Genomic DNA, 72,089 nt, shown 5'->3' on the forward strand with positions numbered 1-72,089 from the left:
AAAGCAGAAGATACCGGCCTGCCTGAGGCAAAAGTGTGAAATGAGTAAAGTTCCTTGAGATATTCCCCCCAACAAACATCCTTTTCAGTTCACTAAATAGGAATATACAAGCTAGACAGCATATATTAGACAGATAAAAAGGTAGTCTACAAAAGTATGTTTCCAAATAATAATGTACATTCTACATGACACTGACAAACCCTTTCTCTTGGGGTAGAGTTTAAGGACGTGCATTTTTTTTTTTTTCTTTCTTAGCGGTACGCGGGCCTTTCACTGCTGTGGCCTCTCCCGTTGCGGAGCACAGGCTCCGGACGCGCACGCCCAGCGGCCATGGCCCACGGGCCCAGCCGCTCCGCGGCACATGGGATCCTCCCGGACCGGGGCACGAACCCGTGTCCCCTGCATCGGCAGGCGGACTCGCAACCACTGCGCCACCAGGGAAGCCCAAGGATGTGCATTTTTAACTAACTCCCCAAGTGACCTTTAAACACACTAAAATCTGAGAACCACTATGTAGGTGCTCAAGAAATGCTTGTTAGATTGAGCACGAAGTTTTAATAAAGCAAGCTGTATACTTGCGTTTACTTGCTGCCCCAGGTCTGTGAGTCAGCAAAATACATATATTTGAAGTTTACAAGGATTTTCAAGGAGGAATAAGAGATAATGGAGTGACCCAGGGAAAGGAGGGAGATATGACAATTTAGAAAAATCTTCATGTCTTAAATAAAATAGAAGACTAAAATACCTCTTTCTATTATCTTCTTCCTCAGAATATGGAATCTGAAAATATGGAATCCGAACATATGGAAATGGAAACCATTTCCTCAGCTTCAGCTCTTCAAGCTCTCTCTAAGCTGCTTTATCCGGAAGAGGATGACTTTGAGTCCGGACAGGTGGTTGTATACTTACAGATGAATTAGTTCTGATCACACTAAGTTGTGAAACTGTATTTGAACAACTTGTTCCAACCTTGCTGTGGGAGCAGGGCTCTGTCATCTAATACATTCACAGGAGGTTGCAGGACTGATTATGCATGAGAGTATAACCTCTAGTACATTTCTAGCAAACATAATTATATTTTTTCTAAACTACCTGAACACTGAATAGGAAAATAGTTCTGTAACTATGGTAGCAATAGCCACATTTCAAAATGTTTGTCATTTATATTTATGGCCAAAGAATGCTTGACAACCATTACAAAGAGTGATAGCTAGGATTTTTAAGCCTAGACAATATTTCTATAAAACAAATAATTTTAATTAGACAATATTAATTAGGCCCCCAAAACCCTTAATTTTTAAAAATTTGTCTATACATGAAAGCAGAACAGAAAATATTTTGAGCCAAATAAGGGGACAAACTAGCTTCAGCCTATTAAAATTGGCTTCCTGCTACATGCTCAGATAGAGCTGTGGAATCTAATTAGTTGAATAGCATTTGGGGTCAGGACAGGGAACCTCAGGGAGGCTTGCAGCAGCAAGATGGGCTTCATTTTGGGTAGGAGAGTTGCATGAATTGACCTTTGGCCATTCCACAGTCACTGCCAGTATGCTCAGAATACTCAAAATACTTCCATGTAACCCCCTGCTCTCCATTCTCCTCCTCCTTAGATATTAGCAAACCTTGGCTATCAGACTGCCTATGTGAAGGCAAACAAAATTTGCGGCAGAAGTTTCATACTATAGGTGCTTCCCTGGTGGCGCAGTGGTTAGGAATCCGCCTCTTAGTGCAGGGGACCGGGGTTTGAGCCCTGGTCCGGGACGATCCCATATGCCGCAGAGCAAATAAGCCCGCGTGCCACAACTACTGAGCCTGCGCTCTAGAGCCTGTGCTCTGCAACTAGAGAAGCCACTGCAGTGAGAAGCCCGCTCACCACAACGAAGAGTAGCCCCCACTCCCTGCAGCTAGAGAAAGCCCTCGCACAGCAATGAAAACCCAAGGCAGCCAAAAATAAATAAATTTATTTTAAAAAGTCTCGTACTATAGCAGAATATATCAATTTGCTTTAAACTATTTTAATGTTCTTTGTTATCATGACCAGTTTACCATGAATAAACCATCTCCCATGAACATACATATCAATTTTCTCCTCCCCAAATTCTTTTTTGCCATAGTGTGGGAAAACAAGTAGTATAATCTAAATAGGCAGCCAATCCAGTGTCAACCAGATTGACACTGGATTGAGCTTCCACCCCCCAGGAAGAAGTTATGTGGAACAGGGCAGAATCAAGTAAGACATGCAATGGAAATAAAATTTGTAGAGGAGGGGAACTGAGTCAGCTTGGAGCCAGGATTAGGAACCAAGAAGTTTTAGTCAGGGAAAATTCTTAGTAGAGGCCAAAGAAGGAAAGAAAAAGCAGGCCATTAGTAACAGCATTGAATATATACAACAAATAGGACACAGAAGAAAAAGTTAAGTGCAATATATCAATAAGTTTGGGAAGGCAAACTTGTTTTTGCTACCTTAGCTGAAATAGAATGATAAATCCTGGGAAAGGTAAAGTTATGTCATATAGAAAAAGTATAGAAAAGGTAAAGTTATGTCATATAGATAAAAGTATGTCATATAGAGAAACAGCGATGTGGAATAAAGGGAAGTGGAACTTGTAACTAGAACAGATTCAGAGATAAGAATTTCCCCTGGTTACAAAACCTGTTTCCTTTGGCATTTATGTATGGAGATGTTTATTTGCATCTAGAGGTGTTTCCAGGGGAAAGATGAGTGCTTATGAGAATAGAGAGACTAGAATCATTTTACCAAATTGTACAATATATAGAGGAAAATTACTATAATAATGTATGATTCTGTATATCTGGGTTATAAGCAATTTCGAGATAATTTGTCATTCAGCCACCACAGTACAGATATCATTAGAGGATATAGAATTGGGGTATCAGAACAGTGTGAGAAAAATTAATGTTTCTAATGAACTATTAAATTTTCCAGGAGAGAAACGGCTTTTCCTTTTTTAACATGTATTAATCTTGGGAACTGTAGAACGATTACAAGAGCGATGTGTTTTTGAAAATACACTCACTGAAAACAGCATTTAGAACTGTTGCATACACATTGGTTTATTTACACTATCCCCACCAAGAATTGTTAAGAATATAGGAGATTGGGAAGAGAGTATGTCTGTTGTTTCACGAGGGGATCTTAAGTCCTTGGGAAATAAGGTTTACCGCTCTGCACAGACAACGTAACAAGGATGTTCTAACTCTCTTACATATTGCAAAGTGGCATGAATTGCAATGATAAATTGCTCAGATAATTGGATGTAGATTCATGGTAGAGGCTGAAATGATATTCTTATAGAAACAATTGCCAGATGGTTTTTAATGTTTTTATTATCCTGATCCATCTTTTCACTTGAAAATTTTATTTTTAATCATTTATTTTCATTAAGTTAATAAACTGAAACACCTCCTCTGTTCTGATATACTGATCCAATCATCACTGTCCATGGAGAGCATACCAATTTTTGTCAGGAATGTTCAAGTTTTTATTTCTATGGATTTTAATTTGCTGAGGAAGGAAGCACTCAACAAAACAAGAGGCCCTCAGGTTCCAAAAAATGCTTTACCCTGGTTGGCTATGAGTAGTATTAATATTCTGGTGATTAATAACTTAAGAAAAGCACTGCAAGTTTACATGACTTTAGTGATTTAAAAGAAAAAATGTACAGAATATTGTCTTGGGATTTTCACATAAAAATGCCTGTAACACCTTAACAGCAGACATAGCACTTTTGAAGCACCTTTTGGAAAGCAATAGTTACTGTCTCAGAAACCTTTGAGATGTTACAGATTAATTTATAATTTATAGCTGTTGGAATAATTTAGCATAAAAAAGACACAGATGAGCTTTTCCACCAGCTTTCAAGGACAGACCCTATTCCTGTTGCCCAAACAGGACATCATAACTTGTGTACCTGTCTGAAGTCTTGGGAGATAAGGGCAGGGGCCTGGAAAAGGAGACTTGGAGGTGCTAGTTTGCCAGGACCATGCAATAAGAAGTTTTGACTGCCAGCAATGGAGTGAATTGGAGCTGCAGAGTCTGACATCAGCAAGAACAATTAGTAAAAAAAAAAAATTGGGATTTTCTTGAAGTAGCGAAGAACTCCTGACAGGGACCAATAAGGTGGTAGCCGCTATACTGATGGTGTAATGTGTGTTATGCTTAGCTGATAAAAGAAAACTGTTCTTCTACTGGTGAGACAGGGGCAGTATGTCTGCTGTTCCTGTCCCATACAGGGGGTATGTCTGCTCGTACAGAAGATGGCAAAATAAACCTGAACTTGCATGAAGACTGAAGTGGTTCAGCATGTATTTGACACTATTAATCTGGCGTTGCTGTTTAAATCCACTAGTTCAGTGTCATGAGGTGATGGGACGAAGAAGTATTTCATATCCACAGTGGAAAGAAGTAAAAGCTATTATCAAGACTTTTTGCGGTACGTGGGCCTCTCACTGTTGTGGCCTCTCCCATTGTGGAGTACAGGCTCTGGACGTGCAGGCTCAGTGGCCATGGCTCACGGGCCTAGCCGCTACGCGGCATGTGGGATCTTACCGGACCGGGACACGAACCCGTGTCCCCTGCATCGGCAGGCGGACTCTCAACCACTGGGCCACCAGGGAAGCCCTATTATCAAGACTTTTGAATGAGTTGTTTGATGTCTAAGTACTTAGACTCTATTTAGTGGTTTGTTTTTATTTCTATAAAACTTTCTCATACTTCTGTCCCCCATCTAACTATGACCAGACAACTGCCAAAACCCAAAGGGGTCGATGCTCTTATTCTAACACTTGGTTCTAACCTTCAAAGAGTTGAATGTGGCTCATTCCCCTAGCCCCAAGAATACATGATTCACTGGGCTGGAACTGGGGATTTAGTCTGATCAAAGATCAATTCTGCCTTGGGGTCTATTAAACCAAATACTTTTTGAAAGGACGAGGAAAACACATTCAAAATAATACTTGAGGGTGAGCTGTGACAGGGCGAGAGAGAGTCATGGGCATATACACACTAACAAACGTAGTAAGGTAGATAGCTAGTGGGAAGCAGCCGCATGGCACAGGGATATTGGCTCGGTGCTTTGTGACAGCCTGGAGGGGTGGGATAGGGAGGGTGGGAGGGAGGGAGACGCAACAGGGAAGACATATGGGAACATATGTTTATGTATGACTGATTCACTTTGTTATAAAGCAGAAACTAACAAAAAAAAATAATACTTGACATCTGTCTCTTGGTTATATAATAGCAATGGATAATGAAACGGGGAAGCTTAATGAAACTGTAGACGGAAAGCTTATCAAATTTAAAGTATCACTGGTCATGCAAGTTATACAAGTAGTAATTACAGAATGTTGGACTTTTTTTCCTCTCCTCCAGTCAAATAGTTCATCTGAAATGGGTCCTGGGGATATTGGACCACCAAAAACAGAAGCGCTTAAAGGTAAGTTATTTAATAAAGCATATAGATCAATATAATCAGTATAATCTTTTCTTTGGGAGCAAAATGATAGGGAGAGTAATACTAACACTAGCACTTATCAAAGCTGAACTCAAATAATTGTGGAAACGATGAACAACTATTTACATATAAAGATATTGTTTTTACTCTAGTGTTGCAGGTAAGTTGTTTTTCTAGTAATGGAAATTAATTTGCCTTGAGTTATTCACATTTTTTGGCATATTTCCTGAGATGGAAAACCAGGAAAGTCACATGTGGTTAGATAACTTTTTTAGTATTTAGGGTCTAGTTACCACGACATTTAACTTCCTCACGTTCTGTGCTGCTATATTCTGGCAATTTCACAGAATTCATTAATTCATTCAATAAATATTTGTTGAGAGCTAATTATGTACCAGGTAGTATGATCATCTCTGAGCCTACAATGGAGATCAAAATAGAAAGGTTCCCTGCCCCCATTGAGCTAATAGTCCTTTGGAGAACACAATGAAACAAATAACTACACAATTTTATCTTAAGTTGAAAAGCTTATAAATTAAAGCCCATGGGGTGACTTATAAAGTCACGGGTCCAGTAAACTAGAATAAATATTTTTTGGGTGTTTTCCCAGCATTTTGGCCTATACATTTTCACAGAGTTGAACATTTTGCACATCTTTAAAAATGTAGAAATCTGTAATTCTGTTGGTCGTGATCACAGTTACCAAAGGGTGGACAGGGAGAGGAAATGAAGTACTCTCATCAATTTAGGTAATTGTAAAAGATTTTGTCTGGAAAAATGTTTAATAATGACTAAAATGAGGTCTGAGTGGACAATTTTAAAATTTCAGTTATTCTACATACTCAAGAGTCTATTTGCCTTATTCAAGAGATATTCATTTCACAGAAGACTAGTTCAAATTTGGATGTATTTCTGTGCTGCCTGTATTTCTGATAATGTAGGTCTAATAATCTCTAAATTCTAAGAACAATGAGTCATATGTAAAACATTATATATAAATCTGTAATTATGCTTTACAAAGCCCATGCTAGATGGAAGCAGATCATTTCAAATGAACTGGCAGAATTGAAAACCTGACAATCAGGTGCATTTCTGGGAATGCTTAACAGTAATCAAAATAATGTTCTGCACCTAATGTGGGTCTCCATTTGCTGCCGCAACAGTTGGAACAAATGCAAGCTGGGATTTAGCATGCCTATTTACTTTCTCTCTTTTTTTTTTTAACATCTTTATTAGAGTATAATTGCTTTACAATGTTGTGTCAGTTTCTGCTGTATAACAAAGTGAATCAGCTATACCTATACATATATCCCCATATCTCCTCCCTCTTGCATCTCCCTCCCTCCCACCCTCCCTATCCCACCCCTCTAGGTGGTCACAAAGCACCGAGCTGATCTCCCTGTGCTATGCGGCTGCTTCCCACTAGCTATCTATTTTACATTTGGTAGTGTATATATGTCCATGCCACTCTCTCACTTCGTCCCAGCTTACCCTTCCCTCTCCCTGTGTCCTCAAGTCCATTCTCTATGTTTGCGTCTTTATTCCTGTTCTGCCCCTAGGTTCTTCAGACCCCCTTTTTTTTTTTAGATTCCATATATATGTGTGAGTATACAGTATTTGTTTTTCTCTTTCTGACTTACTTCACTCTTTAGGACAGACTCTAGGTCCATCCACCTCACTACAAATAACTCTAATTTCATTTCTTTTTATGGTTGAGTAATATTCCATTGTATATATGGGCCACATCTTCTTTATCCATTCAACTGTCAATGGACATTTAGGTTGCTTCCATCTCCTGGCTATTGTAAATAGAGCTGCAATGAACATTGTGGCACATGACTCTTTTTGAATTATGGTTTTCTCAGGGTATATGCCCAGTATTGGGATTGCTGGGTCATATGGCAGTTCTATTTTTAGTTTTTTAAGGAACCTCCGTACCCTTCTCCATAGTGGCTGTATCAATTTACATTCCCACAAAGAGTGCAAGAGGGTTCCCTTTTCTCCACACCCTCTCCAGCATTTATTGTTTCTAGATTTTTTGATGATGGCCATTCTGACTGGTGTGAGGTGATACCTCACTGTAGTTTAGATTTGCATTTCTCTAATGATTAGTGATGTTTAGCATCCTTTCATGTGTTCATTGGAAATCTGTATATCTTCTTTGGAGAAATGTCTATTTAGGTCTTCTGCCGATTTTTGGATTGGGCTGTTTGTTTTTTTTTTTTTTTTGATGTTGAGCTGCGTGAGCTGCTTGTAAATTTTGGAGATTAGTCCTTTGTCAGTTGCTTCATTTGCAAATATTTTCTCCCATTCTGAGGGTTTGTCTTTTCGTCTTGTTTATGGTTTCCTTTGCTGTGCTAAAGCTTTGAAGTTTCATTAGGTCCCATTTTTTTTGTTTGTTTTTATTTCCATTTCTCTAGGAGGTGGGTCAAAAAGGATCTTGCTGTGATTTATGTCATAGAGTGTTCTGCCTATGTTTTCCTCTAAGTTTTATAGTGTCTGGCCTTACATTTAGGTCTTTAATCCATTTTGAGTTTATTTTTGTGTATGGTGTTAGAGAGTGTTCTAGTTTCATTCTTTTACATGTGGCTGTCCAGTTTTCCCAGCACCACTTATTGAAAGGCTGTCTTTTCTTCATTGTATATTCTTGCCTCCTTTATCAAGATAAAGTGCCCATATGTGCATGGGTTTATCTCTGGGCTTTCTATGTTGTTCCATTGATCTATATTTCTTTGTGCCAGTACCATACTGGTTTTGTGCTTTGTTTTTTGTGCCAGTACCATACTGTCTTGATTACTGTAGCTTAGTAGTATAGTCTAAAGTCAGGGAGCCTGATTCCTCCAACTCCATTTTTCTTTTTCAAGATTGCTTTGGCTATTCGCGGTCTTTTGTGTTTCCATACAAATTGTGAAATTTTTTGTTCTAGTTCTGTGAAAAAGGCCTTTGGTAGTTTGACAGGGATTGCACTGAATCTGTAGATTGCTTTGGGTAGTATAGTCATTTTCACAATGTTGATTCTTCCAATCCAAGAACATGGTATATCTCTCCATCTGTTTCTATCATCTCTAATTTCTTTCATCAGTGTCTTATAGTTTTCTGCATACAGGAGTTTTGTGTCCTTAGGTAGGTTTATTCCTAGGTATTTTATTCTTCTTGTTACAGTGGTAAATGGGAGTGTTTCCTTAATTTCTCTTTCAGATTTTTCATCATTAGTGTATAGGAATGCAAGAGATTTCTGTGCATTAATTTTGTATCCTGCTACTCTACCAAATTCATTGATTAGCTCTACTAGTTCTCTGGTAGCAGCTTTAGGATTCTCTATGTGTAGTATCATGTCATCTGCAAGCAGTGACAGCTTTACTTGTTCTTTTCCGATTTGGATTCCTTTTATTTCTTTTTCTTCTCTGATTGCTGTGGCTAAAACTTCCAAAACTCTGTTGAAAAGGAGTGGTGAGAGTGGGCAATCTTGTCTTATTCCTGATCTTAGTGGAAATGGTTTCAGTTTTTCACCATTGAGAATGATGTTGGCTGTGGGTTTGTCATATATGGCCTTTATTATGTTGAGGTAAGTTCCTCCATGCCTACTTTCTGGAGAGGTTTTATCACGAATGAGTGTTGAATTTTGTCAAAAGCTTTTTCTGCATCTATTGAGATGATCATATGGTTTTTATCATTCAATTTGTTAATATGGTTTATCACATTGATTGATTTGCATATATTGAAGAATCCTTGCATTCTTGGAATAAACCCCACTTGATCATGGTTTATGATCCTTTTAATGTGCTGTTGGATTCTGTTTGCTAGTATTTTGTTGAGGATTTTGCATCTATGTTCATCAGTGATATTGGCCTGTAGTTTTCTTTCTTTGTGACATATTTGTCTGGTTTTGGTATCAGGGTGATGGTGACCTCATAGAATGAGTTTGGGACTGTTCCTCCCTCTGCTATATTTTTGGAAGAGTTTGAGAAGGATAGGTGTTAGCTCTCTCTAAATGTTTCATAGAATTCACCCATGAAGCAATCTGGTCCTGGGCTTTTGTTGGAAGATTTTTAATCACAGTTTCAATTACAGTGCTTGTGATTGGTCTGTTTATATTTTCTGTTTCTTCCTGGTTCAGTCTCGGAAGGTTGTGCATTTCTAAGAATTTGTCCATTTCTTCCAGGTTGTCCATTTTATTGGCATAGAGCTGCTTGTATTAATCACTCATGATCCTTTGAATTTCTGCCAGGTCAGTTGTTACTTCCCCTTTTTCATTTCTCATTCTGTTGATTTGAGTCTTCTCTCTTTTTTTCTTGATGAGTCTGGCTAATGGTTTATCAATTTTGTTTATCTTCTCAAAGAACCAGCTTCTAGTTTTATTGATCTTTGCTATTGTTTCCTTCATTTCTTTTTCATTTATTTCTGATCTGATCTTTATGATTTCTTTCCTTCTGCTATCTTTGGGGTTTTTTGTTCTTCTTTCTCTAATTGCTTTAGGTGTAAGGTTAGGTTGTTTATTTGAGATGTTTCTTATTTCTTAAGTTAGGATTGTATTGGTATAAACTTCCCTCTTAGAGCTGCTTTTGCTGTGTCCCATAGGTTTTGGGCCGTCGTGTTTTCATTGTTGTTTGCTTCTAGGTATTTTTTGATTTCCTTTTTGATTTCTTCAGTAATCTCTTAGTTATTTAGTAGTGTATTGTTTAGCCTTCATGTGTTTGTATTTTTTACAGATTTTTCCTGTAATGGATATCTAGTCTCATAGCGTTGTGGTCGGAAAAGATACTTGATACGATTTCAGTTTTCTTAAATATACCAAGGCTTGATTTGTGACCCAAGATATGGTCTATCCTGGAGAATGTTCTATGAGCACTTGAGAAGAAAGTGTATTCTGTTGTTTTTGGATGGAATGTCCTATAAATATCAATTGAGTCTATCTGGTCTAATGTGTCTTTTAATGTTTGTGTTTCCTTATTTATTTTCATTTTGGTTGATCTGTCCGTTGGTGACAGTGGGGTGTTAGAGTTCCCTACTATGAATGTGTTACTGTCGATTTCCCCTTTTATGGCTGTTAGTATTTGCCTTATGTATTGATGTGCTCCTATGTTGGGTGCATAAATATTCACAATTGTTATATCTTCTTCTTGGATTGATCCCTTGATCATTATGTAGTGTCCTTCTTTTTATTCTGCTCTGTGGTAGTTATTTCCACTATTTGATCTTCCAGGTCACTTATCCATTCTTCTGCCTCAGTTATTCTGCTATTGATTCCTTCTAGAGAATTTTTAATTTCATTTACTGTGTTGTTCATCATTGTTTGCTCTTTAGTTCTTCTAGGTCCTTGTTAAATGTTTCTTGTATTTTCTCCATTCTATTTCCAAGATTTTGGATCATGTTTACTGTCATTACTCTGAATTCTTTCTCAGGTAGACTGCCTATTTCCTCTTCATTTTTTGGTCTGGTGGGTTTTTATTTTGCTCTTTCCTCTGCTGCATATTTCTCGTCTTTTCATTTTGCTTAACTTACCGTGTTTGGGGTCTCCTTTTCACAGGCTGCAGGTTCGTAGTTCCCATTGTTTTCGGTGTCTGCCCCCAGTGTCTAAGGTTGATTCAATGGGTTGTTTAGGCTTCCTGGTGGAGGGGGCTGGGGCCTGTGTTCTGGTGGATGAGGGTGGATCTTGTCTTTCTGGTGGGCAGGACCACGTCTGGTGGTGTGTTTTGGGGTGTCTGTGAACTTATTATGATTTTAGGCAGCCTCTCTGCTACTGGGCAGGGTTGTGTTCCTGTCTTGCTAGTTGTTTGGCATGGGGTGTCCAGCACTGGAGCTTGCTGGTCGTTGAGTGGAGCTGTGTCTTAGCGTTGAGTTGGAGATCTCTGGGAGAGCTCTCGCCGTTTGATATTACGTGGAGCCAGGCGGTCTCTGGTGGTCCAGAACTCAGCTCTCCCACCTCAGAGGCTCAGGCCTGACACCCAGCTGGAGCATCAAGACCCTTTCAGCCACACAGCCAGGTACATGGGGATTTTTTTGCCTTTGGGAAGTCTGATGTCTTCTGCCAGCATTCAGTAGGTGTTCTGTAGGAGTTGTTCCACATGTAGATGTATTTCTGACGTATTTGTGGGGAGGAAGTTGATCTCCACATCTTACTCCTCTGCCATCTTGAAGGTCCTCTGAATGGTTAAACTTTACTCCTACTATTGTAGGGACTCCTGAGGAGGCAGGGGGTGGCTGTGGCTCACTGTGGGGACGAAGACACTGGCAGCAACTGCTCTGGCAAGTACTCATTGGTGTGAGCCCCCATTTACTTTCAAACATTTAAATATGACATGTAGAAACCCCAGGCATGTGCTCAGTTGACATAAAGGACAAATGAGAGAGATTTTCTTTAGAGCCCATGTCTATATGAGGAAAATAATGGATTAAAAATGATCATTGTCTCTACAGTTTTCAGTTTCTTTCACTAATATTTTTAAAGAACTATGTCAGGCTTGCACGGAAAAGGTATCAAGGGACTTTTAAATAGTAAAACACAAGGCAAGATAAAGTATTTCTATCCAAATCAGATTGATTGCATGTTTGATTTGTTCTTTTATGTAAAAATATTTTACGTATGATCCTATTTGTTTCTGAAAAAATGTGTAATATTTCTTTGCATATATGTTGTATATAATATATATTTTATACACAATATGTTATTTTATGTACTAAATATTTGTATATTATATGTTTTATATGTGTATATACACATATATGTATATATATTTCTGTAGATATAGATATAGATATACGCACATATACAGAGAGAGAGAAAGAGAGAGAGAGACTGGAAAGATGTACACCAGAATGCTATCATTGATCATCTCTGGGTGGTTAGAATGTAGATTATTTTATTTTCTTCTTTTTGCTTATATGTGTTTTCCAAATTTTCTACAATTATATTACAACTCTTCAATGTATTGGCTGTGTGTTGATTAAAAATTTATGTCAATTGTTACGAATTTAGCTTCTCTGACCAAAAACCAAGCTAGCGATTACAAATAGAAAATATTTCACTTCAGTGATCCCAAACTTAGTGTGAAGAAGAACAGGAGAAATTTCAAGGGGTAAAACAGGCAAAAGCTTCAACTTTATCTTCCCTTTCTTCACAGTCATCCCTCAAACAAGTGATGAAAATAGTGAGCACATCTGGAATCCGGAGGAGGTTCCAGAAGGGGCAGAGTACCATGATGTGTGGGATATTAGAGAAACACCAGAGTAAGTCAAATGAAGCCAGGAACATGTTTTTTGGGGTTTAAGTTAGATGTGTCATCTGATACCTGTCTGTTTTTGACAAGATTCATAGTGTAACTTCTACCACATAAAAGGTAAAACTATGGTGACACACAGAAGGCATGTGTAATTGATGAGTTTTTTCCTTCTAGAGCAGAAACAAATATTAAGACATAATACCTTTCTTTCAGTTATTATCTAACAAAAAGTGAAAAGTAGTCATTTCCATTATCAATTTATATTTAATATCATTTAGTTGTATAATGTGGAAGTAACAGTGGGTAAAACCAGCCCATTAAATTACAAGCATTCATACAAACTAAATTATTATGCCATGTTTTTGTGTCAAAGACTTGCTTTTAATTACTCAGTGTTCCACAATTTCAGTAAAAGGCTATGTTCTGCCACCAATTATCAGCTGTTACCTGGACTAATTTACTAGTTATTTTAGGATTATGTTTAGTATATTGTGCAAGCAGGATTAAAGGCTTGCTTTCTAGTCTTTTAGTAGAAATTATAAATATGAATTTTAGAATTATCATAAAAAGCCTTTCGTACTAATAAGTGAAATCACTCATACTGTTAAGGATTAAAGTGTGTTTACATACATAATTGAAATTAATGATTAAATACACTAAGCTTTAAATATGTATTTTAAAATAAAATCTTGTTTGAATATTTAGAATAGCTTGAAAAACAAAGGCAATATTTATTAAATTATAGTGTGCTTTATGATGTCTTGAAAACTTCTATGGCAAATGATCTGAGAACTTTTCTAATTCTGACTGTAAAACTGTCCAATGCTTAAAAAAAAAAAAAAACGATGCTTCTATCTTCTATGTCAGTTCTGAAAATAGAAGCAGTGGGAGACTGCAGATAATTAACTAGAGAAAAAGTATCCAGCTTTCAAATAAACAATGTAAAAAAAAGTAAACCTCATAAAAAAAGGGGATTTTAAAGCATTTCTGTCTGCATCTTAAGTATGAAGGGAGTGAATCCCAGGTTATGTTTATACAGTGCCCACACATCCCTGTGAAAGGTAAGATTTAAGTCATTCATTTGTCACATAGTTTAATGAATGTCAAACATCCATATGTGGCAAGCTCCAAATCTGAGAAAATTTTAATTTTTCATCCTGATGTTTGATGTTCTGTAGAAAAAATATCCCTCAAAGCTTTAAAGTAACAAGAACTCCAGTCAGGATATGAAGAAAATTGCTTTATAAGATTTTTTAATCTCTATTTTCTATGTTATGCAAATACATTTCGAACTGTCCCAATTGGTAAAGAAGAAAATGGGTAAAGAAGGTGAACAGGCAGATCACAAAAGAAGAATCACAAGTTACCAAATAAAAAAAAAAAGAAAAAGAAAAAAGAAAGAAAAAGAAAAAAGAAAGAAAAAAAAAAGAATCACAAGTTACCAAATAAAAAAAAAAGGCCTGAGCTAAGTCACTGGCCTTGGAGAGAAATATGAGGGTCTTTATTTGAGAGATATTTGAAGGAAGATTTGGTATTTGATTAGATATAATGAATGAGAGGAAAGCAGTAGCTAGAGCAAATCCATGTGGGAGTCCTGGGCATATAGATCAATATCTTTCTGTTTTGTTTTAACTTGGCTTCACCTTTGTGAATACCTGGTAGCTGTTACAGTCTATTAAGAAAAAAGTGTCCTATCTCAAATAGCTATTTACTGTTAGCCCTATTCCAACTCAGAGAAGTCCCTCTTTCATCCTTGGGCATTCCTATTTGCAAGTGGTCAGAAGTTCAATGTCTCCAGATACAATTTTCCAACCGCCTACTATATACATTTGCCTGGATGTCCCAAGGCACCTCACATTCCACACACCCTAAACCAAACTCACCATTTCCCCTCCACCTACATTCCCAATCACAGTTAGTGGCTTCACTGTTCACCCAGTCACCCAAGCGAGTAACCTCAGCATCATCTTTGATGCTTTCCTCTCATTCATTATATCTAGTCAAATACCAAATCTTCCTTCAAATATTTGTAAATGTTTACTTACTTCATTCCATCTAAAAAGATATGGTAGGGACTTCCCTGGCGGTCCCGTCGTTAAGGTTCTGTGCTTCCAGTGCAGGGGGTGTGGGTTCAATCAGGGAACTAAGATCCCACATGCTGTGCAGTGCGACCAAAATAAATAAATAAATAAAATTAAAATAAAAAAATAAAAAGATATAGTTCATTATGGCTGGGGGTTTCTATAAACCACTCTATCCCTGGGGTCCCAAATTTGGGGGCAAGGAAAGATTTATGAATTGTCATGTGTGAGGTGAAATACCAGGAAAACCTTTCACTGAACTAAGAATTCTGTAGGACTAAATTCTAAACACTATAGTTGTACCGGTGCTGACTACACTACCAGTGTTTCTACTGTAGATTTTTTGAGGTAGAAAACACAATGGAGATCATTTAGTTCAAACCCACCCCCTCCCATAAATTGTACAAATCCGGAAGCTGAGCACATGAGTTTGTGACTTGACCAAGATCACACAGTTAATGACAGAAAGAGTACGAAACCTGGATTTTCTAACTCTACTCTGAGGCTTAAATTTAACAGAGGAATGCTTCCATCTATCCATCAAACCCTGGATTATGGGCTCACTATTCTTCTGAGCCATTGTTTTCCAGGAAAGGACCTTCCTTTTTTCTTCTGCTTTTACTCTTATTAGAATCTTGTTAGAAGTTCCCTCAATCTATTTTATTTGTATAGCTCTGAAATAGTCAAGCTTTATTTTTAGAAACCAGTGTACACAACATAAATCCTGACAGTGTTAGGTATTTTTGACTGAATTTCTAGACTTTTCTTCCCTTATATTCTGCTACATGCCTGAAAAACTGCAAGCACTTTATTTATTTTGTCCTTTTATTTTTTGTAATAGCATGTCCTCATAAGTTTCTAGTTTTCTGCTCTGTGACAGGAAATTGCTCTTTCATTTGAGTCTCTGTATCGCTGGCTTTTTTTTCAGATATGAAGTTGTGTTCAAACAGAAGGTGGGAACTGAAGATATGTTCCTAGGATTGACCAGAAAGGACCCTTCAACTGCGTGTTGTAAGGATCTAGTGGTAAGCCTCTCCCCTCTTCCCCATTTTCCATTTGACCATTATAGTTAAATTGACTGTTGTATACATAATACCATAGGCAAGGCTGTAAACCCTTTAAAAATAGTGGTTGCTATGTTTGAGGTACTAAGGGAATAATAGGATAGACAGTTTAAAATTGGCAAACATGTACAAAATAAACTAAGTTTACAGATGTGGATAAGATTTACAAATAAACAGAATCATATGACATAACGCACTACTTCTAGTCCTAATAAAACTGCCCAATCTGGACTGAATTTTCTTTCATCCTAGTTCTGTCCCATACATGTCATCTGATTGGTTATTAATTTCTGATGAGTGACAGTCAATCAAAAAGTAATATTTCCTTCCCTGAATCGGTCTTATCTCTTATATCTGTATTTCTTTTAATGACTCAACTTACATTGGGGGACATAAAAGGGGATTTTTTTCTTAAATTTTGGATCTGAACTACTGACTTAACCCTCTCAAAAGACATCCAAAATGTTACTTGGCTCCCTTATCTGAATGACACTACAGCATGTTGAAGAGCATCCTTTGCCAAGCCACTGTTTCTGTATAATAGCAGTAGCGATACCAACAATATCAATAAGACTTCCTTACTGGGCCTAACCAAGAGTGTGGAATGCAACTCACTTTGGCAATATACACTAGTAATTCTGGTGTTTGGTGCTGGGAATTTATTTTTTGAGATCAGGGGCTGTGCATCTGTATTTTCCCCTCCCTCTCTTATAATACTCTACAACACAGAGTACTGAAGTACCCATAGGAGATGCTTAATATTTTTCCTGAAGCAAAAGATAAATGCATTCTCTTTTGCATAAACTTCAGGCTTTCTCTTATTAGCAAAATCTAAGACATTCAGTTGGATCACATAACATAATAGGAATAGCGTCTTTAAGGACCTCAGGAGATTTTTCAAACTTAATGAGTTAAGGTTTCAAGTGATCTTGAAGTAATTAGCTCCCAGGGTTTTACCAGTAATATTCAAATTTCTCTCTCTTAAATGACTGTAGGATTATGTTTTTGATGTTTGGTATTGCGGATTACTCTAAACTCTAAAGAAATTCTAGGCCCTAAATAAATAAAACTGTTGTGAGCCTTTCCATTTCCCTCATGCAGCTTGCTCCCAGCATTAATAATAAAGGTATGCTGAATGAAGAATCTTGGAAACTAAATCACACCTCAGAGTAGGAGTACACAATTTATCTAAAACTCAACATGTATGTACAAAAAAAGACTTGATCCCTCCCTCTAATGAGCTTATAATTGACTGGGGAGACTAAACTAACATAAATGAACCCATTTTATTATTAACAATTAAATTCGGTGTTGACAATTTTAAGTTTGCCAGGAGTTCAGACGGTTTGGATAAGACATGGACACCTCTGAATGCCAGAAACAGATGAAACATTTGTTGGTGCCATGGCACTTCACCACATGTATAGCATTCTTTTCCTCTTTCTTTTTCTTCATACATTCAATCTTTAAATACTACTACATACCAGACACTGTCCTAAGTACTAGGGATACAAAGACAAATAAGAAACAGTCAATTACCCTCAAGGAATTTACAGGTAATGAGATGGACACCTAAAAAGTCATTGCAGTTCACTATGGCAAGTACATATTTAGAGGCATATACCAGGTACGTGGTGACATGAAGCAGAAAGGGCAGAAGGGGATCAACACCAGGTGGATAGGATTTCTCCAGTGGACAGCATTCCAAGAAGGGCATTCCAAACAGAGGTAAGAGCACATGGAAAGGTATCCAGGCATGAAATAGCATGACCTATTTGGGTAAGCATTGAGTGTAACAAGAGTAAAGAATAATTGTGGACAGTGGTGTACTGGTAAGCTGTCCCTCAAAAAAGAAAAAAGAAAACAGATCTGCGCTTGAATTTTATCCTATAGGCATATTAATGATGACACCCACTGTCATTGCTTAACCCTGCTGGGAAGACTCCGACTGCAGAGGTTAATGACCTCATCTCAGATATTTCTTGCACAATTTTTAAGCTTATTATTCCTGTTAATAATATGGCATTTTTTCAACTCTAAGACATCATCAAATTGTAGATGTGCCATTTGTTTAGTAACATAGGAAAAATAGGTATACTACTATATTAAATATGCACATTGTGTGATTCATCCCAATAACAGAAACATAAAAATGTGAGGAAAATTGCACCTTAGAGTTGGCTAAATATGTTATTTGGGTCCTGGACCTGGTCTCTATGTAACAATCTGACCCAGAGACTTTAAGAAGAAGCCCTCTGCTTAAGCTGAGGAAGGTAATAGGAACGCAAACAATCTGTTTAAATACAAGAACTGATTTGGGGTTTAAAAATTTACAAGAAGCGCCTTTCCTTTACCCTCCCCAGACTCCAAATAAGAAAGCAAGATTTATGAGTCCTAAATCAAAGTGTTGATCCTAAACAAAATTCTGAGTTAAGAATATGTATGTCTTCAGCAAACCTTCCATCTTTTCCTTCTAACCCCAACCCAGAGAGTTCCATTATCCAAATTATGCCTGCTGCTCTACTCCTGAGTTTGTAGTTACCAAGCTTCCCGTGCCTTAATCTATATTTGGGCATTTTATTTTCTAAATAAAAACTGTATATATTTAAAGTATACAATATATTGATTTGATATACATATACATAGTGAAATGATTACTACAGTCAAGCTGATTAACATATCATCTCTTCACATACCATTTGTGTGTGTGGGTGTGTGTGGTGATAGCACCTGAAATCTACCCTTAGCAATTTCCCAATATTCAATACAGTATTATTAACTATTGTCATCATGCTGTACATTAATTTTAGAGCTAGAACTAAGCCAGTGGTTTGCAGGTTTGTTTTGTTTTGTTTTTAGCTGCCAAGTCTTTTCTTCAAACAAAATTCTGTGAGAAAGCCTAACATATAAAACACGTACTACTGCCTTGGTTAAAAGGGTGCTATCATCTATGAGACAGCTCCTAGGAGAAAAACTGAGGCTCTTTGTAACACAGTTTGAAAGTGTTGATTTAGACTTTCCTCCTTATATTACAGTTGGGAAAATAAGGTCATGCTTACAATGCCTCTTACACTGATATAAGAGAGTCTAGAGGGCGTTTCCTCCTAGGTGACATGCATATGTTTTTCCTTAAACTTCATGAGTAGAATGCCTCTGTATTATTTTATTTTATCTTAAATTATATTTTCTCTCTTATCTTCTATACTCTCCATCCCTCCCCACAAGACTTCTACTATAATGGATTTGATACATATCCTTGAATACATATTTATCATTGTTTTCTGTAATTTTTAAAATTCAACAAATACTTATTGAGCATTTACTACAGGCCAGACACTTGACATACAGTGTTGAACAAAATAGATATAAGGTTCTCCTTCTCTGCAGGTGCTTAACTGTTAAGAGGTCAAATAGTCCATAAGCAGCAGCACATATTTTCATAGATCCATCCGATAAGGAAACAAGTCCAAAAGGATATAGTTTATTACTTATACAGACGGCATAAGCAAGATCAGCATGGTATCAGCTCCCCATGTCCCTTTGCCCCACAGGACAACATTGAACTACAGGAGCCAGATGACAGGTGACACAAGTAGTGGGGCACTCTTGCTGAAGAGCCAACTATAGACTGCAGCTAAGCTGTTTAACAGCCTGCCTCTATACCCAGGGGAAGGGAGGTGGAAAATCCTATGCCTCATTGAAACATCATGGCATCCTCCTGCAAGATAGGGAGCCTCCAAGGTCGAAAGACAGATAAGAAACAGCCTTGAGGCAACTCCTCACAAGACTGCCTATCTTCTCATGCTGTAAGAGAATCACAGGATGTTCTGCCAAGACCTAGGGCAGACTGAAGTTGAGCCTTGCTTACGTGGCCTATGTGAATAGTGCACAGTTGCCAGAATGCCATAGTGGAGCCATTTCCCTACATTTACAGCCCATAAATAAAAGTTTCTATCCTGATTGTCTTCACTTAACATGATGTAGTAACAGAAAACAATTTATATAATGCTTACTATGTGTCAGGCATTTCTCTAGGAACTTTGCACATAGTAACTCATTATTCCCCATGCCAAAACTCTATGAAATAAGTGCTGTTATTCCATTTTACAAATGAGGTTACTGAAGCACAAGGAAGTTAAATAACTTGCTTAAGGTCACACATTTAAACTCTGGCAGAACTACGATTTGAATCCAGGCAGTTTGAATTTGATAGAAGTGATATGGGTACAAAAAAGAGGAAATCCAAGCAGACTTCACAAAACAGGTGGGATGTGATGACATTTGAGGAAAATAATAGTTTGCCAGGGTGGAACAGCTGTCTAAGCAGAGTAAACAGAATAAGCAAAGGCATAGTGCTGTGAAAGTATATGATGTGTTTTGAGAACTATATGTGATGTTCTTGGAGCCCCAGAATGCACTGGTGTGGAGTAATAAAAGATAAAACAGAATACCCAGCTTAGAGGTAGTTGTAAAAGTTTGAATATCATACCATATGCTGTGGACTGAATCGTGCCCCCCCCCCCGGCAATTCATATGTTGAAGCCCTAACTCCCAGTGTGATGGTATTCAGAGATGGAGCCTTTGGGAGGTAATTAGGTTTAGATGAGGTCACATGTGTGGGGCCCTCATGATGATATTACTGCCCTTATACAAAGAGATACCAGAGCGCTTGCCCTGCTTGCTTTCTATCCCTGCCATGTGAGCACGGTGAAAAGGCAGCCAGAAAGAGAGCTCTCGCCAGAAGCCAACCATGCTGGCATGTCTGGCATTCTCAGACTTTCCAGTCTATAGTATTTTGTTATGGCAGCCCAAGCAGACTAAGATACCATGAAATTTGGACTTATTTTGTGGGCATTAGAGCTCCTAGACGTTTTAAAGTAAGTGAGTTAAACAAGTAGATGTGTATTTCAGAGCAACTCTAGTTGTTGGTGGAGATTATGGTAAGAGATGAGTGTGAGTTTGGGAGACTGGTGATAGGAAAACCAGTTGATAGACAGTTGCACTAATTCAGGTAAGAGAAGTAAGAGCCTGGACTATGGCAGTGGAGATAGAGAGGAAAGAATGGTTTCAGTAAACATTTTGGAGGTACAGTTGACCCTTAAACAATGCAGGGGTTAGGGGCACCTACCCTCCACACAGTCAGAAATCTGCTTCTAACTTTATGGTTGGCCCTCCACACCTGTGGTTCTGCATCCATGGATTCAACCAACTGTAGATGTGTAGTATGTATTTATTGAAAAACAAAACACATATAAGTGGACCCACACAGTTCAAACCCAGTGTTGTTCAAGGATCCACGGTAGTATCGACAGGATTTAGAAAGTGGTTGAATGTGATATGTAAGGGAGAAACAGGAGTCAGATTTCTAGCTTGAGTGACTAGGTGAATGGTGACGGCATTAATCGAGATATGGGGAGGTAAAGTGGTTTATATCTGGATGGTAATCTTAGAGATGTTTTTTATTCATATTTGCTCATCTGAATTTTCTATATTTTTTACAACTACTATTACTTTTGGAATGAGAGTAAACAAAGGTGGTTTTGTTTGTGTTGTAGGGATCAGGTATGGAATGCAAAAGAGAAAGAAGACAAAGTTCTATAAGAAAAATATTAAGTTCGGGTAATATTGAGTTTGAAGTGCCTGTAGAAAATCTTGTTGGATGTGTCCAGCAGGCTGTTAGAAATACAAGTCTCTATGGAATTCAAAGACAGAGACTAGAGATGTTGATTTTCAGAGTTGGTGTTTGCTCTCTGCAGGGGTTAGAATATAATACCACAGAGTGCTGGCTTTCATCAGGCTTGGAATGAAGTAGAACTGTTTTTAAGTAACATGTGTATGTTTGGAGTGGGGGAGGAGTTGAGGGGGATACTAGGAAACTTGCAGAAATGGGTCTAACCAGGGACAGAATAAATGGCCCTTGGGACGGGGTCAACAATCAGAGACAAAGTTCTAACAGAGACATTGTAAATTCTAACTCAAGTTCCAGGCTAGGTATTGAAAACTAAGAGACATCGGCTCAATGAAATGAGGTTGGAATTGTGACATGGCTTTAGAAATGCAAACAATGATGATGGAGAAGCCAAAAAGCTGTCCTAGAAACAAGGTGGGAAGAATGGGAACCTGCCTACCCCTGAGAAACAGGGATTACTGAGGTACCTGACCTCTTGGGTGCCAGTTGGGGAGAGTGGAAAAGGAATTTTAGGTATCAAAGATATGTAAGCAGATAGCCTGGCTTCCCCATAGGACTATTTGTGGCAGAAATGGGGATGGGTGCAGTGGGGAAGTAGGTCAGTGGATTTCCATTTTCACCCATGGGTGTTTAACAGCACACTATCTCTAAAATCCAAAAATGAATGGGGCTAGGTTTGTTGATATTCTGCCAAATGGCCCATCATTTGTCCTAGGAGCGGGGACAAACCTGCAGATGGCTTGATACTCTTTTTGAGCTGCCATGGATATATAATATTTTGGTGCTCCTACTATAATGGATCTATATTGATAAGGGGACATGTTAATGTGACTAAAAACAAGCCATTAAGCCTCTTTTTATTTTTCATTGTCACCTCCTCACTGGGATATGAGCCTTACTCCATCTTTAAACCTCGCTGGGAACAGGGTGAGAGTCAGGAATGGCATAGGAGTCAGTCACCTGGCAGACACAACCAAGAGTCACATGTTTTATCACACATATTCATCTCAGAAAGAGCTATCAATCATTCTGAGCAAAGTGTCTGCATGTCCTCTAAGAATTCACTTCTTTCTTTAATGGCATGCTTCTCAAATCCCGATTTCTCTGTTAAGGTTAAAACAGTCATTTTCATTTACTTCTTATGAATAAATAGATTTGGCTGCTTGAAAATGGAGTAGATTCTCTTTCCCATTTAAAATTCTGGAGGATGGACACCTTTTTATGGTAGGCTTTCTGATTATGCTAACCTTACCTGACTGGTTATTTATCAGACTGTGTGTCAGGGAGAAGGATATTTCAGCTGTAATACAATTCCTTATTATCAGCTCCAGGCAGCACAGTAAACCTTCAATTAAATTTCTTATAGTTCTTTCAGTAATATAGATACATTTATAGTTAATATCATAATATTTTTCCATAACGATGGTAGGGGGATGAATACCTCCCTTAAAAGCTAATCTAATTGTATAGACTTAATATATTTCTGATGATGGAATTTATATATATTTAAAATTTTAAATAATACCAAAATTAGTAGAGTTGAAAATAAAAGTCCCCGAAAATGAGAGAGATAGAGATAGATAGATGCACAGATAGAGATTGAGAAAGACAGAGAGGTAAGAGAGAGGGACAGGGTGTTTGAGATGGGCTTAAGGTCAGGTATTAAATAAGGGTGAAAGATATCTTATACATATTACTTGGTAACAAAATCAGTAATTTTACATTCTGATTATGTCATTTTGAGGAGGTTTAATCAAATATTTTAATTATATGGTCCAGAATCCTTGACCAGAACTGGCAGAAACTTCTGAACCTATGCAAGCAGATTCACAGGTTGACCATAGAAAACACAAATATTTGAGGGATGGATAAAGGAAGAGGAACTCAGAAGGATATGCAGAGATGGAGAAAGCTATAACAGTATCTCCCACTGTAGAAAAGTAAAGCAGGATTAGGATGCAGAAGAAATTTTTAGATTCATCAGTTTAGAAGACTTTGGTGATTTTTGGAAGAGAGCAGCTTCAGAGGCATGGTAGGGGCCAACACTGGGTTGCAGAAAGCTGAGAAGTGGATAGGAATTGAGGAAGAGAAGGCAGCAAATATAGATTGTTCTTTGAGAAAGTTTAGCAGTGAAAGGGAGGAGAGAGAGGAGATGGTTTGTTGAAGAGGAGGCCCGGTTTAGGGATTTTTTTTTTTAGGATAGGAGAGACTTAAGAATGCTTTTCAGTTGATGACAAGAATCCATTCATTACTGTGGCTAAAACTTCCAAAACTGTGCTGAATAAGAGTGGTGAGAGTGGGCAACCTTGTCTTGTTCCTGATCTTGGTGGAAATGCTTTCAGTTTTTCACCATTGAGGACGATGTTGGCTGTGGGCTTGTCATATATGGCCTTTATTATGTTGAGGAAAGTTCCCTCTATGCCTACTTTCTGCAGGTTTTTATCATAAATGGGTGTTGAATTTTGTCAAAAGCTTTCTCTGCATCTATTGAGATGATCATATGGTTTTTCTCCTTCAATTTGTTAATACGGTGTATCACATTGATTGATTTGCATATATTGAAGAATCCTTGCATTCCTGGAATAAACCCCACTTGATCATGGTGTATGATCCTTTTAATGTGCTGTTGGATACTCTTCGCTAGGATTTTGTTGAGGGTTTTTGCATCTATGTTCATCAGAGATATTGGCCTGTAGTTTTCTTTCTTTGTGACATCCTTGTCTGGTTTTGTTATCAGGGTGATGGTGGCCTCGTAGAATGAGTTTGGGAGTGTTCCTCCCTCTTCTATATTTTGGAAGAGTTTGAGAAGGATAGGTGTTAGCTCTTCTCTAAATGTATAATAGAATTCACCTGTGAAGCCATCAGAGAAGAAAAGGAAGTAAAAGGAATCCAAATCAGAAAAGAAGTAAAGTTGTCACTGTTTGCAGATGACATGATACTATACATAGAGAATCCCAAAGATGCTACTAGAAAACTACTAGAGCTAATGAATGAATTTGGTAAAATAGCAGGATACAAAATTAATGCACAGAAATCTCTTGCATTCCTATACACTAATGATGAAAAATATGAAAGTGAAATCAAGAAAACACTCCCATTTACCATTGCAACAAAAAGAATAAAATATCTAGGGATAAACCTACCTAAGGAGACAAAAGACCTGTATGCAGAAAATTATAAGACACTGATGAAAGAAATTAAAGATGATACAAATAGATGGAGAGATATACCATGTTCTTGGATTGGAAGAATCAACATTGTGAAAATGACTCTACTACCCAAAGCAATCTACAGATTCAATGCAATCCCTATCAAACTACCACTGGCATTTTTCACAGAAATAGAACAAAACATTTCACAATTTGTATGGAAACACAAAAGACCCTGAATAGCCAAAGCAATCTTGAGAACGAAAATCGGAGCTGGAGGAATCAGGCTCCCAGACTTCGGACTATACTACAAAGCTACAGTCATCAAGACAGTATGGTACTGGCACAAAAACAGAAAGATAGATCAATGGAACAGGATAGAAAGCCCAGAGGTAAACACACGCACATATGGTCACCTTATTTTTGATAAAGGAGGCAGGAAAGTACAGTGGAGAAAGGACAGCCTCTTCAGTAAGTGGTGCTGGGAAAACTAGACCGGTACATGTAAAAGTATGAGATTAGATCACTCCCTAACACCATACACAAAAATAGCTCAAAATGGATTAAAGACCTAAATGTAAGGCCAGAAACTATCAAACTCTTAGAGGAAAACATAGGCAGAACACTCTATGACATAAATCACAGCAAGATCCTTTTTGACCCACCTCCTAGAGAAATGGAAATAAAAACAAAAATAAACAAATGGGACCTAATGAAACTTCAAAGCTTTTGCACAGCAAAGGAAACCATAAACAAGACCAAAAGACAACCCTCAGAATGGGAGAAAATATTTGCAAATGAAGCAACTGACAAAGGATTAATCTCCAAAATCTATAAGCAGCTCATGCAGCTCAATAACAAAAAAACAAACAACCTAATCCAAAAATGGGCAGAAGACCTAAATAGACATTTCTCCAAAGAAAATGTACAGATTTCCAACAAACACATGAAAGGATGCTCAACATCACTAATCATTAGAGAAACGCAAATCTAAACTAAACTTACTCTTGACTCCTGTGAGAGGAGAGGAGTCATGCTCCATGATCTTATGAAACAGACATGGCCATATAGTACTGGAATGTTTCACCATGGTAACTTTATAGAAAATGTATCCATTAATATTAAAAGATATCTGTTGGTTTTGTGTCCTAGTTTTGGAGAACACATACCTCTATATTTTTATTCTCCAGAGGTAAATACTTATACAATTTCAAAGTAGGGGGTCCATCACCTTTACATTTTTTCACTTTCCTATAGATTATCATTGTTCCTGAGAGTTTTTATAAAATATTTATTATGGCTGCAATGGAAAAAATATCTCACATGCATTTCCATAGTAAAACAATGGGAAATTAAATCACTGAAGCAATTCAGAATGGGTCCTACCCAAACTTTTTCTGTTAATCAAAGTTTCCTAATGTTGTTATGTTTCAAATGGAAACTCATATAGTCTTAATTTCTTTGCTAAAAATCAAGTATATTGGAGGTAGTTGCTGTATTTCTGTCAAATAAAAATATTTTTACAATATCTAGAACCTGTAAAGTAAGACTATCTTCCAAAGTGACAGGCCAAATTTTTCTGTATATCTTAAGCTTCACTAAAATTTCAGTAGGTAGCATAGACTGGTCAAGTTATATATATAAGGTATGTATCACTTATTCTTTTGTTCTGGCATTCAGGAAATGACAGTTCAGGAGGAAGCCTAAAATTGTTGATCTCCAACGAACACTTGCTGTTTGGCCTTCTCATTTCAAATTTCAAACAACTTAAAATATGATCAAAGACACTCATCAGAGGACCTGAGGAGCCTGTATTAATCACTTATAGATTTTAAGAACCACCTTGTCATATAAATTTAGCATAAGAACAAGACAATAAAGAGGAAATTTAAAACTCAAAATGACAATCTCACATTAATGACCCCACCCCAAAGGTTTTGGCATATTAAGCCAGCTCTTTTACAACACATAGAGGAGAATAAATGAATGACAATGAAAAATAATTTGTAAGTAATTTGACCTACATTTACCCATTTCTAGGAAAGCCCCAAAGTGAATTCCTATAGAGACTAAAGGAGTAGTTTCAACTACTTGCCCGAAGACAGGCTGAACATGGGAAAAAGGGATCTCACAAACTTTAAATTAGTGGACTCTTTTCCTGTTACTTTTTATTCATAAGGTCGGAAGGCAGAAGTGTAAATTGAAGTTAGTGTTGGGTATGGTGGTAGCCAGGCTTTGAGATGGTCCGCAATGATTCTCACCTCCTGATATTCATCCCTTTGTGTAGTCCCCTCTCACATCGAATGGGGCTGACCTGTATAACCAATAGGATATTACAGAAATGAAAGTGTATAATTTCTGAGGCTACATTTTTTAAAAAGGCATGGTTTCTGTCTCACACTTTTGGATCATTCACTCTGGGGAGAAGACAGCTGTTGTGTCGTAAGGACACTCAAGGCCCTAAGTCCTATGGAGAAGTCCATGTGGTGAAGAACAGATGTTGCAGGAAGGGGGACCCCTTCCAGGGCCCGAGAGTGGGCTCTTGTCTAACACTCAGAAATGAATTGTCCAAGGAGACACACGTGCTGACAAAGCAAGAGACTTTATTGGGGAGGGGCACCTGGGTGGAGAGCGGCAGGGTAAGGGAACCCAGGAGAACTGCTCTGCCACATGGCTCTCAGCCTCAGGTTTTATAGTAATGGGGTTAGTTTCCGGGTTGTCTCTGGCCAGTCACTCTGACTCAGGGTCCTTCTTGCTGGTGTGCGCATGGCTCAGCCAAGATGGATTCCAGCGAGGAGGATTCTGGGAGGTTGGTAGGACATATGGACTGACGTCTCCTTTTAACCTTTCCCGAATTCTTCGGTTGGTAGTAGCTTGTTAGTTCCGCATTCCTTACCAGGACCTCCTGTTGTAAGATAACTCATGCAAGTGGTTACTGTCGGGCCTGGCCAGGGTGGGTGGTTTTGGTCAGTGGCTCCCCTAATACTGAGCCCTCTTGCCAACAGCCATGTGAGTGAGCCACCTTGGATGCAAATTCTCTAGCCCCAGTAAAGCCTTCAGATGTCTGCAGCTCAGCCAGTATTTTAACCACAACCCCATGATAAACCCTAACTAAGCCAGAACTACCTAGCTAAGCCACTCCTGAATTCCTAACCTATGAAAAATGTGTAAGATAATAAAAGTTTATTGTTATTTTGAGCCATTAAATTAAGGGGGGGAGGAAGTATAATTGGTTTTCGTTATACAACAATAGATAACTAATAAGCAATAATATGTGACAGAACCAGAATTCAAGCCCAAGTTTGACTCCAAAGTTTGAGCTCCCAAAAGGTTGAAAGTTTCCCAATGACATTTTTAGCAATTTTCATTAGTTTACCTATTAAAATAATTTTTCTTTGAAATGAATTCAGTTTGCCTCCTATGTAAAGAGAGGAACATCAATCCCTTTGTTTGGTCAGTGACATACTGTATTTACTAATACTGGACAAGTTAGGTCTTGGGTACAGTCAGTTCGAAGTCAATAATAACAATGTCTATTTTCCAGGTATTCAATAAAAGTATTTCTGAAGAAGTCTGATTCATGTTTCAGGAGGAGTTTCTCTGTTGACTCTTCATTGAATCTTCTACCTTATGAGATATTAATGTGTATCATTAAGGAACTTAATTTGTTCCTTCTCCTGTCCCTCCTCTGAAACCATTTTAGTACACAATTTTAATTTCCTCAAGAGGAAAAATTAATGAGTTGTTTCTGAATTACCCTTAACTAGAGTTGCAAACAATTTTAAGAACCACTTTGAAGTTCTACCCAAAAGTTGTATCTAAATTTCACTTGTCATAATTTTTTTTTCCTTACTCAAATGTCATTTCGACCCTGGGGAAATAATTTTTTACCTTGAAAGAGATAAACATTTCAAACTAAAGAAGCAAATATTTGTACTTCTTAGTCCAGGTGAAATGAGTCATCCTGCAACTAAAGAACATCTCAACCTGACTATCAGATCTGAATGTTATTGAAGTAAGAATAGGTCTTTCTTGTCCACTAAACTGCTCATTTAATTTGAGGTAGAGCCCCTATAACTACCTCTTTGAGAAATGTTCTATTTCTCTCATTCAAAGCATCTCTAATTAAGAAGATATGAATTTTCAAAATATAAATTAGGAGGTAATTCTTTGTTTAATGAAAATATTAACTAAAGGATATATTTAGATAGTAGGACCTGTAGAGCTCTATTTACAAATGTTTGTTTATATACAGTTTAATAAAGTAAAATATAACTCACAGACATGTATTTATTCACATACTTTATATCACAAAAACACTATTGCCTATTTTAAGTTTCTTATAAGGAATTCTAATTTTTCCCACTACTTATTTGATATGTATTTCCTTTATAACCTGTTGCTTTTATGCTTGCTATTCCAGCTCTGAACTCACCAGATATCCAAGATTTCAAGTCTTCTAGCTCATAATTGAGATGAGACAGTTTTAAGTGAAATCTTACTAAATCAATAAATAGTCCCATTTTTGTGTAGGGGTCATATTGTTATTTCTCTTTTGTTCTGTTAACAACTTTTCTGGACCCCTACATTTCTCCAGGAAATGTGTATGGGAGTTTATACCAGGAGACTATAACATGGCATCACCAACCCACACCCAACATGAGAACTAACCACTTTTTATACAAAGTACCCAGTGATATAAAAGTAGTTGAAGGTCCCCAACTCTAGCAGGTGCACTAGTATGCACCTTCAAGCAGTGAATGTACAGGCATGTAACCAAAGTGTTTCTATAATAGTTTTGGAGGCAGATAGATCTTAGTCAAATTACAGACAGTTGCCTTGGGTCACTCACTAAACTTTTCTGTATCTTGGTTTCTCCATCTGTAAAATGGGGGTAATAATCACTGCTTCTCAAGATTGTTACGAGGAAAGAGCATAGTCTGGCACATAGTCGGCATTAAATAAGTATTACTTCTCATTCCCCTGTATTTTACTGCACTCTTCAAATTAACTGTTCCTCAAGACAACAGTATTTTTCATTTTCTCTTTCAGATTAAAATTAAACTGCCAAATACGATCACTTCTGAAATTGAACTCAACGTTCAGGAAATGACCCTTGACCTCCGTACTCCTAATAAGTGAGTAAAACTTAGAACTAGAATAATGAATATTATAATATTAATGAACCTTTAGTCAATATCCTTTATAAAAGTGTACGTAATTATTTTGTATCACTCCTAAAGTCTGAAGAAAAGTGAAAAAGTCAGTCATTCAGATGTTTGATCTAGGTAATATAAACATATATTTGTAAACACCTAGATTTTTTCCTACTTTACATGCATACATTTGGATTAGGTTGATACCACCAAGACATAGTCCTTGACATTCAGATACAGTTTGCTTATCTGTCAGGAAAAATAGCTAGAGGTGAAAATCTCTTAAGTTGTAAGTCTTGCATGTGGCTTTCTGGTACAGTGATGGCATGAAAGAAGCAATCTTTAAGCATATTGGATACTGTGGGGCTCTAAGGTTAAATTTGATTATATTCATCTAAAAATCAACAAAAAGTCTTATCAATTGCTTAAAACAAAAGTTCTAACAGCTAATTTATCACTAGATCCTCAAGTTGCATGAATACATTTAAAAATAATGCAGATGATAATGCAATAATTCAACTAAACATTTGATATTTTCAAAGTAGTCTTGTTATTATACAAGTTCAAATCATGTTCCCCGAACACAATGTGTACGGTAAAATTCTGATAAAAATGTTTATCTTGAAACCTGGATAAATCAGCCCTGTCTCTCAAAACTAACTCTATAAGGAGGGAATCTATAGAACTTGGCAGGTGCTAGATAAAATGTCTAAATATCTCACTGCTTTGTTCACTTTTCATCTGGATGTATAGCAGTGAGCACACTTTGGCTGAGTGCAGTGATTCTTTGTAACTCATAGACATTTCAAACTGGGTGCGGGGAGCAGTCAGCTCCTAACACATTCTCTTCCTTCCATTATCAGTACCTACAATTGTCCTTTGTTGATTGTAGGGCTTCAAGAAAATAACAAAATTAAATCTCTGGTACAAAAGACTTCTGTGTGTAAACAACCCAACGTAAAATGCATAGCTTAACCTTGATTTCTACAGTAGATGCATTTAACCCCAAATGATCTACAGATGAATACATATCAAATATTTTCTCATTACTTAATATGATTTCAAAAATGTATTCACTCAAAAAAAGTCTCATATTATAAAAATTACATTCCCTATTCCTACCATTCACTTCAAGGAGTATTGTAATTTTTTTCCATTACATGTTATACACGCATTTACTCTTCCACACAAACTTTGCAAGGAAAGTTGGTTAAATGAACAGTCAAATTTTTCATGATATTTGTGCACTTGTTAAAAGCACACACATATCTACACACTATGGAGTTAATTTCCGTTCCCCTAGCAGTTCTCACTGTCTCCATCCATCTTTAGGCAGCTGCTCTGGCTACACTGTCATTCCAGATATTTATCAGAGCTCACTAAATGAAAGACTCACACAGAGATATTTTTCCACATAGAATGTAGGCTGCACTAGGTCATTTGGATCTTACAGTACTTATACATTAAATGCTCAGTGCATGAAGGTACTGTCTCTTAAGAAAAAGATTCATTAATTAAGATAGAAGACAGAAGATAGAATTAAAGTTTTTATCACTTTTCCTAAACACTTGAACATGCTTTGGAGCCATGCTATTACCTGAAATTGTATTATTGGAAATGTGTCTTGTTTTTTAGTTTATTGATATGCACATCTACTTTCTTTAGTTTCTAACTTTGACACCTGTAACACTATGCTTACCGGCTCCAAGAAAGATAAGAGCGGACATTCTGCTGATGTATCTATAAGGCAAAACAAGTGAATTTATTTTAACTGAATTGACTAGTAATATCAGTCTATTGATAGTCAACTGCATTAAAATTATAAATAAAACAGAATTTTAGCATTGTAGATCGAAAAGAAATAAAACAGTTTGCTGAATTCTTCATTTTTTACAACGTTGTTTTGGTATGTAGATTCCCAACATGGAGTAGATAGAAAGGAAGAAAGATGGAAATTGTATAATGTCTCAGAATCTCCTGACTTTATCTTCATATGGGGTTTCATTAGTTTTTAAGATGAATTCTAAGAATATCATAAATGAATTCCTTGAATGTGATAATAAAAACACACTCTGAAGACAAATATGAGTTAATTTTTGGTTGTGTGTTGCTTTAGATTATCTCACCTTTGCGGTGCTCCTTTGATTTATTGCATTGGCCAAAAAGTTATTTCGGGTTTTTCCATATGTCTTCCAAGAAAACTCGAACGAAATTTTTGGCCAACCCAATAGATTGAGAGTTGGCTGATATTCAAAGACGTAAACACCTAAAAAAATATTTTCTAAATGGAATAGTGAACTGCAGCTCAGTAGCTATTTCTGCACTTTCTTTGAAAATAGTTATGTCTCCAATAGGAAACGTTAAAAAGGCCATGTCCTTTTTTATCCCAGATATGTAAATCAAATAATTTATTAACTACATAAAATAAAAAGTGCATTATGTGAATATGTACAGAACAAGGTTGTCCTTTATTTAAATCTCTTGCAAGAAACATCAACTTGGGGCTTCCCTGGTGGCGCAGTGGTTGAGAGTCTGCCTGCTGATGCAGGGGACACGGGTTCGTGCCCCGGTCCGGGAAGATCCCACATGCAGTGGAGCGGCTGGGCCCGTGAGCCATGGCTGCTGAGCCTGCGCGTCCAGAGCCTGTGCTCTGCGGTGGGAGAGGCCACAACAGTGAGAGGCCCACGTACGGCAAAAAAAAAAAAAAAAAAAAAGAAACATCAACTTGAATTCTCTAATATAAATGTAAACATGTGAGTCTATAGAGTTCACTGTACAGATAATTTTGGGGTTTTACTTTCATATATTATTGTTTGCATTTAAATAATTTCTAATGAAAATTAACACTGGATAAACATTTGATCAGTGACTAAACTGTAGCTTCTTAAAAGGCAAATATATTTTCAAAGCAGAGGCAGAGGGATTGGGTTGAAATGTTCATTCATATTTTATTATAGTACTAATTTATACCAGTTATTCAAATATCATTTTGTGGTGACCTGTTTGCTTTTCATTCGTTTATTCATTCAGTCAACAAACATTTATGAAGTCTGCTAGACACTGGGGGGACACCGAAATAAAATACAATCCTGTTCTTCAATGAATTGTATATGATTAAGTATTAGTAGAATTTTATATTGTTTAAAATATAACTCTCACTTCAGATATCACACAGTATTTTCCTTCTTCTAAGAGCCTAAATAAGTTGCACAGTTTCTACTCAAAATTTTAGTATGGGAAGCTGTACTACTAAGGACTAGACAAAAATGCAGGGATAGATGGACCATTCCAATGGCCACTGTCTCTTTTGAATTTATTTCTCTCTGGATAGAGAAGTGCACATTATCATTGGAACTCCTTCTTCAACTGATTTTAGGTGTCTTTTAGTGCAATGAAGCTACCACCACTGAGCTTTGCTTTCTTTTAAAAGTGAATATACTATCATTTGTAGAATAAGGGATAAAGCAAATCTAACTCTAGTACAACCTATATTGTAAACAACTTTAAAAATATGGACTCTCGGGAATTCCCTGGTGGTCCAGTGGTTAGGACTTGGTGCTTTTACTGCCGTGGGCCCAGGTTCGATCCTTGGTCAGGGAACTAAGATCCTGCAAGCTGTGCAGCATGGCCAAAAAAAAAAAAAAAGGACTCAATGGTTTTTGCACCCATTTTTTTTGAGATGCCAAATATTACAGGGTATATTAAGAAACATCGCGATTTCATTACTTCAAGTGGAGAGAGTTGTTTCTCCTACCCCAGATATCTGGAATGGAACAAGAGTAACAGAAAATTCCTCCTATAGATTCCAGAGATGTGTGATAAATACTTTTAATGAGCCCAGTTTCCTGAATTTAGGTCTTTGCAAATGAGCAAAGAAGCAATTGATTTTCAAGGGCTTTATTTTCAAATACTAGTTCTTTGTACAAGTATTCAATAAGTACCCCTAAAAATTACCACATTTCCTATACTGATTTGGACCTTATACCTTCTAAAAGAGCTTTTCTGCCCACTTTTTATAGAGATACTCAAGGCTTCTCTACTGAGAATGTGAGGTAACAAGTGTTTCATGTATTTAATTTTCTTCAGATACCAGCATGTGCCGACCCTATGCATAATTCAGATTCATACCACTATGACAGAATTATGGATGTCTCATCCCAACCATGCATCTAAAGCATACAATTATCCAGCAGCTGAGCCATAAACTGCAAACTACACTCAGCAATCTCTCACAGGAAATTTTTGCCAATGTATAGTAGAAAGAACAGAAGCAGGCAGAGAAAAGCACTTTCATTGATCTGGTATTGAAATCATTCCAGGCCTGAATTTCAATAACTACACCTAATGTAGTAGTAGAGACTCAGTTGTGTTAGCAGAATTATTTAGAACCATTCCAATTTTCAGGTTTCTATCAGGCAGCCACATTCCATCTACACATAAGTATGACTGGCAATAGATCTATCCAGCCAACTTAAAGTTGCAATGGTTCTATTTCTATGCCAATAAACATAACCTGAGACTATGTGTATATAATGCAAAATGAGGTCAATTTAGAAAAAAAGAGGGGTGGTCAAAACCACTGGTTGGATTTTTAAGGCCAAAAAAATGGTATACTAAATAGTTTTTTGGTTCCTAACATTGTGGTGATATATATTGCTTCCCATTGTCTTGATATCACTGATTCTAGGTTTTTATTTTGTTTTGTTTTTTAGGAAGCTGTTGTTAACCCTTCCCTATCCTGTGGAATGCAACAGTGCCAAAGCTTTCTATATCGCTGCAACTGAGACTCTCGAGGTCACCATGACTATGAAACGAGAGTTGGATTTTATTAATTTCTTCTGAAACAACATGAATAAGGAGGAAAAGTAGTAAAATACCACTGATAAAAAATTTAAAAAACTTTGAAAAAATTGGTTAATGTTTTCTATCTTCTCTTTATTATTCTGACATATTTCAGGCAGGGCCTAAATTCAATTCTAATACTAGTCTCATCATTTACAGTCATTTCTATTAATCTAGTAGGAAATGCTGTTTTCTCATACTAATAAGCTATTCCATTTTTATAGTGATAGCTGGATAGAATTTACAGGCTAACCAATAAGATTACTACATGGTCAGTTAAATAACTGAAATATGACCATGAAATCGTTGGTCCACTTATTTCAGTAGTTTGAAGAACTTAAGCCAATTGATTATACCATGGTACTATCAGGTGCATAGCAATTGGTCATTACTGTCACCAGAAAAGTTTATTTAGTTTCCTTTTTGTTGATTTAATCAAATGATTTCGAGTGTTCTCTGTTTAGGCTCTCACTATTGTTCTGGAATATACAAATAACAGAGGATTATAAATAGTTTGATGTGCCATACTAACAACATGTTTACTTGAATAAGAAATACTCTTGAGCACACAGTGTTATTTGGCTTCCTCGGTCCTGTTCTCAGTGTTTGGATCTATTTAAGTTAAAAATACTTTCCTTTTGTGCATTAATAATTATTAACAATGCCTTTATGACTACTGTGTTTATATTAATTGAACTTCTTGACATTTAAAAGGAATATAAAGAAAAGTGTGGCGCATTTACAAATCCTGTTCTCTCTCATTTCGTATATCGTAATTGGACATACTTATGTTTGAATTTGTACCCTGCCTCTTCTGTACTGTATTGCATAAGTTTACTTTAGAATTATTTATGAATAACTTGACTTGGTCTCACACATCATTGTAGAACTCTGGAGTTACCTGGGAGTAAAGTTTGAAAAGAGATGAACAGCGGAAAGATGTGAACAATTAAAGGACTAAATACTCAAGCAGATATTGTCTAGGTTTAATTATGCAGATAACTATGAAGCATCTAGTTTATGACTAGATCAAATAGAAGGAAAAGACTGAGATTTTGGAAAAAGTGGTTATGTTAAAACACCAAGCTCTTGTAGAGAATTTGACTTTGAAATTACCACCATGACTTTCTTCTGAGGGTGGGATTAACTGAAAAGAAGTTAGTGTCTGTGAATTTAAGTCCATGGTGTCACAGAATTAAGAGTGTCTTACTTCGCTTTCTTAACATCTTTTTAAAAGGCTGTATTTTAAGAATTTAAGACTATACCCTAAACTTTAAACTCTGGAGTAAGCCTAAGCAGTAGCCAATATTTTTCTTCTCTAGAGAGCAACAGTGAGTCAGTGGAAAATGTATCTCTTCTTTCTATGTAGTGGCCCTAATTACAAAGACCATTATTACTCAAGCTGACTGTATGTGTACAAGTTGTCCCTGGAAGAGAAGATAGAGCATATCCAGGGCAACTTGAATTGGGCTTTGGTTATGTTGTACTGTATCAATTATATAATGAAACAGAGCTTCAGGACAATGAAATGTGATCCAGTAATTTATACCCATCTTCAAATCATCCTACTTCACTGTCCTTGGCCTCAGAAGTAACAACTTTGTTATCGTTGCTGTTTTGTTTTTTTAAGCTAATTCACAGGACTTTTCTCTCTTTAAAGGGGAATAGTCCATTAAAGCAAATGTAGAAAAAGAGAATACAAAAGGAAGTTAAAACCACGATTGTGGCATATTATTAGCCTTCTCCTTCATGAACTTCTTTACCTCCCTTTTTGGTTTTATAATCTCAAGTTGCGTTTGTGAAGATTCAGTCATTCATTCATGCACTCATTAATGCATTCTTTCAACAAATATCCACTGAGCATTTACCACATGCCTGGCACTATGTTATGTGCTGGGCATATAGCAATGAGCAAACCGGATGTGGTCCTTGTCCTCGTGGAGCAAGTAGTTTAGCGAGGGAGACCAACAATAACCAAGTAAACACATAAACACATATTTTCAAGTTTATTATTAGTATGAAGGAGAACAATGCGTGCTTTGAGAATATCAGAGAAACCAAACCTAGTCTGGGGAAGGAGGTCAGAAAAGGCTCCCCTAAGGATTTCATACTCAGCTGAAACATGGAGAATAACTAGGATTTAGCCAGGCAAAGAGAGTGTTGAGGGAAGGAGGGTGGTAGGGCTTCTAAGTGCAAGGAGTAGCAAATGTGAAGACCCAGGATGGAAAGAACCTGGAGCGTAGAGTTCAAGGAAACTAAAGCCTGTGTGGTTGAAGTAGAATGAATCTGGCAAGTGTGACTGGAGGTAAGGTTGGAAATGTAGGCTGGAGCAATGTCATGTAGAACCTTACAGGCTAAGGTTAGGAACCTGAATTTTATTCTAAGTTCTTTGGAGAAGAGGATGTATTTGGAGGCAAGAATGAAAATGAGGAGACCACTTAGGAAGCTATTGCAATAGCCTAGGCAAGTTATTATTCTACACTTCATCCTAAGTAAAATTCATTTGATTTTTTTCTAATTAGAAAAAAAGTACATGCTTACATGATCCAAGTAGGAAACTTTAACAATACAGAAAAGCTCTTTAAAAATAAAGCACCCACCTCCTAGAGAAATGGAAATAAAAACAGAAAGAAACAAATGGGACCTAATGAAACTTAAAACTTTTGCACAGCAAAGGAAACCATAAACAAGATGAAAAGACAACCCTCAGAATGGGAGAAAATATTTGCAAATGAAGCAACTGACAAAGGACTAATCTCCAAAATTTACAAGCAGCTCATGCAGCTCAACATCAAAAAAAAAAACAACCCAATCCAAAAATGGGCAGAAGACCTAAATAGACATTTCTCCAAAGAAGATATACAGATTGCCAACAAACACATGAAAGAATGCTCAATATCATTAACCATTAGAGAAATGCAAATCAAAACTACAATGAGATATCATCTCACACCGGTCAGAATGGCCATCATCAAAAAATCTAGAAACAATAAATGCTGGAGAGGGTGTGGAGAAAAGGGAACCCTCTTGCACTGTTGGTGGGAATGTAAATTGATACAGCCACTATGGAGAACAGTATGGAGGTTCCTTAAAAAACTAAAAATAGAACTACCATACAATCCAGCAATCCCACTACTGGGCATATACCCTGAGAAAACCATAATTCAAAAAGAGTCATGTACCAAAATGTTCATTGCAGCTGTATTTACAATAGCCAGGAAATGGAAGCAACCTAAGTGTCCATCAACAGATGAATGGATAAAGATGTGGCACATATATACAATGGAATATTACTCAGCCATAAAAAGAAACGAAATTGAGTTATTTGTAGTGAGGTGGATGGACCTGGAGTCTGTTATATAGAGTGAAGTAAGTCAGAAAGAGAAAAACAAATACTGTATGCTAACACATATATATGGAAACTAAGAAAAAAAAATGGTCATGAAGAACCTAGGGGCAAGACAGGAATAAAGACACAGACACACTAGAGAATGGACTTGAGGACATGGGGAGGGGGAAGGGTAAGCTGGGACAAAGTGAGAGAGTGACATGGACATATATACACTACCAAACGTAAAATAGCTAGCTAGTGGGAAGCAGCTGCATAGCACAGGGAGATCAGCTCGGTGCTTTGTGACCACCTAGAGGGGTGGGATAGGGAGGGTGGGAGGGAGGGAGACGCAAGAGGGAAGAGATATGAGAACATATCTATATGTATAACTGATTCACTTTGTTATACAGCAGAAACTAACACACCATTGTAAAGCAATTATACTCCAATAAAGATGTTAAAAGAAAAGAAAAAACAGATTTAACTACAGGAAAAAAAATAAAGCAAAATTTAAAATCACCTGTAACCCAACAAACCATAACCACTCTTAACCATTTTTAGTGCCTCTTTCCAACTTTTTCTTTCAATGCCTAAGACAGATACCAGTTTTCCCCCAAATATGATGATAACACACAAACTGGCTTTAAAACCTACTTTCTTTTAATTTCCAAGTATATTCTTTTTTATTATCTTTTTGTTTCTGGGAATTCTAATTGTATTGCATTGTGATAAAAAAGTGTGATAAATGAATGATCCATGTGTATTTTTAAAGAATGAGTATTCTGTAATTATTGGGCACAGAATTCTATCTATATATATCAACTCAAGTTTTTTTAATATTTTAATTTTATTGGAGTATAGTTTATTTACAATGTTGTGTTTCAGCTCGTTTTTCTTTTTTAAACTGTGTTGTTCAGATCTTCTACATTCTTGTTAATTTTTGGCCTGCTTTCTGTATCAACATGAAGAGGTGTATTATCGATAAAATTTACCAGTGATGATAGATTTGTTCATTATCTCCTTGTAATTCTGTCAATTTTTGCTTTATGTATTTTAAGGCAAATATATTTAGCTGCAGACAGACTTAAAATTGTTCTGTCTTCCTGGTGGATTATTCCTTTTATCAATACTCTGTGACACTCTTTATCCCTAATAATGTTTTTTGCTTTAAAGTATGTTTTACTTTACATTAACATAGCTACATCCACTTTGATTAGTATTTGCCTGACATATCTTTTTCCATCACTTTCTGTGCTTTTATGTTTTAGGTATGACTTTTATGAACAGAATTTAGATAAATTTTGGATTTTTAAATGCAACAAAGATTCTCACATGTTTTCATCCAGTTACATTTATTGTGATGAATGATACACTTGGATTTATTTATATCACCTTATATGGGATTTCTATCTTATTCTGCTTTTTTCTAAGTTTTTTTTCTCCTTTCTTGCCTTTTTTTTCTATTAGTCAGTTTTCAAAATTCTCTTTTCCTCCTGCTGATTTGGAAGTTATATATACTTTTTTTTTTTACTTCAAATGTCTAAAGTTTCTCAATAGTTCTAACCCCCTTAACATGATTCAAAGACATAGAAAGTTTTAGCTAAACTATACCTCTCCAACTTTGTTTTCATACCCCCAAATTATTCATCATCCTCATTATTGTTTTCTCATGACTGATGCTATTTAGATCTACCCACATATCTACCACTTCTTTGCTCACCATTCCTTTTTCCACATTAGTGCTTCCTTTCTGAAGTGCATACTTTAGTATTTCTTTCAGCGACAGTCTGTGAGTTCTTGATTCTCTCAGTTCATTCTGAGAAATGTTTTTATTGCCCTCACTCTTGAATAATAATTTAGCTGGGCTTAGAAATCTAGGTTGACAGATATTTTCCTTCATAACTTTGAAGATATTATTTACCTGTGTTCTGGGCTATATTTCATAATTTAAAAGTCTGCTGTCTATCTCATTGTTGTTCCTTTGGAGGTAATCTATCTTTTCTCTCTGGTAGTTTTAAAGATTCTTCTCTTTGTTTCGGGTGTTCGGCAGTTTGATTATAATGTGTCTGCATATAGATTTAATTTTATTAATTTTATTTGGCACTTGTTCTTAAATCTTTCATCGGTCCTGGAAAATCCTCTGCCATTATGTACTCAAGTATTTCCTTTCTCCCATTCTCACTATTTTCCTTCTAGAGCTCCTTTTAGATTTAGGTTGGACCTTTCATTTTTTTTTTTTTTAGATGTAGCTCATTTTAAAAGTCTTTATTGAATTTGTTACAATGTTGCTTCTGTTTTATGTTTTGGTTTTTTGGCCATGAGGTGTGTGGGATCTTAGCTCCCCAACCCGGGATTGAACCCACATCCCCTGCATTGGAAGGTGATGTCCCAACCGCTGGACTGCCAAGGAAGTCCCTGGACCTTTCATTCTATCCTCCATGTTTTTCAGCCTCTCAGACATATTTTTCATCTCTATTTTTCCTTAATATTGGATAATTTTCTCAAATCTATTATTCCCTAGCTCAATGATTCTCAGGATTCTAATCTTGCTGGTGATTGTGTCCACTGACTCTCACTCATGGTAGATCATTTAATCTTGTGGGGTTTTTTCACTTTTTTTTTGAATTTTATTTATTTTTTTATACAGCAGATTATCACTAGTTATCCATTTTATACATATTAGTGCATACATGTCAATACCAATCTCCCAATTCATCACACCACCACCACCACCACCCCACTTTCCCCCCCTTGGTGTCCATACATTTGTTCTCTAAATCTTGTAGGTTTTTTAAAATTGAAATATCTTCTTTAATTGGGCTTTAAAAACATTCTGCGAAAAATTCTTACAGTCTGTGTTGTGGGAGCAGCCCTTCAAAGCAGTTTTACCTTTGCTTCTTCCAAGAGCCTCAGTGTACAGGTTCCTTGGTCATGCAGGCAGGATAAATTAAAACCCAAAGCTCACATGAGTTCCAGACCTGTGCTTTAAATTCTCAGAGGAAATTTTTTCTTCCATCTTTGATTTAGTCAGTCAGATAAACTTCCTTGTTTCCCTATGCCAAAGATGCAGATTTTTTTCTACTCCAAACTTTTATACAGAGTACAGTCCTTCCAGGGGACCTGTATGATGAGACCCTTAGGCCCCAGACCTTATCTCCTGTCCCTGTGGTTCTTAAAAGTTGAAACTCCCTTCCCTGCTTGATTTTAAAGACTTAATGTGCAAAAAAAAATTTTAATCTCATTAATAATGTTTTATATAGACTACATATTAAAATGACATTTTGACATATTGGGTTGAATAAAATTTATTATTAAAACTAAAAAAAACCCAAAAAACTAAAAAAACAAAACAAAACCAAACCTCCCTTCCCAGGGTAACCACAACTCCCACTCACAAGATTACAACTCTGATTTTCCATTTCCTCTTCATTTCTGGCGTCTGAGAGTTTTCCTTGATTTCTTGTGAACTCAGTTATGCAATTTAAAAAATGTTTGTATATTTTTATCTTGCACTCATAGAGGTCTGTATCAAAAGGGTTTTTCAGTTAGTTTAATTGGCCATGGCCAGTCAGCTTTCTTAATTTAGCAAAATATTTTTAATATCTTCCTATGTTAATATTCTTCAACACAACTGTTGTAGATTGAATTTCCCAGAAATCAGACTCCAACTCGGCAAAAGCATATTAGAGAGTGCTCTTGAGATCAACACCTGTTGAAGGAAGGAAAGGAAACAATATTGGACAAAGAGAGATGTTGGGCTGCAAAGCAGTCACAGGGCCTTAGCAGACCACATAGGGAGCTCTGAATCTGGAATAATCTCCCAGAATTGTCCTCAGTTGGAACAAGGAGGCTGAACCTTTATATTCCAGCATTGACTGGTCATTGAATGCAAACTGCACCTTGGAAGAGAGTGTTAACCTTGGGATAGGTCACTCTCTTGGGCTGAGTTCCCAGAAAAGGCTGACAGCTGAGGACAATCTGCCAGCAGCTCTGCTAGCTGCTGGAGGAATAAGGCCTTCTGTCTTGAAGCAGGATCTGTATGCACATAATGGTGTCCACTACAATGATTTTTAATGGTTTCAGAATATCCCATCACATGTATATAATACAATTTACTGATTCTAAATATCGAATAATAATGGATTGGCTATTTCTAATTTTTCCTATATCAATAATACTGATATGAGCATTATTATACATTCTCTTTGTTTACATCTCATACTTTTTTCCTTAGGTTAAATTCCTAGAAGTGAAATTATTAAGATATACACATTTTAAAATAGTTTTATAAGTTTAGCCAACTTGCCTATCAAAATGCTTATACTAGTGTATACTTCCCCCAACAATATATGAGTACCCATTTCTCTACACTCGAAGAAATCCTGAAAGTCATCATGCCTTTTCATCATTTCCAATTTAATAAGGAAAAATAGCATCATGTCATTTTGACAAATACCCTTCTTCGACATTGTTTTGTGTTGGTTTCCACCTATTGATAGTGATGTTATCAGCTAGGAATGCCTGCAGCTCTTACCTGGGCCTATGAGGTGCCCCCATAGACAGTTCCCCAACTGGCCCTTGTGGTTCTTATTACGATTGCAAGACCCACTTCTGCAACAACCATCAGGAACTTGGAGAAAACGAGATATGTTACTTACACATTCTGGACAGTACACAGCATGTCCGAGGGCCACACAGAGAGGTCACAGGTAAAAAGATATTGTGTGGACCTGGGGTTCTGCCTTTATTGGGTTCAAGTGTGAAGTGTCCAAGGTTTCCCTTGATTCACCCTTTATTGGTGAATTTAAAACGTAAGAGCAGGAATTAAATCACAGGAAGGGAAAAGTAATGGGTCAGTTATCTAGGTCACCCAGGGCTTTCTAAAAGGGGAACTTCACAGGCAGGGTGGCCTGGCTCTGTATCTACTTGTGCAACTGGCAGTGTGTTTACTGAAGACAGATGTCTTTGAAATGGATGCCTCAAAAATCAAAAGCTTAATGTCAGGTGCTTATATTACAATCAAAAAAGCTAATTGTTGGGCATTTACACTATGGACATACTAGTGAAGTTAAACAATTTTTCATACATTTATTAGCCTCTTATGTTCTTGTTTTGAGGACTGTTTTTTCTTTTGATCATTTTTCTATAAGAATATTTAACTTTTCCTTATTGATTTGTCAAATTTGGTTATTTATAATATATTTTACAAATATTTCCCCAAGAATGTTCTTTACATTTTAATTTTGTTCATAATATTTTTAATAGGAATTTTTTATTGTTATGTAGTATATTTGTAGAAAGATTATCCACTTTTTTAAAAAATTATTTTTGGCTGCGTTGGGTCTTCATTGCTGCTCGCAGGCTTTTTCTAGTTGTGTCAGCGGGGGCTACTCTTCCTTGTGGTGCGTGGACTTCTCATTGTGGTGGCTTCTCGTGTTGTGGAGCACGGTCTCTAGGCACGTGGGCTTCAGTAGTTGTGGCGTGCAGGCTCAGTAGTGGTAGCTTGCAGGCTCTAGAGCGTAGGCTCAGTAGTTGTGGTGCATGGGCTTAGTTGGTCTGTGGCATATGGGATCTTCCCGGACCAGGGCTTGAACCTGTGTCTACAGCATTGACAGGCAGATTCTTAACCACTGCACCACCAGGGAAGTCCCTTCACTTATTTTTATTTTGGTGGTTTTAAGGCTTCATCTTCTACTTTTAAACTGTATCCATCTGGAATTTATTTTAGAACAATTAATTTTTAGTCTCCTAATACTAGATTTGAGCATTATAAAATACATTTAAAACATTCACTGTCACACTCTGGCTTCTCCCATTTAATTTTACCATGAAATCATCCATAAATTATGCTGTGAGAAGAGCAGTTGATGATTTGTAATATATTACAAAGTAACAGAATTTGAGTGCAATGCACTTTTAGTCAACTCTTCTGACAAGATAATTTTGCAATGTTTCTATTTGACTTTAAAATACATTCACATATGTATGAATAGGTCTTACACTGAATTTATGCTAGTACAAATTTAAGAAGCTTCATTATGAACACCCAACTAGAGAGGTGCTGGAAAGCAACCTTTTTTCCTCATCCTGCCTATCTGTTTATTGTTTTGTTTGTTTCATACTCCATGCAGTAAAGAACAGTATCACCCTTCTTCCTAAGCAGTGTTTTTATCTAAATGTATTGTCTAAATATTCCCACGTTCAGGAGTGGTATGGAGGAGGGGGGAGTTGAACAGATAGGTAGTAAGGGCAAAGGTAATTTTTTTGTTTACAACATTTAACATAGATTACTCTGAGTACAGGGAAAGGCAAGGCCAAGGTTAACATGGAATCTTTATGCAAATAAGAAAAAGCTCCCCTGCCTCACGCATTGACAAAAAGGCCCCCCCAAAAGCACCCTCCACGAAGAGACCAGTAACAAAAAGGCACACTCCCCAGAAGCCAATTAGGAGGAGGCACTATACAGTGCCTATCCTGAATTTTTGGCTCAACTTGCTCCCTTTTACTCAACGCCTTTGGCCTTAGACAACTTCAGGCAGTCCTTCTTTCTCTGTATCCTCCATTTTTTTCCTTGCTGCACTATAGACTTTTAAAACTCAGTTGAGGAATATGAATAAAGTCTATAGTTCAGTTAATATTATTGTACCAATGCTAGTTTTTCGGCTTTGATAATTGTACTATGGTAACACAAGATAGTTATATTAGGGGAAGGTAGGTAAACTATGAAAACTCTCTACACAATTTCTGATGCTTCTTGTGAGTCTAAAACTATTTCAAAATAAAAAGTTTGTTTAAAGAAGTCAGTAAAGGAGAAAATCAGCTGCAAAATTATATTCAGATCATCACTGCTCTTTCTGCCTTTGCAGCTTGGGACTTTATTTTTTTTTGCCATTTTCACCTCTGGAGTGTTTCAAGTTTTGGTGAATATACTCCACCAAGCAGAGAATCTGTTTGTAGATGACAGCTGGTTTTATTTCACAAATACAACCTGTTCAACATAGAGACATAAAGAAACAATGAGCTCACTCTCAATTCCAGTAATGTTGGTAAGTGAACTTCTTTGCTAGACATTGTAGAGGTGGTGTATAGAAGTATACAGTCAAACAATCTACAGTTTAGTCTGGAAAATATGAGTAGCATGTGATACAAAGGCAATATATATATGTTATATTGCAGGATGTTAGCAAAAATGGTAGTGTAAGGACCACCGAAAATCCTCTTCTCCATAAAAGCAATGAGAAAACTAGCAAAAATTCTTAAGAATTAACTGAGAACTCTAGAAATTAACAAAAAGCTCGCAACAAATCCAGGGAATGTTTAAGGAAAATAGCTGAATCTGAGTAAAAATAGCAAGATTTGTGGCATTTTAATTTACCGTATTCCCACCTCCACCTTCTCCCCGATTCCACAGTAACTCTGAAAATCAATGGGCCACAATCATGGTGAAAACCAGCAGCCTGGAAACCACTGGAGGGAGCAAAATGAGGTTGGAGATTGTAATGGTTAATTCTATGTCTCAACATGACTGGACCGCAAAGTGTCCAGATATTTTGCTAATCATTATTTCTGGGTATGTCTGTGAGGGTATTTCTGGATGAAATTAGCATTTTGAACCTGTGGACTCAGGAAAGCAGTTTGCCCTCCCCAGCGTGAGTGGCATTATCCAATACATTAAGGGCCTAAATAAACAAAAAAGTGAAGGCAGGAATAATTCGGCTCTTCCTGCCTGATTGCTTGAGCTGGAACATCAATCTTTTCTTGTCCCCTGTGTACCTATGGTTCTCAGGCCTTCAGACCCAGACTGGAATTTACACCATTGGTTCTTCTGGTTCTCAAGCCTTAGGACTCAGACTGAAATATACCACTGGCTTTCCTGGATCTCCAGATTACAGATGGCAGATCATGGGATTTCTCAGCCTCCATAACCGTGTGAGCCAATTACTTATAATAAATCTACATCTCTATCTATATACACATATATATATACCTTATTGGTTCTGTTTCTCTAGAGCACCCTAACTAATGCATAGCTCCTTCAAAGTTCCATGCCCAGTATTACTCTGATACCTAAATAAGACAAATACATCACAAGAAAATAAAACTACAGACCGATATTCTTTATGAATATAGATGTAAAAGTTCTCAACAAAATAGTAGCAAAGTAAATCTAGCAACATATCAAAAGGATCATACGCCATGACTGAGTGGGATTTATCTGAGGAATGGAAAGTTGGTTCAACATATGAAAATCAATTGATGTAAAGAGTCATGTACCACAATGTTCATTGCAGCAGTATTTACAATAGCCAGGACATGGAAGCAACCTAAGTGTCCATCAACAGATGAATGGATAAAGAAGATGTGGGGCTTCCCTGGTGGCGCAGTGGTTGAGAGTCCGCCTACCAATGTAGGGGACACGGGTTCGTGCCCCGGTCCGGGAAGATCCCACATGCCGCAGAGCGGCTGGGCCCGTGAGCCATGGCTGCTGAGCCTGTGCGTCCAGAGCCTGTGCTCCGCAACGGCAGAGGCCGCAACAGTGAGAGGCCCGCGTACCACAAAAAAAAAAAAAAAAAGAAAAAAAAAAAAGAAGATGTGGCACATATATACAATGGAATATTACTCACCCATAAAACGAAACGAAATTGAGTTATTTGTAGTGAGGTGGATGGACTTAGAGTCTGTCATACGGAGTGAAGTAAGTCAGAAAGAGAAAAACAAATACCATATGCTAACACATATATATGGAATCTAAAAAAAAAAGGTTCTGGGGCTTCCCTGGTGGTGCAGTGGTTGAGAGTCTGCCTGCCGATGCAGGGGACACGGGTTCGTGCCCCAGTCCGGGAAGATTCCACATGCCGTGGAGCGGCTGGACCTGTGAGCCATTGCCGCTGAGCCTGTGCGTCCGGTGCCTGTGCTCCACAACCGGAGAGGCCGCAACAGTGAGAGGTCCGCGTACCGCAAAAAAAAAAAAAGTTTCTGAAGAACCTAGGGGCAGGACAGGAATAAAGATGTAGGCGTAGAGAATGGACTTGAGGACATGGGGAGGGGGAAGTGTAAGCTGGGATGAAGTGAGAGAGTGGCATGGACATATATACATTACCAAATGTAAAATAGATAGCTAGTGGGAAGCAGCTGCATAGCACAGGGAGATCACCTCGGTGCTTTGTGACCACCTAGAGGGGTGGGAGAGGGAGGGTGGGAGGGAGGTCAAGAGGGAGGGGATATGGGGACAAATGTATACATATAGCTGATTCACTTTGTTATAAAGCAGAAACTAATACAACATTGTAAAGCAATTATAGTCCAATAAAGATGTTAGAAAAGAAAGAAAATCAATGTAACAGCATATTAATAAAATAGAGGACAAAAAACACATGATCATCGCAACAGATACAGGAAAAGCATTTGACAAAATTAAATACCTTTCATGACAAAAACATTCAAAAAATTATAAATAGAAGGAAATTTCCTCACCCTAATAAAGGGCATCTATGAAAAACCCACAGCCAACATACTTAATGTTGAAAGGCAGAAAGTTTTCCTCTTAAGATCTGGAACAAGACAAGGAGGTCCACTCTTACCACTTCTATTCAACAGTTGACTGGAGGTTCTAACCAGGGCAATTAGACAAGTAAAAGAGATAAGAGTCATCCAGATTGGAAAAGAAGAAATAAAACTATTGCAGATAACATGATCTTGTATACAGAACAAAATCTACAGAATTTTGTATATAGAAAAACCCAAATAACCCTCAAAAAACCCCTTAAAGCTAATAAATGAGTTTACCAAAGCTGTAGGAAATAAAATCAACATACAAAAATTTGTTGTATTTCTATACACTAGCAATAAACAATCTGAAAATGAATTAAGTAAACAATTACATTTACACTGGCATCGAAAATAATAAAATACTGGGACTTCCCTGGCGGTCCAGTGGTTAAGACTCCATGCTTCCAACGTAGGGAATGTGGGTTCGATTCCTGGTTGGGGAATTAAAATCCCACATGCCACATGGCATGGCTAGAAAATAAAATAAAATAAAATACTTAGGAATAATTTTTTAAAAGAACTATAGGACTTTTACATGGAAAACTACAAAATACTGTTGAAAGGAATTAAAGAAGACCTACATAAGTGGAAAAACATTCCATGGTCATGGATTAGAAGACTTAATATTGTTAAGATGGTAATATCCTTTCAAATTAATCTACAGATTCAACACAAACCCTATCAAAATCCCAGGTAGCTTATTTGCAGAAATTGGCAGACTGATTCTAAAATGTATGTGGAAATGCAAGGGACCAAGAATAGCCCAAAAAGCCTTGAAGCAGAAAAACAAGTTGGAGAACCCACATGTCCCAATTTCAAAACTTACCACAAAAGTACCATAATCAAGAATGTTCAGGGACTTTCCTGCTGGCAGTGGTTAAGACTCCGAGCTCCCAATGCAGGGGGTCCTTGTTCAATACCTGATCAGGAAACTAGATCCCACATGTATGCCACAACTAAGAGTTTGCATGCCACAACTAAGGAGCCCACCAGTCGCAACTAAAGAGCACATGTGCTGCAACTAAGGAGCAGGTGAGCCACAACTAAGGAGCCTGCCTTCTGCAACTAAGACCTGGTGAAACAAAATAAATAAATAAACCATATATATATATATATATATATATATATATATATATATATAAAATTCAGAATAGGCAAATCTACAGATAGAAAGTAGATTTATGGTTGCCTACATCTGACAAAAGGAGGAATGGGCTAATGGGCATGGGGATTCTTTTGGAGTGATAAAAATATTCTAGAAAGTGGAGATGGTTTGTAGATCAATATTATGTACTTCCTTGACATCTAAAGTGAGGAGGAAGGTGTGGATCTAATAGCCTAACTGTAAGCCATCCTCCCCAGTCTACTCCTGTGGATAAGGTCCCCTGGCTAAATAACCCTCCTTATCACAGGGACCAGGCAAAATTCTTCCTTATCTTTAAGTAAAAGGTTTCAGTTCCCTGCCATTCTGTGAAATTATTCAAACAAACCAATCACATTCTCATGTGGGAACCAAGGATCACTCCACATTCCTGATACTACAAAGTCTGCCTCCCACAGCCCCCGCATATTCATTCTGTTCCCAAGTACAACTCCTCTGTGGCCCTGTGTGACATGTGCCTTCCCCTGGGGATTGAGTATATGTGATTAGTAAACTGCTGTCAATCTCATCTGTCCAGTGTCAGGTGTCATGTGCTTGGCCATCCCCATAATCTTAGGGTCAGACTCCCTCTCTCACCAATGGGGTGAAGAGTAGGCAATAAAAATAAGGTTGTATATCTTTGTGAATTATACTAAAAACCACTGAATTGTACATTCTAAAAGGGTGAATTTTATGGTATGTAAATTATACCTCAATTTTTAAATCATTGAAAAATAAACCAGATGGAAAAATTATGTGCTACGATGATAAATTCTATAAGTTTTCAGAGGACTACATCAGGAAAAGCTTTGTACATGAGATGGGTCTTGATCTGGCTTCTGGAGGATGGTTGAGATTTGGGCACTCCTGGTAAGTGAAGGCCCAGAATGAGAAATGAATATGACAGATTTGAATCACAGTATGCACACTGTGATCTGACTAAATAGGATGATTGCTTTAGGAATTAGCAGAGAATAAATCTGGCTAGGCAGGTGGAAGAAAAATTGGAGAGGAGCTTGAAACTCAGAAGAAGAGTTTAGCCTTGATCCAGTAAATCCAGATTTTTATGAGATAATTGACATAATACAGAGAGAAGAGGAAATATATAACCTAGTAATTAAAGAAAATAGTCTCCAGAGTCAGACAAACCTAGGACTAAATTGTGTCTCAGACTATTTCCATCACAAATACTGTACCTTTACTATTTCACAGCTTTGAAGTTGGTTAATACCTTTGAATCTTGATATGGCAAGGCATCATTGTCACTTTCATTTACTGTGCTAGCATTCTCCCACTTACTGCTAGTTCTAAATATTCTTTTTTTAAAGCCTAAAATGATTTAGCAACCAGACTCTGGGAAAGCTTGCTAACTTGATCCTCAGTTACATTTAAAGTGCTTAGAAAATTGTATTGTTTTGAAATAGTTTGACTTGAACTGAGCTAAAATTTACTTTTCATTGGTTTTCTAGGAAATAATGTAAACAAAATGATATGTTGCTTTGGAGTATTGAGAAATTAACTTTGTGAAGACTTCAGCAAGTGTTTTAATGTGATAGATGCCTAAGGTAATGGATAACAGTTGGAGCAAAACATAGATTACTGAAAAGCTTAAAAGGAAAAACTGAAAAATGAGTTGTCCGTAGGGACTTTGAAAAGCTAGTACATATTTCTTCTTATAATCTAGAAGACCAGGCACATGTATAGGGCTGTGCACACACATAGGAAAGACCTGAGAAAGCCATAAACTTTCACCCACCCATGGCTGATTTGTGGTTCTGTGCAAGCAGGAAGCATAAGCTAATGCAGAGTTGTAAAGTGTTTGGCTGAGAGTTGAAAGTGTGTCCAACATGCTTGCAGAGTCCCTTGGCAAAGACTGTGAGATTTTTAGCTCTAGGCATTTAAGAAAATCTCTACCTAGTCATTAGTTGTCCTCTAAGCTACTTGAGCATAGACGTCACTGGCCACATATGACAAAGAATATAGAGCTTACTGAATTAGTTCAGAAAATTCACTGAACAAGCAAACAACTACAAAAAATAACTACAAAAACCAGCAATAACCACAAACCCTAGGGGGAGGGAACAACATAACTTCTAGGATTGTCAAATTATATTATTTAAAATATCCAGTATTGGGACTTCCTTGGTGGTCCAGTGGTTAAGACTCCACGCTTCCACTGAGGGGGCATGGGTTTGATCCCTGGTCAGGGAACTAACATCCCACATGCCACGTGGTGTGGCCAAAAACATACATACATATATATATATATATATATATATATATATATATATACATATATATATATATATATCCAGTATTTAATGAAAAATTATGAGACATGAAAAAAAACCTATGGCCATAACACAGGAAAAACACCAAGCAATAGAAACTGTCCATGAGTAGGCCCAGACATTGGCAATACTAGATATAAACTTTTAATCAGCTATTTTAAATATGTTCAAAGAAGTAAAAGAAACAATTTCTAAAGAAACTAAAGAAAATTAGGAGAATAGTGTCTCTTTATATAGACAGTATAAAGAGATAGCAATTATAAAACTGAATCAAATAGAAATATTGGAGTTGAAAAGTACAATAAGTGAAATAAAAATTTCACTAGAGGGGCTCAACAGCATATTAGAACAGAAGAGTCAATGAATATGATGACAGATCAATTGAAATTATCAAGTCTGAGGAACAGCAAGAAAAAAGAATGAAGAAAACTGAACAGAAACTCAGAGACCTGTGGGATATGATGAAGTATACCAACATACATATACTGTGAGTCCCAGAAGGAAAGGAAAAAAATAAAAGGAGGCAGAAAGAATATTTGAAGAAATATGACTGAAAAACTCCCAAATTTGATGAAACACATTACATATAAAAGATACTCAATGAAATCAAAGTAGGACAAACTAAGATATCCACACTGAGACACATCATAATCAAACTGTCAAAAGACAAAGAATTTTGAAAGCAGGAAGAGAGAAATGAGTAAGCATACACAAGAGCCCCTCAATAAGATTAGCAGCTGATTTCTCAGCAGAAACCATGGAAGCAAGAAGGCAGTGGGATGACATACTAAAAGTGCTGGAAGAAAAAACTTTAAAGGTCAACCAAGTATTCTATATCTGGCAAAACTACCTTCAAAATAAAGGAAAAATTAAGAGAGACAAAAACTGAGAGAGTTCATCTCTAGCAGAACTGTTCTCCAAGAATACTAAATGGAGTTTTTCAGGCTGAAATAAAAGGACATGAGATATTAACTTGAATCAACATGAAGAAATAAAGAATGTTCACAAATAAGTACATAGGAAAATATAAAAGACAGTACAAATGTACTCTTTACATGTAACTACATTTTTTAATATCTGATTTAAAAGACAACTTCATAAAGCAAAAATTATAAATCTATGTTGATGAACACAATATATAAAGATGTAGTTTGTGACAATAATATGGATAGAAGAGGGGTGGATGAAGCAATGTAGGAGCAGATTTTTACATTATTGAAGTTCCATTGGTTATAATGTAAACTATTTTGATATAGATTAGGAGGTTAATTATACTCCCTAGAGTCACCACAAATATACTAAAAATATATATATATAGTGGGGAAAAAAGACAAGGAATTAAAATAATACACTAGAAAATATCTATTTAACACAAAAGAATGCAGTAATTGAGAAATAACAAAGCAAAAAAGGCATGAGACACATAGAAAAATAGCTACATGGTAGGCATAAATCCTATCTTAACAGTTATTATATTAAATATAAATGAATTAAACTCTCCAATGAAAAGGTAGAGATTAGGGTTTCCCTGGTGGTGCAGTGGTTGAGAGTCCGCCTGCTGATGCAGGAGACACAGGTTTGTGCCCCGGTCCGGGAAGATCCCATGTGCCGCAGAGCAGCTGGGCCCGTGAGCCATGGCTGCTGAGCCTGTGCGTCCGGAGTCTGTGCCCTGCAACAGGAGATGCCACGGCAGTGAGAGGCCTGCGTACTGCAAAAAAAAAAAAAAAAAAGAAAAAGAAAAAAGAAAAAGGTAGAGATTAGCAGAATGGATAAAAATCAAAATCCAACTGATGGGCTTCCCTGGTGGCACAATGGTTAAGAATCCACCTGCAAACGCAGGGGACACCGGTTCGAGCCCTTGTCCAGGAAGATCCCATATGCCGCGGAGCAACTAAGCCCATGTGCAACAACTACTGAGCCTGCACTCTAGAGCCTGTGAGCCACAACTACTGAGCCCATGAGCCACAATTACTGAAGCCCGCATGCCTAGAGCCCGTGCTCCACAACAAGAGAAGTCTCTGCAATGAGAAGCCTGTGCGCCGCAACGAAGAGTAGCCCCCACTTGACGCAACTAGAGAAAGCCCGTGTGCAGCAACAAAGACCCAATGCAGCCAAAAATAAATAAACAAAAATAAAATGTATATTTAAAAAAATCCAACTGGATTCTGTCTTTAAGAGACTCATTTTATTTTATTTTATTTTATTTATTGGCCACACTTTGCGGCATGCAGGGTCTTCCCCAACCATGGATTGAACCCTTGCCCCCTGCACTGGGAGCACAGAGTCTTAACCACTGGACTGCCAGGAAAGTCCAAGAGACTCATTTGAGAATCAAAGATAAATAGATGTTGAACGTAAAAGTAGGGGGAAAGATATATCACACAAACAGTAACCAAAAGATTGCTGGAGTGGCTGACTAATAACAGACATGATAGACATTAAGACAAACATTATTTAGAGAGACAAAGTAAGACATTTCATAAGGAAAAAATGATTAATCCAAAAGGAAGATATAACAATTACAAATATATGTGTACCTAACAACAGAAATTCAAAGAACTTGAAACATATACAGACAGATTGAAGGGGAAGATAGACAATTCAACAATAGTAGTTGGAGATTTTAACACACCATTATCAATTATGGGTAGAATAACTAGACAGAAGATCAGCAAGGATATAGAAAACTTGTAAAACACTATTAACCAAGCAGACATGACAAACATCGGAACAACGTTCCCCCTAATAACAAGAGAAGATGCATTCTTCTCAAGTGTACATGGAACATACTTCAGGATAGAAGATATGTTAAGGTATAAAACAAGTGTCAATCAGCCTCTTCAATAAGTGGTGCTGGGAAAACTGGACAGCTACATGTAAAAGAATGAAATTAGAACACTCCCTAACACCATACACAAAAATAAACTCAAAATGGATTAAAGACCTAAATGTAAGGTCAGACACTATAAAACGCTTAGAGGAAAGCATAGGCAGAACACTCTATGACATAAATCACAGCAAGATCCTTTTTGACCCACCTCCTAGAGAAATGGAAATAAAAACAAAAATAAACAAATGGGACCTAATGAAATTTAAGAGCTTTTGCACAGCAAAGGAAACCATAAACAAGATGAAAAGACAACTCTCAGATTGGGAGAAAATATTTGCAAATGAAGCAACTGAGAAAGGATTAATCTCCAAAATTTACAAGCAGCTCAATATCAAAAAACAAACAACCCAATCCAAAAATGGGCAGAAGACCTAAATAGACATGTCTCCAAAGAAAATGTACAGATTGCCAACAAACACATGAAAGGATGCTCAACATCACTAATCATTAGAGAAACGCAAATCTAAACTACAATGAGGTATCACCTCACACCAGTCAGAATGGCCATCATCAAAAAATCTAGAAACAATAAATGCTGGAGAGGGTGTGGAGAAAAGGGAACGCTCTTGCACTGTTGGTGGGAATGTAATTTGATAGACCCACTATGGAGAACAGTATGGAGGTTCCTTAAAAAGCTAAAAATGGAACTACCATATGACCCAGCAATCCCACTACCGGGCATATACCCTGAGAAAACCATAATTCAAAAAGAGTCATGTACCAAAATGTTCATTGCAGCTCTATTTACAATAGCCTGGAGATGGAAACAACCTAAGTGTCCATCATTGGATGAATGGATAAAGAAGATGTGGCCCATATATACAACGGAATATTACTCAGCCATAAGAAGAAACGAAATTGAGCTATTTGTAATGAGGTGGAGTGTCTGTCCGTACAGAGTGAAGTAAGTCAGAAAGAGAAAGACAAATACCGTATGCTAACACATATATATAGAATTTAAGGGAAAAAATGTCATGAAGAACCTAGGGGTAAGAAAGGAATAAAGACACAGACCTTCTAGAGAATGGACTTGAGGATATGGGTAGGGGGAAGGGTAAACTGTGACAAAGCAAGAGAGAGGCATGGACATATATACAGTACCAAACGTAAAGTAGATAGCTAGTGGGAAGCAGCCACATAGCACAGGGAGATCAGCTCGGTGTTTTGTGACCGCCTGGATGGGTGGGATAGGGAGGGTGGAAGGGAGGGACATGCAAAAGGGAAGAGATATGGGAACATATGTATATGTATAACTGATTCACTTTGTTATAAAGCAGAAACTAACACACCATTGTAAATCAATTATACTCCAATAAAGATGTAAAAAAAATCTACAAACAATAAATGCTAGAGAGGGTGTGGAGAAAAGGGAACCCTCTTGCACTGTTGGTGGGAATGTAATTTGATACAGCCACTATGGAGAGCAGTATGGAGGTTCCTTAAAAAGCTAAAAATGGAACTACCATATGACCCAGCAATCCCACTACCGGGCATATACCCTGAGAAAACCATAATTCAAAAAGAGTCACGTTACCACAGTGTTCATTGTAACTCTATTTACAACAGCCAGGACATGGAAGCAACCTACGCATCCATCAACAGATGAATGGATAAAGAAGATGTGGCCCATATATACAACGGAATATTACTCAGCCATAAAAAGAAACGAAATTGAGTTATTTGTAGTGAGGTGGATGGACCTAGAGTCTGTCATACAGAGTGAAGTAAGTCAGAAAGAGAAAAACAAATAGCATATCCTAACACATATATATGGAATCTAAAAAAAAAAAAGGTTCTGAAGAACCTAGGGACAGGACAGGAATAAAGACACATACATAGAGAATGGACTTGAGGTCATGGGGAGGGGGAAGGGTAAACTGGGATGAAGTGAGAGAGTGGCATGGACATATATACACTACCAGATGTAAAATAGATAGCTAGTGGGAAGCAGCCACATAGAACAGGGAGATCACCTCGGTGCTTTTTGACCATCTAGAGGGGTGGGATAGGGAAGGTGGGAGGGAGATGTAAGAGGGAGGAGATATGGGGATATATGTATATGTACAGCTGATTCACTTTGCTGTAAAGCAGAAACTAACATGCCATTGTAAAGCAATTATACTCCAATAAAGATGTTAGAAAAAAAGAATCAACAAAAAGAGTAATTCAAGTCTTGCTATTCTGTGACTAAGATGAATAGAAATGTGGCAAAATTCTTTAATTTTCATGATATAAAAGTACAGACTAAAACTAGAATTGCATATGATAGCATGATTTAAGTAGCTCATTACAGATATATTGTACAGTTGGTTCTTGTCTGAAGTTTTTCTGAATATGTGCTAATTTCTGGGGAATATTATCAATTTCAACTGAATTTTGAATTGAAATTTAAGGACAAAAAGGTATTTCAGGTGGGAAGAAAGTTCTAGATGTTGCCGCCAAAACTGTATTATAGCTTAGAATAGAATATAACTTAAAAAACTTAAAAGAAATAAGATTTTGAACATAATCCTTTGCCCATATTGGAAACTTACTATTTTATATTATACAATAAGTAGGACATTATAAATGACAAAACACACTTTAAAAAAAGTGTCGATATATTTAAGAATATTTATTTATTTATTTATTTATTTATTTATTATTGGGGTATAGTTGTTTTAGAATGTTGTGTTAGTTTTTTCAGTACAGTGAAGTGGAGTTCCCTGTGCTATACAGCAGGTTTTTATTAGTTATCTATTTTATACATACTAGTGTATATATGTCAATCCCAATCTCCCAGTTCATCCAACCCCCCACCTCCCACCCCTTGCTTTCCCCCCTTGGTACCCATACATTTGTTCTCTACATCTGTGTCTCTATTTCTGCATTGCAAACTAGTTCACCTGTACCATTTTTCTAGATTCCATATATATGTGCTAATATACGATATTTGTTTTTCTCTTTCTGACTTACTTCACTCTGCATGACAGTCTCTAGGTCCATCCACGTCTCTACAAATGACCGAATTTCATTCCTTTTTATGGTTAATATTCCATTGTATATATGTATCACATCTTCTTTATCCATTCTTCTATTGATGGAAATTTAGGTTGCTTCCATGACCTAGCTGTTGTAAATAGGGCTGCAATGTATATTGGGGTGCATGTGTCTTTTTGAATTATGGTTTTCTCTGGGTATATGTCCAGTAGTGGGATTGCTGGGTCATATAGTAATTCTATTTTCAATTTTTTAAGGGATCACCATACTGTTCTCCATAGTGGCTGTATCAATTTACATTCCCACCAATAGTGACAGGGTTCCCTTTTCTCCACACCCTCTCCAGCATTTATTGTTTGTAGATTTTCTGATGATGTTCATTCTAACTGGTGTGAGGTGATACCTCATTGTAGTTTTGATTTGCATATCTCTAATGATTAGTGACGTTGAGCAACTTTTCATGTGCCTCTTGGCCATCTGTATGTCTTCTTTGGTGAAATGTCTATTTAGGTTTTCTGCCCATTTTTTGATTGAGTTGTTTGTTTTTTGACATTGAGCTGCATGAGCTGTTTATATATTTTGGAGATTAGTCCTTTGTCAGTTGCTTCATTTGCAAATATTTTCTCCCATTCTGAGGGTTGCCTTTTTGTCCTGTTTACGGTTTCCTTTGCTGTGCAAAAGCTTTTAAGTTTCATTAGGTCCCAATTGTTTATTTTCGTTTTTATTTCCATCACTCTAGGAGGTGGGTCAAAAAAGATATTGCTGTGATTTATGTCAAAGTGTTCTCTTCCTATGTTTTCCTCTGAGAATTTTATAGTGTCCAATCTTACATTTAGGTCTTTAATCCATTTTGAGTTTATTTTTGTGTATGGTGTTAGGGAGTGTTCTAATTTCATTCTTTTACTTGTAGATGTCCAGTTTTCCCAGCACAACTTATTGAAGAGACTGTATTTTCTCCATTGTATATCCTTGCCTCTTTTGTCATAGATTAGTTGACCATAGATGTGTGGGTTTATCTCTGGGCTTTCTATCCTGTTCCATTGATCTATATTTCTGTTTTTGTGCCAGTACCATATTGTCTTGATTACTGTAGCTTTGTAGTATAGTCTGAAGTCAGGCAGTGTGATTCCTCTAGCTCCGTTTTTTTCCCTCAAGACTGCTTTGACTATCCAGGGTCTTTTGTGTCTCCATACAAATTTTAAGATTTCTTGTTCTAGTTCCGTAAAAAATGCCACTGGTAATTTGATAGGGATTGCATTGAATCTGTAGATTCCTTTGGGTAGTATAGTCATTGTCACAATATTGATACTTCCAATCCAAGAACATGGTATATCTCTCCATCTGTTTGTGTCATCTTTGATTTCTTTCATCAGTGTCTTATAGTTTTCTGCATAAAGGTCTTTTGTCTCCCTAGGTAGGTTTATTCCTAGGTATTTTATTCTTTTTGTTGCAATGGTGAATGGGATTGTTTCCTTAATTTCTCTTTCTCATATTTCATTGTTAGTGTATAGGGATGCAAGCGATTTCTGTGCATAAATTTTGTATCCTGCAACTTTACCAAATTCACTTATTAACTCTAATAGTTTTCTGGTGGCATCTTTAGGATTCTCTATGAATAATATCATGTCATCTGCAAACAGTGACAGTTTTACGTCTCTTTTCCAATTTGTGTTCCTTTTATTTCTTTTTGTTCTCTGATTTCTGTGGCTAAGACTTCCAAAACTATGTTGAATAATAGTGGTGAGAATGGACATCCTTGTCTTGTTTCTGATCTTAGAGGAAATGCTCTCAATTTTTCACCATTGGGAATGATGTTTGTTGTGGGTTTCTCATATATGACCTTTATTATGTTGAGGTAGGTTCCCTCTTTGCCCACGCTCTGGAGAGTTTTTACCATAAATTGGTGTTGAATTCTGTCAAAAGGTTTTTCTGCATCTATTGAGATGATCATATCGTTTTTACTCTTCAATTTGTTAATATGGTGTATCACATTGATTGATTTGCGTATATTGAAGAATCCTTGCATCCCTGGGATAAATCCCACTTTATCATGATGTATGATCCTTTTAATGTGTTGTTGGATTCTATTTGCTAGTATTTTGTTGAGGATTTTTGCATCTATATTCATCAGTGATATTGGTCTGTAATTTTCTTTGCTTGTAGTATCTTTGTCTGGTTTTGGTATCAGGGTGATGGTGGCCCCGTAGAATGAGTTTGGGAGTGTTCCTTCATTTGCAATTTTTTGGAAGAGTTTGAGAAGGATGGGAGTTAACTCTTCTCTAGATGTTTGATAGAATTCACCTGTGAAGCCATCTGGTCCTGGACTTTTGTTTGTTGGAAGATTTTTAATCACAGTTTCAATTTCATTACCTGTGATCGGTCTGTTCATGTTTTCTGTTTCTTCCTGGTTCAGTCTTGGAAGGTTACACCTTTCTAAGAATTTGTCCATTTCTTCCAGGTTGTCCATTTTATTGGCATAGAGTTGCTTGTAGTAGTCTCTTAGGATGCTTTGTAGTTCTACGGTGTGTGTTGTAACTTCTCCTTTTTCATTTCTAATTTATTGATTTGAGTCCTCTCCCTCTTTTTCTTGATGAGTTTGGCTAAAGGTTTATCAATTTTGTTTATCTTCTCAAAGAACCAGCTTTTAGTTTTATTGATCTTTTCTGTTGTTTTTCTTGTTTCTATTTCATTTATTTCTGCTCTGATCTTTAGGATTTCTTTCCTTCTACTAACATTGGGTTTTGTTTGTTCTTCTCTCTCTAGTTCCTTTAGGTGTAAGGTTTGATTGTTTATTTGAGATGTTTCTTGTTTCTTGAGGTAGGCTTTTATTGCTATAAACTTCCCTCTTAGAACTGCTTTTGCTGCATCCCATATGTTTTGGATCATTGTGTTTTCATTGTCATTTGTCTCTAGGTATTTTTTGATTTCCTCTTTGATTTCTTCAGTGATCTCTTGGTTATTTAGTAACGTATTGTTTAGCCTCCATGTGTTTGTGTTTTTTACGGTTTTTCTTGCTAAAATTTATTTCTAATTTCATAGCGTTGTGGCCAGAAAAGATGCTTGATATGATTTCAATTTTCTTAAATTTACCGAGGCTTGATTTGTGACCCAAGATGTGATCTATCCTGGAGAATGTTCTGTGTGCACTTGAGAAGAAGTTTAATCTACTGTTTTAGGATGGAATGTCCTACAAATATCAATTTAATCTATCTGGCCTATTGTGTCATTTAAAGTTTGTGTTTTCTTATTAAATTTCTGTCTGGATGACCTGTCCATTGGTGTAACTGAGTTGTTAAAGTCCCCCACTATTATTGCGTTACTGTCGATTTCCTCTTTTATAGCTAGTAGCATTTGCCTTATATTGAGGTGCTCCTATGTTGGGTGCATATATATTTAAAATTGTTACATCTTCTTCTTGGATTGATCCCTTGATCATTATGTAGTGTCCTTCTTTGTCTCTTGTAATAGCCTTTATTTATTTATTTATTTATTTATTCTGCGGTACGTGGGCCTCTCACTGCTGTGGCCTCTCCCGTTGTGGAGCACATGCTCTGGACACACAGGCCCAGCGGCCATGGCTCACGGGCCCAGCCGCTCCGCGACATGTGGGATCTTCCTGGGCCAGGGCACGAACCCACGTCCCCTGCATTGGCAGGCGGACTCCCAACCACTGCGCCACCAGGGAAGCCCAATTGTCTTTATTTTAAAGTCTACTTTGTCTGATATGAGAAATCCTACTCCAGCTTTCTTTTGATTTCCATTTGCATGGCATAACATTTTCCATCCCCTCACTTTCAGTCTGTATGTGTCCCTAGGTCTGAAGTGGGTCTCTTGTAGACAGCATATATATGGGTCTTATTTGTGTATCCATTCAGCCAGTCTGTGTCTTTTGGTTGGAGCATTTAATCCATTCACGTTTAACGTCGTTATCGATATGTATGTTCCTATGACCATTTCTTAATTGTTTTGGGTTTGTTTTTGTAGGTCCTTTTCTTCTCTTGTGTTTCCCACTTAGAGAAATTCCTTTAGCATTTGTTGTAGAGCTGTTTATGTGGTGTTGAATTCTCTTAGCTTTTGCTTGTCTGTAAAGCTTTTGATTTCTCCTTCGAATCTGAGTGAGATCCTTGCTGGGTAGAGTACTCTTGGTTGTAGGTTCTTCCCTTTCTTCACTTTAAATATATCATACTACTCCCTTGTTGCTTGCAAAATTTCTGCAGAAAAATCGGCTGTTAACCTTATGGGAGTTCCCGTGTATGTTATTTGTTGTATTTCCCTTGTTGCTTTTAATAATTTTTCTTTGTCTTTAATTTTTGTCAATTTGATTACTATGTGTCTTCGCGTGTTTCTCCTGGGCTTTGTCCTGCCTGGGACTCTCTGTGCTTCCTGGCCTTGGGTGGCTATTTCCTTTCCCATGTTAGGAAAGTTTTCGACTATAATCATTTCAAATATTTTCTTGGGTCCTTTCTCTCTCTCCTCTTCTTCTGGGACCCCTATAATGTGAATGTTGGTGCATTTAATGTTGTCCTAGAGGTCTCTTAGGCTGTCTTCATTTCTTTTCATTCTTTTTTCTTTATTCTGTTCCAGGCAGTGATTTCCACCATTCTGTCTTCCAGGTCACTTATCCATTCTTCTGTCTCAGTTATTCTGCTATTGTTTCCTTCTAGTGTATTTTTCATTTAAGTTATTGTATTTTTCATCTCTGTTTGTTCTTTAATTCTTCTAGGTCTTTGTTAAACATTTCTTGTATCTTCTCAATCCTTGCCTCTATTCTTTTGCCGAAGTCCTGGATCATCTTCACTATCATTATTCTGAATTATTTTTCTAGAAGGTTGCCTATCTCCACTTCATTTAGTTTTTTTCTGGGGTTTTATCTTGTTCCTTCATCTGGGATATAGTCCTCTGCTTTTTCATTTTGTCTATATTTCTGTGATTGTGGTTTTTTTCCCATGGGCTTCAGGATTGTAGCTCTTTTTTCTTCTGCTGTCTGCCCTCTCAAGAGTATATAAATCATACAAAATATGTTTTTAGACCACAGTGGAATGAAATTAGAAATCAATAACAGAAGGAAATTTGGAAAATTTGGAAATTCACAAATGTGTTGAAATTAAACAACATACTTTTTAACAACCAAGGGATTAAAAAAATCACAAAGCACATAAGAAAATTCTTTCAGATGAATGAAAATGAATACACAACATTTCAAAACTTAAGAGATGAAATTTACCCAGTACTCAGAGGAAAATTTATAGTTGTAAATGCCTACATTAAAAAAGAAGACGTCAAACCAAAAATCTTACCTTCTACCTTGAGAAACACACACACACAAAAGAACAAATTAAACCAAAAGCAAATAGAAGGAGGGAAATAACAAAGATTAAAGGAGAAATAAATAACATAGAGAATAGAAATACAATAGAGTAAATCAGTGAAATCAAAATTTTGTCTTTGAAAAGATAAACAAAATTGACAAACCTTTAGCTAGACTGACCAATAAAAAAAGAGAGAGAAGTCTTACAAAACTAAAATTGGAATGAAAGAGGAGGTGTTACCAGCACCTATATAGAAATAATTATTACAAGGGAATACTATGAATAATTGTATGTCACCAAATAAGATAAACTAGATGAAATGGGGAAATTCTTAAAAACATGAAAACTACTGAAATTGATTTAAGAACAAGTAGCAAATCTGTTTAGACCTGTAACAAGTAAAGAGATTGAACGAGTTATAAAAAAATTTTCTCACAAAGAAAAACTCAAGGTCAGATGGTCTCAATGGTGAATTCTGCCAAATGTCTAAAGAAAAATAAACACCTGTCCTTCTCAAACTTTCCAGAAAAATTAAAAAGAAGGGAAACTTCCTAACACGTTTTATGAAGTATTACTCTGACAGAGAACACAAAGACATCACACAAAAAAATAAAACTAAAGACCAGTATCCCTTATGAATATAGAAGCAAAACATTCAGTAAAATGCTAGCAATATGAACCCAACAACATAAAAAAAGAATTATATACCATGGCCAAGCAAGATTTATCCCATTAATGTAAGGTTAGTTTAAACACTCAACAATCCAGAAATAGAATGGAAATCCCTCAACCTGAAAAAGAGTGTTTATGAAAGACTCACAGCTTACATTATACCCAATGGTGAAAGACTGAAAGATTTTCCCTGGGAGACAGGAACAACACAAATATGTCCACTCTCACTCAACACTGTGCTGAAAGTTCTAACCAGAGCAATTCATCACAAAAAAGAAATAAAAGTTATCCAAATTAGAAAAAACAATCTCTATTCACCTGTGGAATGATCTTACATACAGAAAATTCTAAAAAAAAAAAAAATTCTAGAGCTAGTAAATGAATTCAACAAAGTTTCAGGATACAGGACCAACATACAAAATCTTTTGTATTTCTGTACACTAGCAATGAACAATCTGAAAAAGAAATTAAGAAAACAGTTATACTTACAATAGGATCAAAAAGAATAAAATACTTGGGAATAAATATAACCAAGGAAGTGTAAGACTTATACACTGAAAACTACAAAACATTGTTGAAAGAAATTAAGAAGACATAAACAAATGGAAAAACGTACTATGTTCATGGATTAGAAGACCAAATATTGTTAAGATGACAATATCGCCTAAAGCTATCTACAGATTCAATGCAATCCCTATCAAAATGCAATTGCCTTTTTTTGCAGAAATGAACAAGATTATCCTAAAACTTACATGGAATTTCAAGAGACCCTAAATATCCAAAATGATCTTGAAAAAGGACAAAATTGTGGGAGTCACACTTCTCAATTTCAGAACTTACTACAAGCTACAGTAATCAAAATAGTGTGGCACTGGCATAAGGATAGACATGTAAGGTCAATGAAATAGAATTGAGAGTCAGATAGAAACCTATACACTCTGTAGGTGTATAGGTTTAACCAACACTTTTAACCAACACAAAATTGATTTTTGAAGAGGTGTCAAGATTGTGCAATGGGCAAAGAATAGTCTCTTCAACAAATGGTGCTGGGGCAATTGAATATCCACATACAAAAGAATGAAGGTGGACCCATACCTCACATCATATAAAAAAATTAACTCAAAACAGAACAAAGACCTAAATCAAGAGCTAAAATTATATGGCTTAATAATTAATTATATGGCTCTTAAAAGAAAACATAAAGGTAAAATCTGTATGACTTTGAATTTGGTAATGAATTATAATTAAATATGACAGAAACACAACTGATAAAAGAAAAAATACAAAAATTCAACTTTAACAAAATTGAAACTTTGGATCATCAAAGAACACTATCAAGGAACTGAAAAGACGACCCATAAATGAGAGAAAATATTTACAAATCATATATCTAATAAAGGTTTAGCATAAATATTATATATAAAGAACCCATACAACTTAACAACAAAAAAGACAACTCAATTTTTAAATGGGCAAAGGAGTTGAATAGATATTTATCCAAACAAAATATACCAGTGGCCAATAAGCACATGAAAAGATACTCAACATCATTAGTCATTAGGGAAATGCAAATCAAAACCATACTGAGATACCATCTCACACCTGGTAGGATGGCTATAACTAAAAAAAAAAAAGAAAGAGAAACCAACAAGTGTTGGCAAGGATGTGGAGAAATTGGAACCCTCACACATTGCTGGTAGGAATGTAAAGTAGGGCACCCATTGTGGAAAACATTTTGGCAGTTCTTCAAAAAGTTAAACATAGCGTTACCATCTGACCCAGCAATTTCACTCCTAGAGAAATGAAAATATATGTCCACAAAAAAACTTGTACATTAATAGCAGCATTATTCATAAGAGTGAAAAAGCAGAAATAATTCAATTGCCCATCAACTGATAGATAGGGTATATCCATGCAATGGGATATTATTCAGTCATAAGAAGGAATAAAGTATTGACACGTTGCAACATGGATGAACCTTGAAAACACAAAAGGCTATATAGTGTATGATTCCGTTTATATGAAATGTCCAGAATAGGCAAATCCATAGACACAGAAAGCAGATTAGTGGTTGCCAGGAGCTGGGAGTGGGGGAAGCAGAATGAACAGTGACTGTTTAATGGGTACAGGGTTTCTTTTTGATATGTTGAAAATGTTCTGGAATTAGATATTGGTGATGTTTGCACAATATTGTGAATGTACTAAAAGCCATTGAATTGTACACTTAAAATGGTTACAATGGTGATTTATATGTGATGTGAACTTTACCTCAATTTAAAAAGATGTGTGGTACTGGCATAAGGATAGACATATAGATAATTGAGATATATTGTACACTGAAAAAGAATTGAGAGTCCAGTAATAAACCTGTACATCTGTGGTCAATTGATTTTCTACAAGGGTGTGCCAAGACCAATCAATGGGGAAAAGAGTCTTTTCTAAAATGAGGTGTCTATCACACTGCGAAAGATGAATGATGAAGATGGGTTAAGGACTGAGGTCATGGCACCGGGAAACAGAAAAGTTTCTCAGAACGTGGTCCTTGGACAACTGAGTTCAGAATCAGTTGGGGAGTCTATTAAAATGCCAATTCCTGGGCGCTAATATAGTGAATCAAAATCTCAGGTATGATGCCCAGGAATCTGCATTTTAACTAGCTCCCTAGGTAATTCAAATGCATACTGAAGTCTGAGAACAACTGATATAAAGAATGACTTCATGGGTTTTAGAGCCAAAAGAACCTGGGTTCAAATCTTAGCTTTGCCAATGAGTAGTTTTACCTTCTCTTTTTAGGTATCACTGCCTACTCCTTGCCTTCATACCTGTGCTCCTATCTCACTGGCTTAGCTCTTACCCTCAGAAGCCAGGGTTGGTTGCTTTGTTATGTACAGTAACCACAATGTAAATGAACAAACGCAGGTGCAAAATCTTAATGCAAAACCTGAGTCTTTCCTTCCAGCACTCTCCCATCTCTCTTATCCCAACGCCTCCAACAATGCCCTGCACTCCGGGTCTGGTGCGCCCATATCTCCTTTTCATTGCATTATGAGCGGGCTCATCTTCCTGTTGGGGATGGGAGACATGAAAACAGAGAAAGCTTCATAAAAAGAGCTTCAGCCTGAACTGGGCCTTGAAGAACAAGGCAGGATTTCCACAGGCAGAGATGGGAAAAGAAAGAATGTTCCAGAAGAAGACAAGGCCATACATTAATGTAAAGATAAAGGGAGGGGTTGCTATGTGGATTGAATGTGTCACTGGGACCAATCAGGGGGCTAGGGCTGGGGTACTTTGTTATCGGTTGACTGGTTTCCCTCCAGTTGTAGCTTACGTTCATTTTTCTGACCAATCACTAGGGGGGAGGGGGTTGCCCTTACTTACTTTGTTGTTGGTTGACCCTCAACTCCCTTCCCTTGTAGCAACCCTAACTTCTGTGTACAAACTCCTAGTGCAAACCTGTGACCATTCCTGACATTTCTCGCCTAGCTGCCCCAGTGTTAATATTCCCTGGAACCATGGCACTAATGCCTCTCCATAACTCCTCATGGTCACAGGAGAGGTCACATATTTAGGGTAGGGGACATGAAATCAAGAGAGCCTTCACAGAGGAGGCTGTGTTTATACCAAGTTTTGAGGGATGGGGGGCAGGATTTCCTCAGAGATGGAGGAAAAAGGCATCTCAAAAAGAGGCAATAATATGAAATTATTTATTCAAAAAGATTTATTGAGCACTCCTCCCATCAATCAGTAATGCAACACAATTTTTAGGGCTTCCCTGGTGGCTCAGTGGTTGAGGGTCCGCCTGCCGATGCAGGGGACACGGGTTCATGCCCCAGTCTGGGAAGATCCCACATGCCGCAGAGCGGCTGGGAACCTGAGCCATGGCCGCTGAGCCTGTGTGTCCGGCGCCTGTGCTCTGCAACGGGAGAGGCCACAACAGTGAGAGACCCGCGTACAGCAAAAAAAATTAAAAAATGCAACACAATTTTTAGAGCACCTACTAGGTGCTACGCTAGGCTCCTAGATGCTTGTTTACTCACTCAAATTTCCAGTTAACAGGACTTTGCTGATCACTTACCCATCATTGTAGTCTGTAGCTTATGGAAGTGTGCTCCAAGGACTACCTGCACCACTCACCTGAGTGGCACCTCATATACTACCTTCTGTATCTTTGTTGCAGTGTTCTGGGCCCTACATAATCCTATCTTCAAAGCTACAGGCTTACCAGGCAACTACCTTCAGGGCATCAGGCTTCTCATCTTCTCCTCCAGCTTACCACCACCCCCAACTACTTAGTGCCTAGTCACTACCAGGGTTTATTTTTGTTAATTGAGGTTAAAATATATATAGCATAAAATGTTAACCATGTTTAAGTGTACAATTCAGTGCCATTAACTACATTCATATTGTTGTACAATGATTACTACAATCTATTTCTAAAATATTTTCATCACCCCAAACAGAAGCTCTGTACCCATTGAAAACTAACTCCTCATTTCTCCCTTCCTCTAGCCCCTGGTAACCTCTAGCCTACTTTCTGTCTCTATGAATTTGCCTATTCTAAATATTTCATGTAAGTGGAATCATACCATATTTGTCCTTTTGTGCCTGGCCTATTTCACTCAACCTGATGTCTTTAAGGTTCATTCATGTTGTAGCATGTGTCTGAACTCCACTCTGGATGGAGGGATTTCATTCCTTTTTATGGCTGAATTATATTCCATTGTATGTATATATACCACAATTTGTTTAACCATTTATCCATCTATGGACATTTGGGTTGTTTCCACCTTTTGGCCATTGTGAATAATGCTGCTGTGAACATCTGCATACAAGTATTTGTTTGAGTCTGTTTTCAATTCTTTGAGGCATATACCTAGGAATAGAATTTCTGGGTCATATGGTAATTCTATGTTGAACTGTTTGAGGAACTGCCAAACTTTTCTACAGTAGCTGCACCATTTTACATTCCCACCAGCAATGTATGAGGGCTCCAATTTCTCCACATCCCCGCTGACACATACCACAAACCGTAAATAACCCCTGTATTGCAAATACACCTCTACTTAGGTAGTTGTCTGTCTTCAGACTGGCTTATTTGATACTAAAGGTTGTATCCTTAATTGTACACACTTCAACTATGAAATGTAGGGTGAAGAAACTGAAATGCATTTCAAATCGTAATGACAACTGAGCAGAAAATCTTTGAAAGAATTGGAGATGATTGAGGAGAGAGATCGGTGTCCTCTGACACACTTTCATTAACTGAATCCAAACTTATTCCTGTGACAGCATCTGCAGCCATGATAGAAAGGTTAACATTTCATAGATCACTTAACAACTCTGCCCATAGCCATTGAAGTGGTCAGCAGACTGGGAAGAAATGACACTATGCCACTCACATTCTGAGTGGTTCCTTTTAGTTGATTGTTTTAGACTTTCTTGGGTGATACAATGTGGCCATTTCTCCTTATTTTTAAAGTACTCAGGCAATTCAGGCATTTAAATGTTCTTCCATCTGTAAGAGGTTTAATCACTTAGCCCTGTATTTTCAATCTTCTTGAATCAGTTGAAGCCTTACACAGTGTTCCTTTTAGCTAAGGTTGGAAAGAGAACAGCAGCAGCTGAGCCAACCCTATTATTTGGTATCAGAATGGAGATCAGAGTTAGTGAGGCAAGTTGGGCCTCCACCAAACCTTTTATTCATGTTGCAGCGTCTCAAAGTGTGGCCTGGGGGCAACCTGCATCAGAAACACCTGGGGGTGTTGTTTTTACAATAACTGACTCAGAACCAGAGTGACCAATCATCTGGGTTTTCCCAAGACTGAGGGGTTTCCCCAGACGTTGGACTTTCAGTACTAAAACTGGGAAAGTCTTGGACAAACCTACATGGATGGTTGCCCCTACCCCAGATCTACTGGATCAGAATCACTGCTTCTTATCAGTACTGAAGTTTGACAACCACTGTAGTGGCCAAAGCACTCCATCTCCTCCACTCCCCACTGAGGACCACCCCCTCCACACACACATAGCCTGCAGCTGGCTCACTGTGCCACTCACTGCCTTTGCTAACTGCTTTAACTGTTACCTTCTTCCATTATGACATGTAGGTAGCCCTATTCCTTCATTTGGAGGGCAGTGCCTTTAGGGCAATATAATGGCTAAGCAAATATCAGAATCATCACTGTTGCTTGTATCTATGTGCTAGGTGAAACAGAGAGGAGGTTGTAGAAGTTCGTTCCTTCATTTATTCATTCTAGGAACATTTACTGAAAATATATATATACAGGGAATATATATATTATATATTTTGTATACATGGGGAGAGAGAGAGAGTCATAAGTTGCTCAGAGAAAACAAGAGCCTAAGGTTAGGTGTGAATATAGGCATGTATGTAGGAATTTATGTCTGGCATGTTCCAGCATACAGATGGAGGACTACCCATTTTCCTAGAATTACAACTACAGTTGGCCTTCCGTATCCACAGGTTCTGCATTGGTGTATTCAACAAACCACATATTGAAAATATTCGAAAAAAATTCAGAAAGTTCCATAAAGCAAAACTTGAATTTGCCACGTGTTGGCAACTATTCTCATAGCATTTACATTGTTATTAGGTATTATAATCTAGAGATGATTTAACATATACAGGAGGATGTGCATAGGTTATATGCAAATACTATACCATTTGATATAAGGGACAAGCATCTGCAGATTTTGGTATCTGCAGGGAGCCCTGGAAACAATCCCCTGCGATTACTGAAGGATTGACTGTATTTGAGAATATTCATTAATTCAGCAAATATTTATTGAGAGCCTTTTATGTACCAGCACAGTGCTAGACACTGGGACACACAGTTAGCAAGATAGGTCCCTGCTCTCATGGAGCTTACATTCTAGTGCAAAGAGACAGATAAACACACAAAGAAATATATTATGACAGGTGCTTTGATAAGTGCTATGAGCAAAATAAAAATAGAGTAATATGATTGAGATGAAGAGTCTACTTTTGATTGGTTGATAAGGGAATGGCTCTCTGAGGAGGTGACATTTGAGTGAAGATCTAAATGGTAAAAAGCCAGCCATTTGCAGACCTGGGAGAGAAATGTTCCAGACAGAGGGAATAGCTGATGCAGGAACCTGAAGGCAGGAAAGAGCTTGACGTGTTGGAGAAAATGCAAAGAAAGCTGGTGTGACAGGAGCATCATGAACAACAGGGAGAGTCATGTGAGAGGAGGTCGGGGAGGTGGTCAGTGTTTAAATCATGGAGGCCTTGTCGGTCTGGGTCAGGGGACTGGATTTCATTCTTCTTCTGAATACTTGTTCAGAAAACATATTGGAAGGTCTTAAGCAGAGGAGTGAGGTGGTCAGATTGACATTTTTAAAGATCTCCCTGATACTTTTAGACAATAAACCATCTTAGAGTGAGAACAGAAGCAGAGAAACCAGTTAGGGGACTACTGGCAGTAGCCAATGTCAGAGGTGGTGGTGCCTTGGAGTAAGGCGATAGGGAGCAGAGACAAGGACAATTCTGTATGTATTTTGGAGTTAGGATTTTGGTGATGGTCTGGATGAAGGGTCTAAAAGGAAAGAGAAGACTCAAGGGTATTCCCAGGTTTCTTGACTTGGGTGAATGGTGACATCATTTACTAAAATGGGAAAGACTCAAGGAGAAGGAGTTGGTCACATATTAAAAATTCAGTTTTAGACATGTAAAGGTTGAGATGCCTAATAAAATTCCAGCTGAGGTGTCAAATAATCAGATATACCTGTCCGAGTTCTGGGTGATATGAGAGTTGGAGATACAAATTAATTTTGGAGTCAACAACAGGTAGACAATAGTTAAAGCCCTGTGATTGGATGACCTTGTCTAGGGAGAGAACGGAATAGAAAAGAGAAAGAAGTTCCTGGACTGAGCCATGGAGCCTCCAACATTTAGAGGTCAATCAGTGGACAAGGAACCAGTAAAAGAGGCTGAGGGGTAGTGAGGTATAAAAGAAACCAGGAAAGTGTAGTGTCACCAAAGCCAAGAGAAAAAATAGTGGGAGTTTCAAGGAGAGAGAGTACTATTATTTCCATTTTGCAGGTAAGAAAACTGAGGCATGGGAGTATTAGTAATCTGCCCAAGGTCACATAGCTAGTAACAGAAGAGCAGGGAGTTAAGCCCAAGCAATCACTTCAGAGTCTGTGCTTCTAACCACTACACCTGTGGCTCTCAAACTGTGGTGTTTATCAGAGTCATGTGGAGGGCTCGTTAACACACAGATTGCTGAACCCCACCTCCAGACTTTCTGATTCAGAAGGTCTGGGATGGGGCCCAAGATCTTGCGTCTCTAACAGACTCCCAGGTGATGCTGATGCTGCTGGTCCAGAGACCACACTTTGAGAACCACCACCCTTTTGTACATGGGGAAAGAAAGGTTTGTGATAATGTTGGTGTTGCTTGCTTTCCCCAACTGCTTTGAAATATTCTCCCTTAGGTTGTGGTGGAAGAATTATCCTACCACCCTGTCTAGAATTATCTGAGTAAAGCAACCATATTTCTGACTAGTACAGGAGAGATCAGTTGAGCTCTAGGGCCTAAGGGATATGGTGGGACTGGGAAAAAGGATAAGCCTACCAGCTCATTGATGTTTACTAGATGGGACATTGCTAAACTGATCCAAATCCTGAGAAGGCAAGAAAAGATTTCAGGGCAGTCTTGGCTTAGGACTCAAACAAGGAAGGGACTGAACCTTGAGATATCCCTTGTCAGTAGTCACATCCTTCCTCTATACTGAGCATAGTCATCTGTTTTAGCTTTATAAAGGCACTAGGTAGCAAAAGCATGCAGGGCATTGGGAGGCAAAAGACTGGAAAAATTGATCCTGGCCTAGGATACATACACAAAAAAGCTTGGAAAAAAAAAAAAAAGCTTGAGGGTGCAAAGCTGGCATGCTGTGAAGTTTAAAGGCAGAAAGTGCAAGAGTAATGAAATAATAATAAGTGAGCACTCACTGTGGGCAAGGACACTGGTGACAGAGGCCCCAGAGAATAGTGATCAGTGTGAGCTCCCCAAGAGGTTGCCATTCTGGCATCAAGACCCAGCCCTACCCAATAACCTACAGGTTCCAATTGCTGGAACACCTCAGGCCAAACAACCAGCAGGGTAGGAACACAGACCCACCCATCAGCAGACAGGGTCCCTGAAGCCATATTGAGCTCACAGCCACCTATAAACATGCCCCCTTGACACAGCCCTGCCCACCAGAGGGA

The 72,089-nt window shown here is 37.3% G+C and overlaps 1 protein-coding gene across 1 annotated transcript; it reads left to right on the forward strand.

Annotated features, from left to right (window-relative positions):
• Nucleotides 1-773: 773 nt before the first annotated feature.
• DNAAF6 (dynein axonemal assembly factor 6) lies at nt 774-34,675 on the forward strand (the record flags this gene model as incomplete). The annotated part of the gene is made up of 6 exons (XM_082864735.1): nt 774-893; nt 5,393-5,456; nt 12,596-12,701; nt 15,704-15,800; nt 29,730-29,815; nt 34,546-34,675. 6 exons carry the CDS (start codon nt 774-776, stop codon nt 34,673-34,675), a joined length of 603 nt encoding a protein of 200 aa, XP_082720861.1.
• Between the last annotated feature and the right edge of the window lie 37,414 nt (nt 34,676-72,089).

Source organism: Leucopleurus acutus (assembly GCF_964270905.1).
Source record: "Leucopleurus acutus genome assembly, chromosome: X".
Lineage (NCBI taxonomy): Eukaryota > Metazoa > Chordata > Mammalia > Artiodactyla > Delphinidae > Leucopleurus > Leucopleurus acutus.